The sequence below is a fragment of the Glycine soja genome, chromosome 6, assembly GCF_004193775.1.
Source record: "Glycine soja cultivar W05 chromosome 6, ASM419377v2, whole genome shotgun sequence".
Taxonomy (NCBI): Eukaryota; Viridiplantae; Streptophyta; class Magnoliopsida; order Fabales; family Fabaceae; genus Glycine; species Glycine soja.
The window spans coordinates 19,300,282-19,372,370 of NC_041007.1; the positions used below are offsets into that span (position 1 = coordinate 19,300,282).

The 72,089-nt window shown below is 34.5% G+C and overlaps 4 protein-coding genes across 10 annotated transcripts; 2 read left to right on the top strand and 2 right to left on the bottom strand.

The window, feature by feature from the left end:
* Window positions 1-1,341: 1,341 nt before the first annotated feature.
* On the bottom strand, window positions 1,342-6,350 carry LOC114416634 (cleavage stimulation factor subunit 50). 2 transcript variants are annotated; one of them, XM_028381582.1, is made up of 14 exons: window positions 6,075-6,350; window positions 5,856-5,939; window positions 5,204-5,292; window positions 4,949-5,021; window positions 4,765-4,848; window positions 4,597-4,683; window positions 4,229-4,259; window positions 4,029-4,080; window positions 3,878-3,935; window positions 3,438-3,491; window positions 3,180-3,334; window positions 2,571-2,679; window positions 1,892-1,948; window positions 1,342-1,793 (listed from the first exon to the last, which is right to left on the bottom strand). In XM_028381582.1, exons 1-14 carry the CDS (start codon window positions 6,174-6,176, stop codon window positions 1,638-1,640), a joined length of 1,191 nt encoding a protein of 396 aa, XP_028237383.1. In that variant the 5' UTR covers window positions 6,177-6,350; the 3' UTR covers window positions 1,342-1,637. The 2 variants fall into 2 exon arrangements, with proteins under 2 accessions (XP_028237383.1, XP_028237382.1); XM_028381581.1 differs by having other exon boundaries at window positions 3,438-3,538; window positions 4,189-4,259; window positions 6,075-6,348.
* A 16,038-nt stretch (window positions 6,351-22,388) lies between these two features.
* Window positions 22,389-26,528, top strand: LOC114416635 (toll/interleukin-1 receptor-like protein). 2 transcript variants are annotated; one of them, XM_028381584.1, is made up of 6 exons: window positions 22,389-23,293; window positions 23,502-23,763; window positions 24,488-24,621; window positions 24,720-24,997; window positions 25,163-25,498; window positions 26,396-26,528. In XM_028381584.1, exons 1-3 carry the CDS (start codon window positions 22,785-22,787, stop codon window positions 24,491-24,493), a joined length of 777 nt encoding a protein of 258 aa, XP_028237385.1. In that variant the 5' UTR covers window positions 22,389-22,784; the 3' UTR covers window positions 24,494-24,621; window positions 24,720-24,997; window positions 25,163-25,498; window positions 26,396-26,528. The 2 variants fall into 2 exon arrangements, with proteins under 2 accessions (XP_028237385.1, XP_028237384.1); XM_028381583.1 differs by having other exon boundaries at window positions 24,528-24,621.
* On the bottom strand, window positions 22,968-29,102 carry LOC114416636. Of its 5 annotated transcripts, none has more exons than XR_003667512.1 (6): window positions 28,557-29,102; window positions 27,156-27,260; window positions 26,463-27,032; window positions 26,232-26,269; window positions 23,233-23,275; window positions 22,968-23,077 (listed from the first exon to the last, which is right to left on the bottom strand). XR_003667512.1 is itself a non-coding variant. In XM_028381585.1 (3 exons), the coding sequence occupies exons 1-3, from the start codon at window positions 28,794-28,796 to the stop codon at window positions 27,829-27,831; spliced, it is 714 nt and encodes a 237-aa protein (XP_028237386.1). In that variant the 5' UTR covers window positions 28,797-29,102; the 3' UTR covers window positions 27,648-27,828. The 5 variants fall into 5 exon arrangements, 1 of the variants encoding a protein (XP_028237386.1); XR_003667514.1 differs by lacking the exon at window positions 22,968-23,077 and having other exon boundaries at window positions 28,557-28,627; window positions 28,760-29,102; XR_003667515.1 differs by lacking the exon at window positions 22,968-23,077 and having other exon boundaries at window positions 26,463-26,681; window positions 26,773-27,032.
* Window positions 29,103-44,141: 15,039 nt separating this feature from the next.
* LOC114416638 (protein COBRA-like) lies at window positions 44,142-47,817 on the top strand. Its single transcript, XM_028381586.1, has 6 exons — window positions 44,142-44,460; window positions 45,212-45,291; window positions 45,658-46,114; window positions 46,525-46,681; window positions 46,813-47,090; window positions 47,184-47,817. Exons 1-6 carry the CDS (start codon window positions 44,355-44,357, stop codon window positions 47,474-47,476), a joined length of 1,371 nt encoding a protein of 456 aa, XP_028237387.1. The 5' UTR covers window positions 44,142-44,354; the 3' UTR covers window positions 47,477-47,817.
* Window positions 47,818-72,089: the final 24,272 nt, after the last annotated feature.

Genomic DNA, 72,089 nt, shown 5'->3' on the forward strand with positions numbered 1-72,089 from the left:
GTTTGGAAACACATCCAATAAGCTCACAAGAAATAAAAACCACATCAAATATATTGATTTACACAAGCAAGGATGTATAGCTTCTGGTTGATGTGCGTCAAGTGGGCTTCAACGCTAAAACAAACACGCTGAAAGTGCATGTTTGCAAACGTGGTGGATTACGCTGAAAAGATCATGATAACCTTAAAGCTTCGCTTTGGTGGGACACTGTAATTTTTGGGTTCTCACCGGCATTCCAAACACTCTGAAATATGACAGGATGCTTCATGAAAATAAAAATAACATGTTAACTCAAGTGTACTGAGTTTTCGCTTTTCATATTCATTCCATCTCAGGTGTATTTGGAACCCTGGTGGGCTTTTACAGCAGCAGGCATCCCAGTTGTCAGTCACAAGAGTATTGCTATTGACACTACCAAATTGCTAATAACAGTACTCACGTGAGGGTAATCAAATAATTTCCAAAACATTTGGTAGTGTCAATAGCATTTTTTGGTAGTGACAATAGTAGTACCCCGGTCACAAAGAATGTCAATTTCAAATGTTTTGCTTTGTTGGCAATTTAATTTACATTCAATTTTTGTGCCAATAAAATTAAATTATATTCTGCAAACAAGGGAACACTGCAGTGCAAGGAATTGCTGATCATGATCATAATACAAGCATATATTAAAAATTCTCCAGATGCTGACCACCGCATAATACCTGGTTCTTTTTTCTTTTTCTTATTTTCAGAGATTTCTCCTTTAATTCTTTATGGATAGGTGAGAAAGGCAGAGTCTCTTGATAGCATTTCTACATAGATAAGTGGCTCAAGATCAAGAAAAACAAAGATAAAAGCTCAACAAGTACGGAGTTCATTGACTTCTTTCCTTCCCTATGATCTTAATAATCTGAATTTATCTAGTTGAATATGACATCCTAATCATTTTCATAAAAATTCCATTTGAACTTGCCATGTTATTTCTCCATGTTGAGTATAACATATACACTTTGAATTTATAATCAACTACAAACTACCCTGATTTATCAAAAATAAAAATAAAAAATTACAAACTAATCTTTGCCGATGACAAATGTTCATCTTTAATAGGATTTTCCTCTTTCAATCACATTTTTTTCATACATAGATTTGAACTCAAGACCTTGTTTAAGAGAACATGAGTCCAATACAACGACTTGTTAGTTTAAAAACTAGCCTCTTATATCAATAATTCAATTTTAGTGGCTTAACCGAGTCAACTTTTGTTCGTTTATTGGTTTTATGATAGTTTAAGAAGCTTCGTATTCATGCATATGACAATAAACATGGAGAACATGAAAGTGGAATGGGAAAAGGGAATACAGAAAAGACCCGCCAAGGTTCATCCAATCCAACTTTAAGCTACTTTCGTGAAAATATGGAATATGAAACAGTAGTAGCTGTTAAGAATTGTTTGAAAGATGGAGCAAAACAAATCATCAGAAATAGATAATCTTCCAATTCCGAGAGCTGAATGCATTAACTACTTCTGCAGGCAAAAAGCCTTAGGCTACTACTAGAAATTAAAGAAAAATAAATGGAAATTCCCAGAGTTAACTTTCAATCAGTGATAACTTTAATTAGTCTGTAAATGCATTCAGCCTCCTTCCCATTAATTATACAGTTTCCTTCCAGAACCGAACTGACCTATCAGTTCCACAGGAAATAAAAGCAGACTCTATTGGTGAGTGTTCAAGCCAGCGGGGTGCACCAACATGATTAGAAGGCCACTTTGCTACTTTTTCTGTTGTCATCGCATCCCAGATAACGATCTGCAATGTACACCAGATTCCTCAAATAAAATCAATCTATTTGATAAAGCAAACATCGCTACAGTAAACATGGAGAACAAGAAAGTGGATGAACAAACCTCATTGCTCAGTTCATCTATGGATAGAATAAATTCTTCTGTCTCATTAAAAATAGCCTGCAAAAGAGAGTTCACACATAGAGGTGATTAGAGATTTGGATAAAGGTGCTTCTGTGATAAACTGCTTTCCAATGTACCCAACAAAATATGTATGAGTATCAATTAATATCTTTTTTTTATTTTTATTTCTGATGATATTTACAAACAACAAATCAATAATTACTTTTGTACTGTGATTGTGAACAATAAATTAAGGAGTAAATTACACTAACTACCCCTGCTGAGGTTTTATGAAATTATACAAACACCCCTTGTTTTTTTCTACTCCTACATTGACCACCCCTTTATTTTTGAAAAATATACAGGCACCCTTTTATACATTACACATTGTTGGAAAAGTATTGCATCAGACTCCCTAAAGGGAGGTTATTGCAGATGTTAAAAAAGCAAGGGTGTCTGTGTAATTTTACAAAAATTCAGGGGAGGTTAGTGCAATTTAATCTAAATTAAGAGAAGCAATGTTAATTAACTAATAAAAAGATGAGCACAAACATCTGAGTGCAAGTTAAAAATACAAGCATCTGCATCACTAATACCAGAAGGTTTGCTTATCAGCATATGAATTGACCAAGATTAATTTACTCAATAGACTGTATTACATATCAATCATCTTATGTACCTGGCACCTTAGCTGGGTATGTATAGCACCCAGATATTGTTTGACTAATCTTCCAGAGCCAACTTCCCAAAGCTTTAAGGTAGAATCCTTCCCGCAAGAGAGAACAAACCTAGAAAATTGACAGTTAAATTACTAAATGTCTACACTGATCTAAGCCTATTGAGAACTTCAGGAAAATGTAACAAGTAGTAGGTCAATGGGCATCGGCAGCTATATCCATTGCACCAAAAGCAATGAACAAGTATAGAATGCAATAACTTTTGTCTTATGGTTTATTTTTCTTGGTTGGTAATTTTGCTTACAGCTAAAGCAAAGATTGCATTGATTAAATAAACAAAAGCTCTTAATGTGTACAGTAGTAAGCAGGAGTTTAATTGCAGATTGTTAATTCTGAAGTTGAAACCATTAGGAACAAAGGAAACAACCACTTCAAAGTCAACATTGACAATATTATTGCTAAGGTTTCAAAGTCAACACTAGACCACATTTCTAGACATAACTCATGGTGTAGCCGGTAGTGACTAGTGACACAATCATTCTCTCATGGTCAGTTAGTGTATCAACACATGTTTTATTTTGTCCAATAATTGCACAAAAATGTATTTATACCTTTGATCTTTTGTAAAAATTGCACTGGTAGCCTCAGCTGTTCCATGTGCTGCAGTTATTGAGCGCACACAATTGGCAGTGATGCCATCCCACAACCGAATAGCACCATCTTTAGATGCTGTAACATACATGGAACCTGTACAAGAATATCTGATCTATGAATCAGACAAAGAAACAATTAGCATCACTGTAGTGTCAATTAAAGTAAAACAAAGGTAATTCACAGTTGAGATACTGATTCAGAGATAATTGACATGCCTGGTTTATGGCTCCACTGGGGCTAGTCTCTGGGATATTTGCCGACAGATAACACTGAAAGGTATTTATATCATACAAATGTGGAATTGCATGATCAGTTCCTGTCAGAAATTGATATTTATTATCTTTAATTTTTTGTGTAAAAAAAAGAACCAAGAATCCTGATTTGTAAGTAATCTGTAAACAAAGATAGGATTTCCCTCTTTAACAGCCACACTATAGACATTAGACAAGTTGTCCAGTGGAGCACATGAGACTTTCTGAGCTTGGTAGCATACAGATAACAATTTGAAACCAAACAGTGAATGTGATGTGTATTCAAGGGATAACAGAACATTTAAGAAATACAAGAGCACAGAAATGGAGATCAACTGTAAAGAAAATGATGCAATTTGCAGATCATAAATCTTCAGCAGGAAAGATGTGATAAAAATAAATACCTGCCAGCAGAAAGTCTCCAGATGGATGAAAAGATACAGATCGAACATTGTGTGTGTCCTGCACAACAGAAGTTAAAGAGAAATGGAGGTTTATATTTAAATCTTATATTTGCTCACTTGTTGCTAATGCTTAAAGGTAAGACAACACAACCTGGATAACCCTGTATGCTCTCTTTGCATTTGTTTTTGAAATATCAAAAAACCTAAACATTAAACCCAGCATGTCAGATTGTAAGAGCATTTCCAAATAAAAGGGACAGAAATATCAGAAAGAAATACAGGTGAAATGCATATTATGGAACAAATCATACTTTATTGTTTGATCTTTAGCTCCAGAAATCAGGATAGTACCTTGTGGATGAAAATCCAGATCATTTATTGGCTGCAGTTTTGTTATACAAGGAAAAGAAAAAAAATCAAATTTACAAGTGCAGTTTCCAAGGATCATTCCATAAGCTCAACAATTTGGAAAGTAAAAGCCTGATGAGATATGTGAAAAAAAGCATTTGCCAAAACTGATTAGTATTAGAGTAAAAAAGATCAATTATAGCAAAGACAGAAATTAGTATGTTGATATATAATGCTTTGTACTAAGTAAATTTGTAAAGCCAACAATAATTACAACTATGAACTTCATTTTATCTAAACAGGACCTAAAACTCCCATAAAAATAACCACACAACTTCAGTTACTGGTATGCCAGGAAAACGCAAATATACTTGTATATGATCATAATATGTTCGTATGACAGGCCGCACAGGACCATCCTTTGCCTCTGGCAGCAACATCTGCTTGATCTTCGAAACCTGCCAGATAAACAGAGCATAAATTCAGAAGCTGGTCAAATATAGAGCAATTTTTCTAAATTCTAAATAACAAATTGGCACCTCAAATAACTTTATTGATGTATCTGCACTTCCAGTGGCAACAAATCTTCCATCAGCACTAAACCTAGCACATCTGGCAATATTCTAGAAACTAAGCCAATCAGTCCAAAACAACAGTGTTTTCATAGTATGTTGAATTGTTAGTGCAGGATATGTATATACACTATCAAAGCATATTGCACACCTTGTGTTCTGAAAGGTGTCGCGTTTCATGCTTTGGGAAGCTCTTTGATGAACCTTTCACATCAGGCACAGAGCTGCCACAACAAAACGCAATTTTCAAGAGAGCATATGACATTGCCACCTATGTCTGACTTAATATTACATGTAACTAACTAAATTGCCACATTAAAAATTGAAGGAAGTCAAAGTCTTGCTCAATATTAAATACAACAAATTATGTTTGATAATAAATAGAAATGTCGTTTCTGAAGTTTGCCTGAAATCAATAGCTGTTGTGTGAGGCAGAGGCAGTGTAGCAGTGAAACCAGTGCCTCTTGTGATGTCGCCCTTTTCCACTGCAAGACCCTGTTATTATTTTCTTAGAATAAAAGAAAGGATTATACTTCACATAAGAAAAGCATATAAGGTCCTCTCTGGATAAGCTTCTCTATAAGTACTTACATGAGAAGATGATATTCTCACGTAAACTAAAATCAACTTACGCACTTTTATAAAAGCTCTTTTCATTCAACTTCTTCAAAAGCTAAGGTATATAAGAGCATGTTTGGATAAACTTTTCCTTTTCCATAAACACTTATATGAGAAGAAAATAAGAAGGAAAAATAGAATAAGCTTATCCAAAAGCTAAAATTAGCTTATGCATAAGCTAATTTATAGAAACTCTCTGATATTAGTTTCTCCAAAAGCTGATTTTTAACTTATGCGTTGTAAGCTAATTTTAGCTTGTGGAGAAATTTGTTTCATTTTTCCTTTTTATTTTCTTCTCTTATGGGAAGGGTTTATCCGAACAGGCCCTGAGTTGATTTTAGCTTATGGGGATGCTCAATGTATTTCACCTTCTTATTTTCTTGTCCTATAAGTGCTTAAGGAGAAATTTATCCCAACAAGGCCAAAGCGAAAGTGAGAACCTTAGCGACCAGGTCGAGAAGCCTGTTAGGAGGGGCTTCTACATTCAGTGGAGTCATGGTTGCTGAAGCAACAGCACTTGCAGCCTGGTGAAAATGGTAACAATATGATTTTTATTTTCATTTTAAAATTAAAATAAAAGATTTGATTTTTTAAGATAAATAAATATATTCATTCAATTTCAATATGTTATGTTATGATTAATGGAAGATTGGGCTTGCCTGAGTGAGACTGTTGTCGCGAAGATGAGCGACGATGAGAGAATTGAGGTTTCTGTAGAGTTTGCCATCTTGCACGGTCTGTTCTGAGCTACTGTTATCCATTTCTGAAGAGAGAGAGAGAAACCGCTAATTGGACGGAACCTAAAACCCTAGAAGCTGTGATCTGTTTGGTTAGTTCCCAAATCGGAAGAAGAAGTGCTTCCCCGTCGCTTGTTTTGCTGCCGTGCCACCACTTTCACTGTTTTTTCAAAATTACAAGAAAATCAAAATGATTTGCAACGACTTTTTTTTTCCTTAAAGAATGAAAAACATGTGAACTGAAATAATGAAGAAAGGAATGATTAGAAAATAGTAGGAAAGATAAAAAAAAACCCTAAAAAAAATTAAGAAAGATGTATTATTTAGATAAATAAATAAAAAAAGTGGAGAAATTTTTATACTTGTTTAACTGAAAAGGAAAAAAGTGAAAAATAAATAAATTGTAAAAAAAAACATTTTAATACTAATTTTGATGTAGAGTTTTTTCCACTTATGGAGGGTGTTGTTAGGTGCACCTAGCGTTATTGCTAGTGCACCCAACATCACTTAAAAAGTCAGAAATGCTCCTCCAATGTTTTTGTTGTGTGGATCAAGTTGATCCGTAAAAGACCTCTGGATCAACTTAATTCGCAAAAATCTCCAGCGGATCAAGTTAATCCATGTAAGACACGCGGACCAAACACAGATCAACTTGATCCGCAAGTATTACACGGATCAACTTGATCCGCAAGTTTTCCACGAATCAACTTGATCTGCAGGAGACTGAATTTTTAAAAAAAGTTTAACTCTATTGAAACTTAATTTTAAATGACATTTGTAATATTAGTTTAACATTTCTAATTTACTTACTTCCATTCATAATATGTCGATGAATTTCGAATGAATTTGGTATAAATTTCGGATCAAGTAATTTAAACATAATTGACAAAATAACACTAATATTATAAACTAATATTATTAATCAAAATAACTTAAAATATATAAAATGTTAAGTCAAATACATCATCAAAAACTAATGATATCTAAAGTTTGAATAAACTATTGCTGATCCGTACGTCGCCTATATCGAGACCTCACATACACATCGTGGTCTTCTGTGACACCCTTGGCAATCCTGAGGCATTTTTGGATGACCTCTTCATGTGTGGATGTGCCTAACGTATTTAGATGCTGCTCCAACGCCTCCGCGATCGCATGACAAGCCTCCTGTTAAATAGAAAACAAACGAATTATACAAATTAGTATTAAAATAATTGAAGTAAATGATATACATCTAACCAAATAGTAACACTTACCACTGCATGTTTGGGCTCGTCCGCATCAGGATCCGCATGTGTCAATGTCGGTGCTACCTCATGAGGGATATGACTAGGTTGCGTCGCATATGCATCTCGAGGAGGATCCGTCTGTGGCGCAGTCATGAATGGATGCGATATGACGAAGAACCAGTCTATGTAGTCAGGCGCACACTGACCTGACATAACACAGATCACCTGCTGCCGCCAGATGGTCTAAGTAGTGCGTCCATGTCATCATATGACACCCATGAATGGACAGGGTGTGCAGGAATGCACTCGACATAGCCAGACTGGCGCATAACCCTCTCATGTCTGTATCTGACAACAACAGGCCCCCAGCAGAGCTGTCCCGAGAAGCACGAAATCGGATGAAAGTCCTGCACAAGTCGATGCTCCGCATATGGCATCCAGTAGACATCTGGGATCCTCAGATGATCCAGGCGCTGCCTGTACGTCGCTGTAGATACCTTCTTCACACCTTGTTGTAGTCCGGATCAGCATTGCACTCCGCAACTGACAGAAATTGTTCATATATCCAACACTATAGGGTTTACACGAAAATCATACATGTTAATTAAATATACACTCATTAAAACATTATGGTAATTAAATTATGAAATACATGTTAATTACCTGTAACAAGGTGATGTAACCAGCAAACTGTCGGCTGGTGCTGAGACTGACATCATTAAGCTGATCGTACATATGGACAAGGTCATTGTTGGAACAAGTGGCCTCGGAATAATTAAGAAGGGGGGTTGAATTAATTATGAACGTGTCTTGACTAATTAAAAATTTATCCTTCTTAATGTTACTAGATTTAATTAGGCTTTACTACTAAGTTATGAGAAAGTAAAGAATAGAAACAATAACTTAGACAAAAGTAAAGCATAAATAAAAAGTGCACAGCGAAAAAGTAAAGAGCGTAGGGAAGAAGAAAACAAACACAAGTCTTATACTGGTTCGGCAACGAGCCGTGCCTACATCCAGTCCTCAAACAACCTCTTGAGATTTCCTTTCCTTGTAAAAATCCTTTACAAGCAAAGAGCCACAAAGGATGTACCCTCCCTTGTTCTCTTTGAACAACCAAGTAGATGTACCCTCTACTTGAAGCGAACCACAAAGGATGTACCCTCCCTTGTGTTCACTATTACAACCAAGAAGCTACCCGCTTCTTACACAGAATTCTCAGACGGTTAGTTCTTTGAATTCAGTGTTTGGACAAAGAATTCTCAAACGGTTAGTTCTTTGAATTCTTTGTTTGGGGAATCAAAAGAATTCTCATACGGTTAGTTCTTTGAATTCTTTTGGCAAGAGGGAGAAGAAAAGAAGAATAAGAGAAAAACATAAGGATAGCACAATTTTTGTTTTTGCGGAATATTCCTTTCTTCAAGGAAAGATTGAACAAAAACTTATAATGAATTTGGCAAAGGTTTTGCAAGAGAAAAGCAGTGGAAAGTTATGTGTAATCAGATGTATTTTTCTGTGTTATTGTATATAAAATGCGTGTCAAGGTCTTATATTCATAGAACCTTGATACCTTTTGAGAAAATCATGCTAAGAGTTATAACTCTTAACATTTTCTTCAAAAACATTCACTGGTAGTCGATTACCATAATGGTGTAATCGATTACATAATGTATTTTATGAAAAGTTGTGACTCTTCACAATTAGATTTGAATTCTAACGTTCAGATTCACTTGTAATTGATTACTAATATAGTGTAATCGATTATACTATTTGAAAATCATTTTGGAAGGTTGCAAAGCACTGAAACCAGTTTGAAAACCATCTTGGTCACTAGTAATCGATTACTACCAAATGGTAATCGATTACCAGAGAGTAAAAACTCTGGTAACTTAGAAGATTTCAGAAAATCCTTTTTAAAACAAAAAGTGTGCTATTTGATGTTTTTTTGAAAAATACTTTTTACTACCTACTTTGACTTGGCTTGATGCTTCTTGATTTCTTCATTTGATTCTTGAATCTTTGAGTGGAATCTTGAATGCTTAATTCTTTAATCTTGAAACAACTCTTTGAGCTTTGGCATCATCAAAACATCTTGGTGAATCATCATGGTAGCTTTGCTTCCACAGACAGTAGCTCCCCATGCATACCACCCAGCAAGAGTGAGGTCACACAGGGCCTATAAGTGTGCAACATGAACATGGGTTGCACTCTTATTAGCAAAAAGAGTGCAACCCAAAAGATGTAGAAGATAAGCGCGAGCGACAGCTATCCAATGTTGTGTTTGACATTTGCGTTGGTATACGTCTCGTAGCCACTGCAGGCATACATATGCTACACCACATTGGTCTGTCTCGGCCATGGTCACCTTTGCTGAGACCATCAGTAACTCAACCAACAACAGCACCGCCTCGTTGGTGCGTAGAGGCTGGAAGTCATGGAATGCGCCAATGATAGGAAGATGGAGAAGAGATGCGACGTTGTCCAGCATGATCGAAACCTCCCCCACAGGAAGATGGAAACTAGAAGTCTCCCGATGCCACCTCTCGATAAAGGAGGATATAAGTCCCCGATCGTCGGTGTCTATCGAACATGCGATCAAAGGACTTAATCCTGTCCCAACAACCATGTCCTCAATTGCAGGAACAGGCCTGCCCAAGTTATGCACCTTCCTCCCATGGGAGGATAACTTCAACTCAGGACGTTCCTGAATTGAAGTACAAAGAAACACACAATTTGTTCAAATAACGTCAATCAGTAACCAAAAACTCAATAAAAAAGAATACTTAACAAACTTGAATATTATAAATACCTGTCCAGACCATATGCTGGCCGCAACATGGTCAGCATATTCTGTAAGCACTGATGGGTCCCTGGGTTCACCAGGAAATCCCTCAGGCTCATCTACAGCATCCTGTGCACCAATATCCTGTGCGTCAGTCTCTGGACCGGTGTCATGTGCGTCAACATCTACCATGAGCTCATCCCCAGCTACAGCAGCCTCTGCCTCTGGTACTGCAGGCGAGTCCACAGATACCGCAGCACAACATCGTCAACAATGACAGGTACCCGTTGCCTGCATGCCGATGCAGTCGGCCTTCGGCGCTGGGGAGCACCGTCAAAATCATCACCATCCCCTCTCCCCAAACCTCTGGCAATAACCTTACCTAACACATGGCCTAATCCTCTAGTCTTAACCATGATATGCAAATGTCTACCACAAATTCCATCACTAAACCACACAAATTCCAATCAATCCTTTTATGTGTGTATGGTTTTCAAAATTTCATTTGGTTTGGTTTCGAGAAATTTGGTGTTTTGTGTTTGGGTTTGGACTATTGTTGTTATGTTGGAACTTCTTCAGATGCTTAATGTTTGTTCAATAAATAGCACTAGTAGTGTTATAAGCTTGAGAATTAGCAAAATGGTTGTGATTAATCAGGAAAAACTTTTGCTTAGGAGAAAGAAGGACAACCTTGTAAGATGCCTCAGGCTATAGTGAACTTCGTAGTGCAAAGTCTTGGTGATTTGCTCATTCAAGAAGGAATGTTCCTATATAGGATGGAAGACAAAGTGTTGCAACTGCAAACTGATTTGAGGATGATGAGGTCTTACTTGCAAGTTGCAGATAGAAAGCAAGATGGTAATGAAAGCCTAAGGAATTGGATTTCAGAAATCAAAGAAACTACTTATGATTCTAATGATGTCATTGAGTCATATGCCCTCAGAGGAGCTTCAAGAAGAAATTTGACTGGTGTTTTAAGCCTCATCAAAAGGTATGCTTTAAACATCAACAAATTCATAGAAACCCACAAAGTGGGATCTCATGTTGATAATGTCATAGCTAGGATTTCTAGCCTTACAAGGAGTTTGGAAACTTATGGCATAAGGCCTGAGGAAGGAGAAGCCTCAAATTCTATGCATGGGAAGCAAAGATCTTTGAGCTCCTACTCACATGTTATTGAAGAGGACATAATTGGTCTTCAAGATGATGTTAGGATTTTGGAGTTATGTTTGGTTGACCCCAACAAAGGCTATAGAGTAGTAGCCATTTGTGGAATGAGGGGTTTGGAGAAAACAACATTGCAAAAAAGGATACAAGAAACAAAATACGAGCTCTCCACTACTCTAAGCCAACTAAATTAAATTTAACCTATGATATTTTCCTAAGCTTCTCACATGTACCTATATATATGTTTATGTTATCTCTATCTTGATTGCCCTCATATTAATAAGTATGGAGTATCAAAACCAAAGGGCCAAGGAGGGTAGATTCTGTGAGAAATTCTAATTTGTTTTCTGCATCCTTTTGGGATTCTAATCAGTGACTAAATTTGAGGGCTTCAAACACATAAGTAGGATATAAATAGGATATAAATAGTTTTTGTTCAAAGTAAAGCTACAAACCAAAAAGCCATAAAACCAAATTTCAAAACAGGATATAAATAGTTACAATTGCATATTCAGTACCATACAAGATATAAATAAAGTAAAAAACCACTGAAACCTTCAAAATATGAATGCACACCAACCACAATATCTTAAACAACCATTGTAAAACATCATACTCCAGGCTAAAAGATTCAAAATTAACCCTAAACTTTTATTAAAAACCATTTTTCATTAATTAAAACATAATTCAAAATTTTTTAAAATTTAAAACAAGCCTACAGATCAAGTTGATTCGCAGGAAACTACGCGGCCAAAAACGCATGCGGATCTACTTTCCCTTACTGCGGATCATCTACCTCCTAAGTTGTCTCTACTGCGGATGACCTTAAGCAATCAACAATGGAAGCAATGGAAGAAGGAACCTTACCTCGATGAAGAACGGAAGAATGGAGCTCGCGGAAGAAGAAGAGACACTTGCAGGAAGACATAGGAAGAAGAAATGGCTCGCGGGAGAGCACCAACAACAGCCTCGTGAGGGAGAAGAAGAACCAGCAGCAGCTCGTGCGGAAGAAGGGAGAAGAACAGTGCTCACGGAAGAAGGAAATGAAGAAGGAAGCGGAATGGCTGGGTGCACAAGTTTTTTTAAAATATAAGAAGGGCATTTTCGACTTTTCGCTTTAAGTGCTGGGTGCACCTAGCAGCACCCCTTATGGATATAAAGAAACAAAAAATTATTTTAATTAGTATGAACATTGAAATAGCTTTAAAATCAACCACCTTATCATATAAGTGATTTTTTAAAAAACTGAATAGTAATGTAAATTATTTTTATACTATTAATATCAATGTGTAACATCCCCAAAACACTCTATTTTAGGGGTAGATATCTTTATTTTTATTTGTGTTTTATCTTTTTTAATTCTTCAGTTACAAGTTACATCTTATATCTATAAATGGGTTACTCTTCTTGCAATACATATATACAATTATCATTTTCTCTAAATTCTTTATGCATTTACGTATTTCAACCAACAAGAGGACATATCCGTGTTATATTCTTCTGAGCTCACATTCTAAGGTAAGATTCTTCTTCTCCCCAATCATTTTATACATAAAATATAATGATATGTATGATTATATTGTTTATGTAAATTGTGAAATCTATTTAAATGTAATGCATCAAACAAAGAAATTATGAAATTATTTTTGTAAAAGGTGTGGATGACCTTATGAAAGAAGAAATCTAGAGATTTTTTTTTTCTCACCAAAAGTGAGAAGAAGAGATTATTCCTTTCTAATTTTATTATCCTTACTCTATGTTTTGTAGAATATTTATGTAATTATGAAATTGATCATTTAGGAGTCTTGGAGACTTTATCAAAAGAAAGAAAATTGAAGAACATTTTTCTTACTAGAAGAGGGAAATAGTTATATTTTTATTCTCAATGTAAGTGAGAAAATAGTTATATTTTTATTCTCACTGGAAGTGGGAAAGTAGTGCAGAAAGTGAATAAAACTATTTCTTTTAAATTTTTCATAATATATTTCTTTATATGATCTTTCGGTCTTATAGTAAGATTTTTTTTTTGGAATTAGCGATATTTTTCTCACCAGAAATGAGAAAATAATGCAAAAGTAAAAATTAAAGAATATTTTTTCTCATGGGAAGTGTACAAATAATGCAAAAATGAGAGGGAGAAATTCTCGTTTTTCAATAAGGTGAATAAAAAAAAATAGTTCTTTCTAAACAGAAAAGCGAGAAAAAAAAATACAAAAAGTGAAAAGAAGGGAATATTTTTCTTACAAGAAGTGAGAAAATAATCTCGCAGGATTCCAATTTATCTCCTTAACCTGATTTATATGGTTTAAAATTGAATTGGTGTTTTATTGAGTTTCGTGTATGTATGTGTTGCGTTTGAAAGACTTTTGACTTCATATACAAAAATAGTTTTATTTTTTATTTTTGTTGATCCACATATATTCACTATTTTTCTCACTATTAAAACAAATAGGTTGGGCTTAAAAGGTTTCATGATTCAGTAATTAATAATGCAAGTATATGGATCTGAATCTTCTCCTATCCATAATAATTGGAGAGTCTCTAATTAGAGAAAGACACACCGTGAGATTAAATGTGCCATTGAGATTAAATTGAATAGTTACCTATAAACTCAACCCTTCACTTACACACTCTCAAGCTCACGGTAGGATTAAAATGAATGCCAGAGATCAATTCATCAAAACTCATTGTATCATTTACCTCATTTTTATTTATTTCTTTTTTCCTGTTCACAAACCAACGACAAAGTTGACCACTCTTTGAACCTTCACTTACGGTGACTCTAGTATAAAATATATGACAACAAAATCTCAATTCTATTATGGGGCTTTCGATTGTTCTCTTTTTCTCAACAAATGAAAACGAATCTTGGAGAACATCTATTTTTTGTTGCTATCCCTCGACGAAAAAAATGTCGACACGATTCAGAATGAAATGCAAAAAATACAATAGAAGAACATGAAACAAATGATAATCTAACAAGTTAAAAAAATGTGTTGTGGAGGTCCCTTCCAACAGTTGGAATCTAGATTTTCAATAGCAAAAGGAAAATGTGATGGACAAAACATGTGTTGAGTTTCGTAGGCAAAGGTGGCCAGCAACAACAGTGATTTTGGTTAGTGATAGTAAAAAATTAGGTTTACGCCATTGTTTGGTGACATCTTGTTATTTTTCTGGCAACTTACAACGGAGATGAGAGAAAGCGAAAAAATAGTGTTATGGAGAAAGAAGGCAAAATAACATGAGATACGTGGCAAAATTAGATTCACTTATATAATCAAACAGTTTTAAAAAATTTAATTGAACCTCTAGTTGGTATCTCTATGGTAGAGGATTTGGGTCCCAAGTCTATATTTATGAATTTTATATCATTTGATTAGTTTGATTGAATTGACTTATTAGTATAGTAGGAACGCATAATCCAATGCTTTTGTATATGATGTGTGACAATGTTCATAAGTATATTTTGACGATTTATAATTGATTTTCAAGTTTGTTGTCTTTTATTTTATTATTATCTATTATTATAATATGGTCATATCAATACCGTGTTATGTATTTTTCACATTAACTTGAGGAAAATATTGATATTGATCATATGTTTATTTTGGAAAGTTGTACGCTCATTATTTTGAAAAATTGTATGCTCGCTATTTCGATTATAGTTTTGAGCAATTATAATTCTAAATTTAATTACTTGAAAATTATGTATTTTTTAGATATATCATTCAAAAAATTTGATTATGTTATTTTCATACCTTTAATGTGCTCTTGTAGTAGCAATATCAAGAAAACATAACTTAAGAAACATTTGAAATTTATTTCTTATATACTTGTGAAAAAAAGGTTATGAAATTTACATGAAAATCATATGACTCATTTGACTGACATTGCTCTATTATCTGAGGTGAATGATACATGTATTTTTCATAAAATAATTGTTTGAATATTTTTTTATTATATAACTTCTATTCATTATTATTAATGTAGATGTAATTAACATTGATTACTTATAATTTAAATGTTTTATATGGATTAATTTTGGATGATTTTATGTTCACACTTATTTTCACATTATGATTTAATCATGCTTTTGTCAGAAGACATATTATTTGACTTAAAATATTTATAAATTTAGGGAACCAATAACATATGTATGCATATATGAATTTTTATATACATGTTTCTAAAATGCTTTATTGAATTGGTTTATAAACTAATGTATAAAAAAATGCGGTGGTTTTGAGTGCGATTGAGATTCAACTTATTTTTGAGTTTCATGTATGTTGTCATCTTTATCTTCACAAGTGCATTTAGTGAGTCATCATTGTTTGTTTTGTTAATCAAGAACATGATTAATCATATATTAAAAGAAATATGAATTTGCTTTAAAGTTGTGTATTGCACACAATTGATTTCATATAGGCTGATAGCTTTTACACGTATTAAGGTTGCAATGTCTTTCTTTGAATGATTTTATTGGTTTATTAATATGTATACATGGTATGCAGTGTGCCTTTTCTAATGAGCAATATAAAATAATAATAATAATAATAATAATAATAAGAAGAAGAAGAAGAAGAAATAATTTGAAATATATTTTGTATATCTTGCTAATAGTATAATAATTTACACAAAGCAAGACGTCAATGTTAAAGTTGTATTACATGTTTATTGGTACAATTGAAAAAATATGATTATAAACCAAAAGTTTACGAAACAAAAATAACTTCGTTATTTGACATGGCCGATTGGGTCATCCCAGGTTAGTTATAATGCAAAAAGTAGTTAAAAATTCATATGAACACCCATTGAAGAATTAAAAGAATCTTCAATTCAATTACTTATTCACAAGAGAAGTTAATAATAAGACCATTACTAGAAAAAGTGAGGATGAATTTATTACATTTTAAAAACAAATACAAGGTGTTATTTGTGTACCAATACACCAATCATGTGAATCATTTAGATATTTCATGGTTTAAATTGATGCATTAACTAGATAACCACATGTTTGTTTGTTGACAATTTGCAACCAAAAGTTTGCGAGATTTTAAACTCAAGAAAATATGTCATGATAATGTTGTTGTGCTTACATTTCATGATTTTTTATGAATATTGTATGAATATTGTATGACTATTGAAATTTATATTAAACATCCTCTAGAACATGTTCATATACAAAATGAACTTGCAAAATCACTTATTAAAGATTTTAAATTGATTGCAAGACCATTACTCATGAGATCAAAACTATCAATGTCTTCTTGGGAAAATGCAATCTTACATGTTGCAATATTGATTAACATTCGACCGACAAGTTATAGTTAGTTCTTTCCTCTTGAAATTAATTTTTGGTTAGCAACCTTATAATTCTGATTTAATATTATGTTAGATGTTTGTATATGGGCCTAATTTTTCTAAAAAAAGTCCAATTGTTTCATCACAACACACTAAGCCGAGTTCTCAAAAGAAGGTTGAAAATATTTGTTGGTTGTGAATTTTTATATTTAATAAAACATATTAAATCATCAATAGATTTATTTATGACTCAATATGTTGATTGATATTTTGAATTAGTTTTCCCATTATGAGGGGGAGATAGTAAGCAGTTGGAAAAAAAGATCAATTTAAATGAAATATCATTATCTTGATCTTCGTACAAAAAAATGTGAACCAGAAGTTCAAAAGATAATTCATTTACAAAGTTTAGTAAAAAAGAATGGTCAAATCATATGTACCAATTGCTAATCCTCCAAAAAATTTTAATGTCCCTATTAGACAATATAATATTGCAAAATGAGTCTTAAATACACATGAAACATGATAGATCCATTGGTTTCAAAGATAAAAATCTTCAATTAAGAAAAGGAGCTAAACGTTATAAGGTCAAATTGAGGTTATGAGGATGCTGGAAGATTCCTCTAATATATTTGTATGTTTTAGTTCTAGAAGAACTAAGGTACCTGAAAATAATGAATATAAAAAGATCTCATATTATGTCATGAATGAAATATCATGGAACTAAAATAAAGTTAACATTGACAATGTATTTGCATATTATGTAACACTCAATGAAATACATGATAATGATAACGAGGATCAAGAGTAAATCTATAAAAAAAATTGTAAACAAAGAAATGGTTGACCAAAATAAAAAGATTCAATTGAGGCAAAATTAGACTTATTTTCCAAAGCAAATGATTTTTGGACCTATAGTCTATACACTTGAAGATGTAAAACATGGTTAGGTTTTTGAACATGTAGTTCATACATCTGAAAATGAGAAACTAGTTAGATTTTTGGACATGTAGTTAATATACTTGAAGATGTAAAACTAGTTAGGTTTTTGGACCTGTAGTCCATATACTTGAAGATGTAAAATCAATTAGGTTTTTAGACTTATAGATTATACACTTGAAGATGTAAAAGCAACTAAGTTTTTGGACTCATAGGTTATATACACTTGAAGATGTAAAGCCAGTTGGATGGAAATAGATTTTTGTGCAAAACGAGAATGATGAAATAGTGAGATATTAAACATGATTTGTTGCTCAAGAATTTTCACAAAGACATAACATTAATTTTGAATGCACATATTCACATGCAATATATGTGAGACTTAATTAGTCTAGTTACATATGAAAGGGTCAATTTACATATGATAAATGTTGTTACAACCTATTTATATCAGTTCATTGATAATGACATTTGTATGAAACTTACTAAAGGATATAATTTGCCCAGTAGTGCAGATGATTGAGAAGATTATCCTATCAAATTGATAAAGTCTCTGGACTAAAACAATCTAGACTATGAGGAACTTCTTTAGGATTTAATCTTCTCAATAATATTTGATAAAAGAAGGACATGTAATCATCTCATTTGTCCATGCATTTTTACTAAAAACATGGAAACAATTTGATGTAATATTTATTTATGAAGATGACATAAATACTTTTGGAACTCCTGAAGAACCTCCAAAAGCTATAGATTGATTAAACAAAGAGTTTGAGATGAAGGACCCAGGAAACACAAAGTTTTGTTTGGGAAATTGGATACTTGAAGAATAAAATTTTTTTGCATCAAGAATTTATTATAGCGAAGGTGCTTAAAATGTTTTATATAGGAAAATCACATTCATTGTACACTCTAATAATGGTAAGGTATCTAGATATTAACTATGATCCTTTTTGATATTGAGAAAAGAATGAAGAAAAGTACTTGGTCCTAAAGTACCATGTCTTATTGTTATTGAAACACTAATATATCTTACTACGCGCACAATTTGGTATATTATTTTCCACTAACCTACTAATTCATATTAAATTATTATTATTATTATTATTATTAACGTTAAGCATGTAAAAAATGTTTGTATATATTTATGTTCATGTAAAGGTTTAAGTAATATTTGACAATTATGATGCATTCGTGAGATATGTAAGTGAAATGTTGCATGTTTAACACTCACTAAAACCTTATCTCATTAGTTTAATCTCATGTTTTCAGATTGAACACGTGAAGAAGAGAATGTGATGGGTGTGAAGACATTGATATTTTGATAATTCTTTATCTTTCGGTTAACTTTCTAAAAGACTTATTATGTATTTTTTTTGTTTGATATAGAGTCCCTATATGGGAAAAATCCTTTTACATGTATATGATGAGGTTACTTGAGAGTGGTGTACGACTTTCAATATTGAAATTCCTAAGTAATAATATCAATATGTTTTATTATCCATATTTGATTATTAAAATATAAAACTAAGGATAATACCCCTTAGGGTGTTACACAATGCATATATTATTTATTAAAAAAAAACACTTTTCTCCTATTTTTTCTCTCTAAACAAATAGTGAAAATGGATATTTCTATTTTATTATCATCTTGTCTATTTTATTCTTCTTTATTTCTGAAAAAAAATGTCTCATGAAAACTAATGTTTTTCAACACACTCATCCAAACATTGAATTGAAACAAAATCGGATTAACTCATCAAATGTGTTTTAAATTTGATTCTAAGATAAATTTTCAATCATCCAATCTTTATATTATATATTTCATTAAACAGTTTCTGTAATAACATTTTTTTATTAATTTCTAATAAACATTACAATTTAAAATATGTTATATTTATAATTTAATTTTTTTGGAAGACAGAATAATAATAATAATAATGTGAGAAAAAAATGCTAATGATCTTAATTAGTTTGAGAAAAAATAATATATGCACAAAAATTGTCATCCGATCAACAACCGGTAAGTTTATTCCGTCTAACAATAATCACTTAAAAAGTCCTAAAGAGTGTGATTTCTTATTGGTTAAGATTTAAGAACACGAAATTATACAGGTATAGAAATTAAAGTTAAAATTTATAAAATTAAATTGATATTTTTTATAATCAATGTAATTAGGACTTGTAGCTCTCTCCTAAGACCCCAAGATATCTGACAATGAGATTAATCCTCGATCCGAATTTGTCACTCTTATAGCTTCTCGCTCCTCATCATGGTGTGTTCTGTGGAATCGAAACAAGGTCATTTTGTACAAACTTAGTGTGTATTGTCAATTAAACAACACACATTAATCCTTCGGTGTTAAGTTTCTTTGGCCAACTTTAATTGCCCATGCAAGTTGCTAATAAACATTCTAGTTAAGTTGTTAACTTCCATATGCCCAGTTACACAATCAATAAATGCCAAGGCTTCTCCCTTCATAACTAAGTTGCTGAGAAAATAAGAAAGAACACAGCAAGACTGCAAGAGAAGGTCTAGGAAGAATCTTAGCAAAATGGAGAAGGGACAAAGAATAACCTTTTACCTTGAAAAAGAATTCCAGTTTTAGCAGAATCAACGGGCACATCATGGCTTCCAGAATGACCCCAAAATCTGCTATTCTTATTAAGCTATGAACTGTCTATTTGTCATAAAAAAACTACAATTACAACAAGTGGTGTAGAAATTTGTTAGCTTTAGGTTTTTTTTTTTTTAATATTGTATTTGTTGTAATTTTTACCAGAGCAAGATACAGATTTCGGTCTTTTTATGTAACTGATAAAAACCCAGTGGATTTTATAATTAAAGTCCCTTTGTTCTTTCTGAATCCATATTTTGACATATAACATTATGGATTTTGCTTTGCAAATGCTAATCATTGTCTTTATGCAATTGGTTAAGGAATTAAAAGGAAATTTTTTTTTTGAGATGCGTAAAATTGCATTATCTATAAATCTTTTTACAATCTTCTATAATTTTCATGATAAATATTTTTCTCCTTTAAGTTCCTTAACCAATATTCTAAGGGGTTCTGGTTAACGAGACTCATTTTGTTTTTGTTTGTTTACTTATTATTTCTGACTAAGTAGGAACATAGTTAGTTAAAAAAATTGATTAAAAAAGAGTCATTGTATCTTTATTTTCTCCTTTCAAGTCTTACATAGTTCAAACAAAAGAATCTAATTGCATTTTTGATTTGTATAGCCATTGCCCTGTCTTCTGATATTTGTGGGCTTTCTAGTCTCAAGGATATCTATTCACAAGAAAAGACTAGAAAGAGAAAAAAAATAAATAAAGAGGTGACAGTCATCACACAACACTCTATCCAGCACAATGTTATGAAACTGAATTGAAGATTGAAAAAGGAAGAGACCCTTGGATCATGGTTAGATTGGTTCAACAAGTTTTATGATTAAATCGTGATTGAACTGTGGTTGAAATAGATGCATAGATGGTTCACTGTCCAACCAGTTCATTGCAATTTTTTCCTTGATAACTTCATTGCTAGAGAGGCTTGTCTCTAGTCTAGGAAGTTATCTGTATCTTCAACAACATAAAGGAGAAGGAAAAGATAGAGGGGAAATAGTGTCATCACAGGCTTGAGCAATTATACTATCCTACCCTTTCTTGGGTCAATTGGACATGTCCTAATCATACATGGCAGAGCATTCAGAAACTTAGATGTACACTAAATATTCATTCTTTTGTATTTCCCTTACATTTCTTCAAAAGCTTTACACCATAGCTTGTTGGATAATGGATGCTAATAGGCCTAATTTTGTTGTCAATTTTAACACTATTTTGGATTTCTTTTCATTATGTTTCACCTGTCTACTAGCTAAAATAGCATACCCCAATCATACTTTTCTTTGATACCCTTTGAAATTACCAACTTCTAATTTTATGGTTTGCAGCATTTGTAGATTGTAAAATTGCAATGATTTCCTACTTCTAATTTCTGTCATCCCCCTTTGGAGATACTCAAGCAAAAAGTGATATTACCTTGTAAAACTATACAAGTTCATAATTTAATAGCCCTAATACATTTCATTCTGGACTCTTAAATCTCAAAACATAGAGATTCCCTGGTTCTGTATTAAGTCCATGTGCAAGTTTTTCTGATATGAAAGGTTGAAAGACATAAATTATTCTGATTTCATGTCTCTGCCATGGCAACTATTTAAAGATTTGTAAAATAAACATTTCAGTTTTTCAAAACCTTTGGCTAGCATGGAGATTCCATTTGAATTGAATTGTGTGCCTTTTATTTTTCAATGCAGGTAGATCCGTAAATGTAGCTCTTTGTATTGTTTTTAAATTTGTCATGCCTTACCTTGTCTGCTTGGGGTGTCACACAAACCATTTTACAAATTTATGGGGACACTTAAATGTATTGGTATGATACATCTTATATTCAACAACTCCCCAATTTAATTTCTTTTTTCTTTATCCCGATAAACTCCCCAGTTTAATTTCTTCTTTGTGATATAGTAATAATCCATTCACCTCATCTTTCCACACATTTATAACATCCTTGTCTCAGCTCTTGCATTGATGATAGGAAACTCTTTTTTAAGTTTATGTGTATACAATGAAGGCAGTGAAACTTGAACCTAGGACCTTATATAAATTATTTAGAACTCGTACCACTTGGCCAACCCTAGTGAGTTATGAAAACTCTATTTGATGCTGAGAGTACTAGCTCCCTCATATATGAATAATTTTATAATCTTCCAATGCTTTAAGCATACTTTTTTTGGGCTATTAATGAAGTTGGTGTGTGAAAAAGCTAAGAGGGGGAAGCTTCCAAGAAAAAAACGCCAACTACAAATTATATAGGGGGTTTTATATAATTATCCTCGTGGAAAGGAGAGTGCCAAAGTAAAAAATGGTTAACCGCAACTAGGGCTTTTTATATTAGCTTCGTAGAAAGGAAAGTTGAAAAATGAAGTGCAACCACATTCATATTAGTGTTAGTAACTAGCATGATATCATGATCCAAGCAACCAACTGCATCCACAGCATCAATTCCCAAACCTTGTACTTCTTCACTTTTTCTGTATCCAGAAACACTTGACCTTGTCTTATATACAACTTCACTGCTTCAAAGTAACACTAATACTAATAGTCACACATTCATTCTCAACAAGTTTGCTTCCACTTTTGTAACTACAATGGCTTCTAACAGCATCATTCAATGCATCCCTTCTTCCTCTCACGTAATGAGGACATATGATGTGTTTGTGAGCTTCCGGGGTGAAGACACTCCCAACAACTTCACTGGTTTTCTTTTTAATGCTCTTCGAAAAAAAGGCATTGATGCCTTCAGAGATGATACAGATATCAAGAAAGGCGAATCCATAGCACCTGAGCTGCTACAAGCGATCGAAGGCTCTCGCATTTTCGTTGTTGTCTTCTCAAAGAGCTATGCTTCCTCAACATGGTGCTTGTGTGAACTAGCAAAGATCTGCAAGTACATTGACACATCAGAAAGACATGTTCTGCCTGTTTTTTATGATGTTGATCCATCAGAGGTGGGAAAACAAAGTGGATATTATGAGAAGGCCTTTGCTGAACATGAAGAAACATTTGGAGAAGATAAAGAGAAGATAGAAGAAGTACCAGGATGGAGAGAAGCTCTAACAAGAGTCACAAATCTCTCTGGCTGGGATATTGGAAATAAGTAAGAAATCCCCTCTCAGTTGACTGACGATGAATCTTAAATTTATATATATATATATATATATATGCAGTTACTTATATCATGCGCATATAGGTCATCATTTATTAGTTATGTTTTTATCTTGTCCTATACATGTACATAGACTACATTCTGTTATATTCCCTTGGGTGATGATTTTGCATTCTTCATTTTCTTATTAAATTTTCAGGCCACAATATGCGAAGGTTGAAGAAATTGTTAAAAAGATAACAAATATATTGGGTCTCAAATTTTCAAGTCTTCCAAATGCTCTTCTAGTTGGGATGAAATCTCCTGTTGAAGAATTAACAAAGCTTTTACGTTTTGAGTCAGTTAATGATGTTCAACTTGTTGGAATTAGTGGGATAGGTGGAATAGGAAAGACAACACTTGCCCGAGCTTTGTACAAGAGAATCACTCATCAATATAATTTTCGTTGTTTTATTGATGATGTAAGCAAAAATTGATCGAGATTCTGGTACATTAGGTGTACAAAAAGAATTACTATTTTAGTCTCTAAATGAAAAAAATCTAGAGATTCGCAATGTGTCTGAGGGACATATTTGGTATGGACTAGGCTACATAATGCAAGGGAACTTATAATTCTTGATAATGTTGATTAGGTTGAACAACTAAAGCTATTTATAGGGAGTAGAGAGACTCTATTACATGAATGCCTAGGTGGAGGAAGCATAATCATCATAATTTCTAGGGATAAACAAATATTATGGACATGTGATGTTTACCATGTCAATCCATTGAATGACAATGAAGCTGTTCAATTGTTTTACAAAAATGCTTTCAGAGCTAATTATATTATGAGTGATTATAAGGAGTTGACACATGATGTACTATTCAATGCTCAAGGCCATCCCTTAGCAATTGAAGTATTAGGCTCATCTTTGTTTGGTCAAAATGTCTCATAGTGGAGAAGTGCATTGGCCAGGTTAAGAGAAAATAAAAGTAAAAAAATTATGGATATATTGCGAATAAGTTTTGATGAGCTTGATGACAGAGACAAATAAATATTTATTGATATTGCTTGCTTTTTCTCTACTTGCTTTTTCTCTACCTATTCGAAGCAACATGCAAAGGAAATTCTAGATTTTGGTGGATTTTGTTTTGAGTATGGCCTTGGAATTCTCATTGATAAATCACTCATAACTATTCATGAAGGGGTGATTCGTATGCATGACTTGTTGAAAGATTTGGACAGATGTATTGTTCGAGAAAAATCACCCAAGGAGCCAATAAAGTAGAGTAGGTTGTGGGATTTCCTCGATCTCCACAAAGTTATGTCGGACAATATGGTAAAATAGTTTGAGTATAAAATCTCATGCTGCCAGTTTTCTTGAACCTGTAAACACTTCAAAAGATCTAACATTTTCTTTTCTTTGCAATGTTGTAGGCAGCAGAAAATCTTGAAGCCATCCATCTTGGACACAAAGACCATGACTTTCCTCAAACAAAAATGAGGGCCAATGCTCTATCAAACATGAATCTAAGTTGCTTGTACTTTGGGGTGGAGATTTTTCAAGAAGTCTCAATTATCTTTCCAACGAATTAGGATATCTTCATTGAAAAAAATATCCTTTTGAATTTTTACCACCAAGTTTTCAGTTGGACAAACTTGTTGAGTTGTATATACCTCTGAGCAACATCAAACAACTATGGAAAGATATAAAGGTATTGCAAATTTTTATCTTGTCTGTTTTTTTTTTCTTTCTTTTAATGAACCAATAAAAACAGTCTCTCATTATGTTATTTCATTTTTCTGATTAATGAAAGAAACAAAAGGAAGCCCAAGTGTCATTATTAATTTTGTCTCATACTATTATCCCTTAACTGCAGCCTCTACACAATTTGAGACGTTTGGATCTCTCTTTCTCCAAAAATCTAATTAAGGTGCCAAATTTTGGAGAGACCCTAAATCTTGAAGGATGTATACAACTCAAGCAGATCGATCCATCCATTGGTCTTCTAAAAAAGCTTACTGTTTTGAATTGTAAAGATGCAAAAATCTAGTAAGCTTACCCAACAGCATATTGAATTTCTGAGGCCTTTCGGCTGTTCAAGACTGTATAATATCCAATTATTAGATGAACCAAGGGATGAAGAGCATTTGAAGAAGCTTTGTATGGGTGAAGCTCCTATTCATTCCCTATCAATATCTTCCATGGGCAAAAGGTTGTTTACATGGCCTTTACATTGGTTATATTCTAGAGCACATAAAAATTCAGTTAGTTATTTGTTGCCTTCCTCAAATACTTTCCATTGTATGCATCTTCTTGATCTAAGTTTCTGCAAGTTACTTCAAATCCCTGATGCTATTGGAAATTTAGGCTGCCTAGAAAGGCTAAATTTAAGAGGAAACAATTTTGCTACACAACCAAAAACCTTAGCATTTAAATTCTAAGAATTTCAAATGTTTCAATTTGAAATTCTTTCATTTTCAAAATTCTGTGTTTGGATAAAGAAATTAAATTTTTTCATTTTCAAAATTTTGTGTTTGAATAAAGAAATTGAATTTTTTCATTTTCCAAATTCCTTATTTTGATAAAATAGTCAAATGCATTCTTTTTTAAAATTTTATATTTGAATAAAATATTTTTTTAATAAAATAATTATTTTTTTCATTAATAAATTTTATGTACTATTTGTGGAGTGTGGTATTCCAATAAATATGTACTATTTTAATCTCTTTCAATTAAAAATATATTAATTCCAATAAATATGTATTATTTTTTGATTAAAAGCTGATTGGGTCTCCCTGTTCTTACTCAATAGTCTAAATGACCTAAAGACTAACACGTGTAAATATTTCAAATTATATGAATTTCTAATTTTATAAAAGATTTATCACACTACATTCATGCGCAAAAGTTGGTAGTGTATGCAATCTAAAGAAATAGTATCATACCAAGAGAATCTTTTAGTATTTGAGCCAGCTAGCTATTCCTGCAAGCAAAATAGCAACAAATCACTAATTATATATACTTTGATTGTCTAGAAAGAAACAATGATAGTACAAAAAACTAGAAGCAGTAAAAGGGTCTCATCTCTGAAGTTAAATTGTTTTTTCAGGTACAGATAGCATCTTGCAGCTAGAAGGACATAAATTAAAAATGAGAAATCAACACCAGATTCATACCTGTAAGGCACATGACACCTCTTTCTCTTCAAAGCAGCAACAACATCACCTAAAGCTGAAAGGGAAAGATTAATGGCTCTGCCCTCATCAAGTGTTAGTCCTTTGGCTCCAGTTTTAAGCAACTGTTTGCAGCCTTCAAGATCAATCATCCACAATTTACTTACTTCACTTTTGGCTTCCAATGCATCCCCATGCCGAAATATGTTTATCCTCGTCAAGCTAGATATATGAAGCTAAACAGATAATGTAACTATCAAGCTGAGAAACCCATTAAAATACTCTGAAGTATCTAAGTAAACCTATAACCCACCTGTGTGACCTGCTTGATGCCTCATTCACATTAGTCCAAGAGGTAGATCTGAGATTGGAGATAAAAGGTTACCACTTTGTCATATATTGTTCATGTGGTCTACTAGACTGTCTTGGAGATAAAAGGTCCCTGAGATTGCCCATATAAACTTCCAACATGCTCATTGTAAAAGTAAAAGAAGATGAATTATCCAAAGAGGCTTGACGAAAGAACTCTTCAAGTGCACGCGGAACAATTCTTGGCTCCTCATTTGTACCATCCTAAAAACAATTATTGCATGGCATCATCATACACTAGCAATGCTACCACATTAAGAATTACTAGTAAGTAATAAGAGTGTTTAGCACATGCACAAATAGCAACACAATGTTGAATTGACTAACCATGGTGAATGTCTTGCCTGTGCCTGTTTGACCATAGGCAAAAACACACATTGTGCCCGTCCATTGCAGATCTTAGAATTGGCTCAACCTCCACAAAAACACTCTCTGCAGAGGTTCAAACAAGGGCACATGCACGCTCTTTAGTAAAACTTGGAACTATAATCAGATAATTATATGGTAAAAGAATCTTTCAAATAGATGTTAATATATACGACAACAAAATTATATTGTCCAGCGCCGCTTCTTTCCTCTCATGCCAAGATGTGGCGTTGCTAAAGTTATAAAATTCATTGGCTCCAACCCAGCAATCATCCCTTCTCTTGAAAGCTTGTTCCCTGGGAATTTTCTGTCATGCTGTTTGCTAGATCACCTGGTTGGTCCTTACTATAGGTATCAGGTGAATAAAGAACAACAATTGCATATCTAGCAAACAAGCCTCCCAGAGAATGGGCTAGAAAGGAGATTCTTTTTAGGCTCTGTCTTTTTAACAACTTTTTTTTTGATCGGCAAAGATAAATATTATATATTAAAAGGAAGTACCAGAGGTACTCAAAGTACAAAAGAACTCCATATAAATGGTTCCACAGTCAGACTTGAAATTCTGAAGGGGAACCAATCTATGGATACTAAAAGCAAATTACATGTATAAGTGAGAAAACTATGCTGTCCCCTGCTAATACATAAAACTCTGTGGTATATTACTTGACCATTGATTGAAATGCACTGTAAAGTCCTTCTCATAACCCCTAAGCCAAGACCAGAGAAGGAATATGGCCTCATCAAACAGCTTGTTAGCATCAAAAGTCGCGTTAGAGAAGATTATGCTATTTCTAACTTTCCAAATGGACGAGGTCAAAGCTAACCACCAACAATGCCATCTACTATTTCTCACACCAGCAGGTTGAAGACCCAAGTGATGAAGAAAGTGCTGCTTTGGGTTTAAAGGAAAAGCACCCTTGAGTTGCAGCCAAGACATGGTTTCCCACCATATGGGTTGAACTTTGCTGCAATGGAAGAAGAGATGGGATGCGTCCTCTTGATGGGTTCTGCAGAGAGGACAAAGAGAATCTGGTAGAGGAATCTGTCTTCTCTGCAGGTTTTTTCTTGTCGGCAGCCTATCCCTTAGGAGTCTCCACCCAAACACCAGGAACCTAGCAGGAACCTTTAACCTCCAAAGCTTCACAAAACATTCCTCCTGGCTTCTATCTCTTTCACCTTCTCCAATCAAATCATAGGCACTGCGGGTTGAGTAATGCCCCTTTTTAACAACTTGCAAGACCTATTTTGATGAAAGGCCATAATCATTCAACATGACACAATTTGAGATAAATTCACAGCTATCAGAACTAAAATTGGGCGTGCTAACTTGAGATACATAAATTTGCATGTCTCGGGACTCACTTCATCAGCTAATCGCTTTCCAGCTCCATCAATCCCAATAAATGTCTTAGTGTAAGTATTTGATGAACTTACTACAAACAACAAATAATTGTTAAGGACTTCAGCCAGACAAATAATTTTACATTCGTGGATGAGGCACTCATGCAATACCCAAGAAAATCTTCACAACATTAAAAATAATATCCTAGGCAGCTTAAGCTTACTTCTTTCCAAATGATACAAATAGACTTTTTCCAGCATTAACTTCAAAGAAAGTGAAAGAACAGTTCAGGGTGATCCTCGTTCTCCTCAAAGCTCTTCCATCGGAACGCTGCCATCGTTAGTTACGAGACAAGAGGGGTATCAAATTATTCGGTTTACCTTACCTTTTCTTTCTCCCAAACGCGGCCTAACCAAACAAGCTTAGAATTATATAGAGATAGAGGGAAAGAGAAGAGTGAATGTTTTTTCTAGAAGACGCCGGAAATGCTGCTGTAGCAGTTCGTTATTCAAACCTAGGAGAGAGAGACAGGTCCGCCTCCGTGAACGCGTGAATTTTAGACAGAATTTACAATTCTAAAATTTTAGTTAATTAAAAATTATCTATTAAAATATAGAAATTTTAAATGCAGAAATTTTAAATGCAGAAATTTTAAATTCCTTTCGATAGGATATTCGAATAGAAAATTTTAGGCTGATAAATTTTAAATCTTCTAAAAAATTATTTTTCTTATTTTAAATATTTCATCCAAACAGAACTGTTTGGGTTACTTGGACATGCCCCCATTCCTTGTTTTGAATTTTCCTTACATTCCTCAGAGTCAGTAGGGCCGGTTCTTTCTAAAAGACTTTTTTTTGTTAATCTTTTGCATGTTACTGCAGAGTTGCATAGTATCTCAATCACTCATACGAGAACATGAAAAGAAACTTGAATTTTTTTCATATCACTCATTTTGATAATTGGGAAGTGTTCAGAATCCAGAACTTTCATGTGTGACTAAGCAAGAAAAGGTGAGGAAAATATTTCTGATGCTTGAAGATTCATTACATTGTTTTTTCCTTATAAATAAAAACTCTTAATAAATACACTCTTTTCAAAATTCTGATCTAGAATTTTTCAGCTTTAATCCACTTAGCCTTCTGCAATAAGAGAATCTGACTACTACCAAGAATCGGATGTTTATTAGCATTTGTCTACACTGAAATCTCTTCATAGAAAGGAGTGTGGAAAAGCAAAGTGGGAGAAGCTATCAAGCAAAAACATGTAAACCACGAGTCCACAACATGTGATTATTTGTACCACATTTTGTAAGGCTAAAACATATAAATGGATCCTTAAGTTATTTTGTGTTTTAAATTCGCTCCTGATTTTTAAAAGTTCTAAAATAATTCCTTTATTTGAGTAAAGGAATTATTTTAGAACTAATTAAAAAATAAAATAAGAGATTATTTCTATATTTTATCTTTTTTTTAATATACAAAAAAAAATTAATATCATATCATAGTCAAGATTCCATGACTTGCAATAATTTCATGCAATTATTTTTTATAGGGGAAATTTCATGCAATTATGGACTTTTGTAAAATTATATCAACTTTGTAGAAAGGAGAGTGAAAAAACTACGTGGGAGAAGCTGCCAAGAAAACCCGTGTAAACTGCAATTAGTGGCTTTTATATATGTTCTGCAACCAAGGGAGTTAACATCGGAGAGATTTATACAAATAAGTCATAAATAACTACATAAGTGAATTTGACACCACATTTTAATCCAAAACCTTAAGGCTTAGGTTTGTGAGTATTTCTTTCACTTATATAATGTTCAACCTTCTCATTCCTACACATGTGAGACTTCACTTCTCACTTGTACTCCAACAATCTCCCCCTCAAGTATGAGTCTCATACATATGGTAGTCTCCCCCTTGAGCGGAAGCTATTTTTATCCTTGAGTATTTTCATGGTGGCCATTAGAGCTCACATGCTCTAGATACTTGCACAATTGCTCCACCCACAAGACATGTCATTTAGACCTATCGTCGGGAAGACTTTTGATACAAGAGATCCACAGACCTAGAATCTATCACCGCCATCTTACTCGTTCGAGTCGGTCACCAAGTCAAATCATAGGCTCTGATACCAATTGTTGTGTAGCCGATGGGGGTAAACACCAAACACCAATGGGCCATGAGCAACCACACAACTGAACTTGACACCACACTTTAACTCAAAACTTTAAGGCTCAGGTTTATGGATTTTTCCTTCACTTATATGATGTTCAACCTTTTATTTTTCTCCTCAACAATTGGTATTAGAGTTGAATGATCTTGCAGCCTAGTGACCAAAGAGAGAAGAGTATCAAAGAAGCTTAAGAAAGCTGATGGTGGATCTATGTGGGGTCCTTGTATTGAAAGTTTACTTAACAATGTGATAGTCAAATGGTGTGTTCCAATAGAGGTAGTTGACGGTACAAGTCTAGAAGTGTCACCATTTAGTACTCGTGGAGCATATAGGAAAACATACTAGATTTTGTGCAAAGTGGAAGTGTGATGAACATCCAAGAAGATTGAAGATGAAATTAAATTTTAATTTAGGGAAGGATTGTTGGGAAACAATTCAAATTTGTAATTTCAAATCTCTAGGATATTGTCTTATTTTTAGGATGCTCTTTAAAATTAAAGATATATTTTATAAATCAGATATTTGTTTCCTATTTTAAAATTATAATGCTAGGTCTATATGTAAAGGTTCTTAAGATGAAAATAATTACTTAGCTTGAAAACGGGGTCACCACCCTAGTGAGAGAGGGGGGGTCATGTTAAGGGAAGACTTATAAATTTGTCTAACTTGTCCTAAAAGATTGTTGTGAGAAGATCGTGGATGTAGGAATGAGGGTTCGAACTACGTTTAAAAAACTGAGATTAAGGTTGTGGATGTAGGAGCGAGGGACCAAACCACATTAAACAAGCTTGTGATCTTTTTTTTATTTCGATTATGGTGTTGTCTCTTGTTGTTGGTTGTGTGATTTTTGAGTAATAAATATATGAATGTGTTTTTTTTCACTCCAAACAATATAATTATACTTAGCTTTGTGGAAATGCAAGTTGAAAATAAAGGGCGGCCATATTAGCATGATATAAACAGAAGCATTTCCCTTCCTCGCAAGAGATTTTGATTCAATCAACCAACTTCGTCCAAAGCATCAATTCCCAAACCTTATCTTGACCTTGTCTTGCACCTTCACAGTAATACTTATACTATTAGTTCTAAACAAGTTTGCTTCCATTTTGCAATTACAATGGCTTCTAACATCATCATCTAATGCACCTCTTCTTCATCTCACGTGACGAGGACACATGATGCTCTTCAAAGACACTAACAACAACTTCACTGGTTTTCTTTTTGATGCTCTTCGAAAAAAAAGGTACTGATGCCTTCAAAGATGACGATGATATCAAAAAGGCGAATCCATAGAACCTGAGTTGCTGCAAGCGATTGAAGGGTCTCGCGTTTTCGTTGTTGTTTACTCAAAGAACTATACTTCTTCAACTTGGTGCTCGCGTGAACTACTAAATATCTGCAATTACATTGGAACATTGGGAAAACGTGTTTTGCCTATTTTTTATAATGTTGATCCATCAGAGGTGCAGAAACAGGATGGATATTGTGATAAAGCCTTTGCCAAATATGAAGAAAGATACAAAGAAGATAAAGAGAAGACGGAGGAAGTGCAAGGATGGAGGGAATCTTTGACAGAAGTGGCCAATCTCTCTGGTTGGGATATTGGAAATAAGTAAGCAATCTTCTCTCAATTGATTGACTATGGTTCTTAATTTATTACACACATATGCACTTAGTTATATCATGCGCATATAGTTCGTCATTTATTAGTTATGCGGTTTTCTAGAATAAACTATTCCCCTCTGTTTAAACTAGAATTGAGAGAGGTTGAAGAGGTAACATGCAAATTGGGTACTCCAAATTTGTACATTTTTAATGCAAATAGTTTATAAAAAGTAAAAAGGTATTATGTTATTATCTTCTCCTATACATGCACATTCTGTTTCGTACTTTTGGGTGATGATTTTGCATTCTTCATTTTATTTTAAACTTTCAAGCCACAATATGCAATGGATGAAGAAATTGCTCAAAAGATAATAAATATGTTGGGTCACAAATATTCAAGTCTTCCAACTGATCATTTAGTTGGGATGGAATCTTGTGTCCAACAATTTGCAAACCTTTTATGTTTGGAATTGTTTAATGACGTTCGATTGGTCGAAATTAGTGGAATGGGTGGAATAGGAAAGATAACTCTTGCCCGAGCTTTGTATGAAAGAATCTTCCATCAATATGATTTTTGATGTTTTATTGGTAATGTAAGTAGAATTTATCGAGATTCTAGTACATTAGGTTGACAAAAAGAGTTACTTTCTCAGTCTCTAAATGAATAAAATCTAGAGATTTGCATTGTTTCCGAGGGAACATGTTTGATAGGGACTAAGCTACGCAATACAAGGACACTTATAGTTCTTGACAATATTGATTAAATTGAACAACTAAGGATGTTTTCACGGAGTAGAGAGACTCTCGTACTTGAATGCCAAAGTGGAGGGAGCAAAATCATCATAATTTCTAGGGATAAACAAATAGTGAGGACACATGTAGTAAATGATGTTTACCACGTCCATCAGTTGAATGACAATGATGCTACTCAGTTGTTTTACAAAAATACTTTCATAGGTAATTATATTATGAGTGATTATAAGGAGTTGACACATGATGTACTTTTGCATGCTCAAGGTCATCCCTTAGCAATTGAGGTATTAGGTTCTTCTTAGTTTGGTCAAAATGTTTGAAAAAGGTTAGAGGAAGTGCTCATGTTCTATGTTGTTATTTTTTTTAGAAAAAAAGAAAGAAAACTAGCTATTTCATTCCTAACATTATTTCTAACCTGCTATATTTAATTTTTGATTTGTCTTCACATACTATTAGGTTTCTAATTTATGAATCTCACTCCAAGTTAATCCTTGTATTAACTCTCTTTGACCAATTTTAATGTTGACTCCAAGGTGGCATTTAACATTCCTATGTCTCACCCTGACTGCCATGTGCCAAGTCAACATTAAAAATATGGCTGCACATCTACCTTGACTCCTTTCAAGTATTTGTGTTCTTTAAGAAAAAGAACACAAAAGAAAAGAAAAGAAAAAGTGAGATCGCCCAACACTGTTCCTGCTGCCTTGTTTCGAAAACCAGTTCAAAGATTGGACTAATGAGACCTCTGAATCATTGTTTGATTGTTTCTATCAGTTAAACTTATATTGAACTATGATTATACTTGGTTGAATTGTGTGCTTTGCTTGTTCATGGTCCAACCACTATATTGCACATTTTTCGTTGATCACTATATTGCTAGAGATGCTGGTCAGGTCTCTCTCTACCCATGTTTACAGAATGAAGTTTCGCATGACCCCTCTTTCAGTCACTAGGAAGCTGTTTATATATTATATCTTTAACAACACATTGAACAGGAGCAGGCAGAGGAGAAATGGGGCTAATCACAGGCCTGAGAAATTTTACTATCATGAAATTTCTGGGGTTATTTGGACGTGTTCTCGTACTTGATACATTATATTAATTTACACTAAATACTCTTTTATATTTTCCTTACATTATCTCATTCAGTAGGCCTGATCTTTTTAAATGACTTACTTTGAATCCTTAGCTGTTACAGCAGAATTCTATAAAATCTCAATCATGCATGACAACAAGAAAAGAACTTGAGTTTTTTTTTTTTTTTTCGTGTCACTCAATTTGATAATTAGTAAGTCTCTAAAACTTCAGAAAAAGATTTTTGAGCTCTGACTAAGCAAGAAAAAATGAGTGAAATTGTAAAAAATGGGCTGTTTATTAGCATTGTCTATGCTAGAATGTCTAATAATTAAAATTGTTTATTAACATTTCTTGGAACCTTCCCGTGTCTCCTTGGATCAAACAAGTGCCAATAGGAACTCCCTTATTAGAATGATGGAAGATGGAATAAACAAGTGCATCAGCCCAACCGGTATCACTTGATGCACCTCATTATTTGTTTTTGGTGCACCTCAAGTACATTACCGATTACAGATTGGATAATTCATAATATAACTTATATTATGGATTGTCCATCCCTAATGTTCTTGGGTACTCCAAAGCAAATAATGAGGTGAGGTGCGTTAAATAATTATCTAGTCCAACCAACCCTTGAAACACTAGGAACTACGAATGCAGGCAGGCATAGGATCAATAGCGGCAAAATTTACCAAAGCCACGCATACAAATGAGAGCTAATAGCCTAAGCTGGTCTTGTACCAATCTGTAACAGAAAACAAGAGATGAAGGTGCAAAATGGTATAGATTTTTTATGTAACATTAATAAAAGGAGAAATCCTCCAAGAGGACCGACACAACGGTTGAATTAGCTAGTACGCTGCGTTTTTTTCCCCTCTCTATTTGTTATGGATCTGTATGAGCTATTAAAAGATCCCACCATGCTATATGAGTTTAAAAATTAGAGTTCACAATAAAGTTTTAAGTTTAAGATTAACTCCAGACAATTAGTAGCACATGTAGCTACCAATTGAAAAATAATAGGAGTACTGTTCAAAGAGTCTTCAACTTCAATAGAGTTGGAATGATGTAGCCCAAATTTCACCATACTCACAAATATATTCAAATACTCACAAATATATTCAAGTGACAATAAATAGAGTCTTCAACTTCAAGACTTATCATTAATATCTCTTGTAATTCTCCTATTGACTTGGATCTTTCTTACTTTTTCTTTCTTGGTTTAAAATATGATTTTGTCTGTCTAAATTTTTTAAAATTATCCAAGAAAAATATTTGTTCTATTTTTGTGACTTTAATATGAAAATATGATTTAAAGGATATATTTTGGCATTGACCCATGCTAGGTGCATCCCGTGGCATTACTTTTTCTTCCTCATCGTTGAATACTTATTGTTTTAATTTTTTAAAAATTATATATATTAATATATTTTATTTTTATAAAAATATTATTTTTATTTTTGTTTTTAAACAGTTACTACTTTAAGTCTTTTTAAAATTATAAATATATTAATATATTTGTTTTTCGTTTTATATATATTAATATATTTATAATTTTGATTTATAAATATATTATTTAGATTTTTGTTTTTAAATAGTTATTTTTTTAAAATTATATATATGTTAATATATTTGATTTTTGCTTTTAAATACTCACCCTCTGGGGACGAACCTTGCGGAGGAACCCTTGGGTTTTCGAGGTATTGGATTCTCACCAACATTTGCGTTATTCAAGCCGACATTTTCGCTTCCGCTTCGTCCAGCACTGCTCGTGCGGGTCCTTCCCTCTAAGGCGGAATGCTCCCCTACCGATTCTTCTTTTTTACATCCCACAGCTTCGGCAGATCCCTTAGCCCCGTTCATCTTCGGCGCAAGAGCTTAATATATTTATAATTTTGATTTATAAATATATCAATTAGATTTTTGTTTTTAAATAGTTATTGTTTTATTTTTTAAAATTATATATATATATATATATGTTAATATATTTTATTTTTGTTTTTAAATGTTCTAATATATTTATAATTTTGATTTATAAATATATTATTTTGATTTTTTGTTTTCAAATAGTTATTGTTTTAATTTTTTTAAAATTATAAATGTATTAATATATTTGTTATATATTATTTTTTTTCGAAGTTGATTTTATTTAATTAAGTAATTATATTTTTGCTTTTGAAGTTGATTTTTAACAAAGAACTTAGTTTGATTATATAGAGCTAGTAAAAAAATATATTTAAATTTTTTTATTTATGAATTCTTGAATAATAATTGATTGAAGTATTGTTTGAATTTTGACATAAATTTTTATGTATGTTCAAATTTTCAAATTATGATTAGAACGAGAGGTTTGGATCGTGCTTTAGGCAGAGTTATAGGAAAAGTCCTGGGGAGAGAAGATAATTATGATTCAGATGAAGCTTCCCAGCGACGAAGGCTCACAACATCTGCATGTAGGCAATGAGAAGCTACCCCTGTTGCTAAAGATGTTCATCACATGGATGATGCAACTGACGAGGTCCACGAATAGCCTCAAGAAGTAGCTATTGATGATGAAGTTGTTCATGCCCAGGGTTTTCCAGGCGGACCGCATGACACATCAGTTCTGACTGGCTATGTTGATCATGTTGCAGTCATTGTTTGGAATGAAGAGGTATTTATATTTTTAAATAAATTATATTTCAATAAGTATTTGTTATTATTGTTAAAATGATTTAATTTTTTTAGGAACATCCTGAATTGAAGTTATCCTCCCATGGAAGGAAGGTTCAGAAATTTGGCAGCCCTACTGCAGAGATTGAAGGATTAGTTGTTACCACAGGATTAAGTCCTTTGATCGCATGTTCCTTGGACATTGGCAATCAAGGACTTGTATTGGCTTTTGCAGAGAGGTGACACAAGGAAACATGTATTTTCCATCTTCCTGTATGAGAGGTGACTATCACCCTCGATGATGTGGCCTCTTTGCTTCATCTGCCCATCACAGGCACCTTCCATAGCTTTGAGACTCATCATGTTGACGAAGTGGTGTTGTTGTTAGTGGAATTACTTGAAGTGAGTATAGATGAAGCAAGAGCTGAGACAGTACAATGTAATGGGGCATATGTTCGACTATCATGGCTACGAGACATTTATCGTAGCAAATGTGATGTCGTACACTGGACTGTAGCAGCTTGAGCTTATCTGTTGCATTTGCTAGGTTGCACTCTTTTTGTTAACAAGAGTGCAACACACGTACATGTGGTGTTTTTGGACGCCTTTCGAGACCTCATCTAAAGTGGAAGCCACGAATAGGAAGTTGTTGCCCTAGTGCATATGTACAACAATTTGAATGATGCGTCTAAGAGTAGTGCCAAACAACTTGTCAGATATATCACACTATTATAGGTAATTATAATTGAATTGATTTTTTTTTTGTTCTTTGATGTCAACTATTATGTTGATTTAACTTTTTTTGTTTTGAAAATATATGTAGTGTTGGATTTATGAGCATTTTCCATCTGTTGCTGAGGCTATTACTATTAAAGATTATCATGCAAAGAAACCACGTGCCTGCTGCTGGACCTCTGGGAAGGCATTACTAGTGTCGACGTATCGGAAGTGTCAAGATTGATTACGTCTGATGGCGTTTGTTGGATGCCTTACGGTGACCATCGTGTAGTTAGAGAGTTCGAGCTGATTTCTTTATTTTTCAGACATATCTGATGGGGTCCAGTTGTTGTCATACACTCACCAGAGAGGGTTGTGCGGAAGTTTGGGTATGTTTAGACTATTCCTCCACACTCTCCGGGTTTAAGATTATGCTTAGAAGATATTGACGACAAATGAATGCATTTCAATGAGTACCTTGCACCGATGGAGATTTGTGTTGTGCCTGAACAGTGTGCATTAGACTGCATCGACTGGTTCTACATGATTTCTCATCCCTTTATGAGGCCGGCACAGCCCGGGGATCCAGCTAGACATCACCTGTTGTGTAAGATGACACATATGTTGAACCAGATATTCCTCAGTATCCGGTGGTGGCATCAACTATGGAGGAAACACCTGCAAATACACCTTCTCATGTAGAGTAGCCTCGACATGCAGTAGTAACATATATATTCATCTTACTCTGATATTCATTTTATTTAAACATGCAATGCGTATAATCCTTTTCGGTTGTTGTCAATTTCATAAGAGGTTTGCCAAGAAATAACTGAAATGTTAGAACGATTGTTAAACTTGAGGATAGTGACAGAAGATATAGAAGCATACAGTGTGATGGAAGACTACCTAATTGTTGGCGTACCACTAAACTCCCATTTTCAAGTAACACTTAACCCTAATAACGTGCGTAACACTAAACCCTAGGTATTATAGTAACCCTAAACCACTTGAAAGTAAAGTATAATAGATAATTATACGAATTTCCAGTGAAACAACTATATACTATATATTATTGTAGTACATGACAATTACATAAGTAGCTAAATCTTCACTCTTCACTTAAATAAACATAGTCTGTTTTCAACTCAACAAATTTTTGTACTGTTGCATTCTAGTAATATATGGAGTTGGCCACTATTTTGCCTAAGGATGACAATGTCTAGACCATAACAAAACTAGATGTGGTAAGGGACAACAGTCTCTTAAAAAAACCTATTACATATGCACAAACAATTTCAAATTATTACAACACAATTTATTTCATAAATTAAAAAACTGGATTATGATGCATTTACCTGAACAAAATGATTGTCATACACATGACCGATACATATTACGCAGTGCATAGAAGAATCTATTGGTGGTTGACTTCTAAGAGGAAAAAACCATGCTTTGTTAGAGAGACAGAGAAACAAAGATGATATTATACCTTGATGCAATGACATATCTCATGTCGGTTATATTCATCCACTTATCCATGGTAACCTACATATTACAGTTATGATTACATTTATTTAAACTAAATTTGAACTAAAAAAATAACAAAAATTACATGCCATGGATAATCCATCAACAAGTAGGGATCGCTTTAATTCCTCAAATAAGTCTATGCCACATGGGAGGTTGATATACTCATCAGACCATTTGGCAAGTTCTTTAAGCAAATGGTTGTGCACCAAAGACCATGAATCTTCACCCATACCTAATAAGGTACCAATTGCACGATATCCATAGTTACCGTCAGCTTTGACATCGACAATGTTTTTAATGGAATCATGAATGCATAAATGAAATTGATCCAACATCGGCATAGACCTTTTTGGAATTGCTTGGTTAGATGATGATGCACTATGTTTAACTGAAGAATTACTATTTTGCACAGAATGTAAAACACCAACATACTCTCAGTAAGACAGATCACGCTTTGTTGATCTTTGATGTTTGGTCATTGGTTTCTTCTGAGCACCTTCGGTGTTGACCTTTTCTGGAGGACGACACATAGAGTTTAGATCAGGGTAGGAAATTTCCCGGAGTTTAATCTTTAGAGTAACTTTGCTATAAACATCAAGTTCTTGAAACCACTAGGAAATGTTTTCCATCTCTTCTGTTATGTTAACCTTGGGCTCAGATAACCCTTGGTCTGAAAAACTTAACCTCTGCCAAAACATATGGATTACACCTAAAGGTATGCTACTAACAACATATCTAACTAGCTCGCATGCACAAGGAAGACCATGAGTAGTTCTCATTACACAACCACAATGAGAACTATCAATACCAGCATAACTCACACGCTTATACTCAACAACAATTTGGTTTAAAGCATACCTTGATACCATGCCAAGTAGTTTTTTTGTATAAGGTAAATTTAAAAACATGTCCAACCATATGTGCATTTGTCTCAAAAGATGCCTTAATTTAATTGTGTTGTAGCGTGATCATGTTTTTCATGACTTCCCAAACACTACATAGGTCTCCAATGCTATTTTGTAATAGTCTTTTTAAAGTCCAATGGGCAGATTCAACCCTGCATATGAAGTACACAAAAAATAATAAGCAAATACAACTATTTTTATCCATTAAGTCCTAAACCCTAATAAAAAAATGACAATTTTCATACCTATTTGTTGTTATGTTTCTAAAGTGCATCACCTTATTCGTCTAGACTTTAACAAAATTTTCTATGTGGGGAATTATCCATGTTTAGTTGACATAGTCAACAAACATTGGTCATTGTGAACAAACAATTTCAAACTTCTTAAGGCAATCATCGAATTGATCCTTAGAAGGACAATCAACCAAATTCCCCTAGGCATCCATCACATAATACCATGCATTTTTTTTACCAACCAAGGATTTACATTTTGCCTTGACATTCTTGTCAACGTGAAACCTACACAACAAGTTAGTACACTCAGAGAATACAGTTTTCACTGCATTCATCAATGCTAGATCTTGGTCGGTAACAATAACTCCAAGGAGGGCATCACGTATGAGAAAAAGACCTCGAAACTGTTCTAGAGCCCAAACCACATTATTTAGACATTCTACTTCTAAATAAGCAAAACCAGCAGAGAATGTAATCCCGATTGGTGTCACACCAACAAAGTCAAGTAACAGGAGCATGCACCTATTTGTTTTGTAGGTACTATCTATCAAAAATACCAAATTACAGACATTGCATAACTTAACTCCATCAGGATGACACTAGAAGATATCACATACAACATCTTCATCCTTTAATCTATACCAATGAATATACTGATCTTATTCAAGAAGTTTCATTAATTATTGCATTTCAGTATCACTGCCTCTTATAGAAGAATAGTATGCACTTCTTGCATTGTATATTTGTTTGATTGTTGTATATCTATTGGCATTGTGTTCCTTCAACGTTAGCAAAATATTTCTTGGTTTCACCATTGACTTTGTCATATCAACAATAATTATCTTTTCATCCTTTGCCAATCGACCAGCGTATGAATATCCAACCAATGACTTTGTCATTTCATGATTGTGACTCCCAAACATTAACTTCACCATCCATCCTTGGCCTCCAACCACTGGTTTCTCACACAGCTTAAAGGGACACCCACATTTCGTACTACTAGTATGTCTTCTTACAAAATCTTTCTTCTTGGACCTAAACTGACCATTCCTTTCACAATCAATTAAGACAAATGAAGTCCTTCCTCTCATATCAGTGTTTGTGTCTGATCTCATAATGACTGTCACAAAACCAATTTCATAAGCAACAACTTGAGCCCAATTCAAAACATCATCACAGGTAACAAACACCTACAATGCAATCCAAACATCTTTAATCTTCAACAAACATTCAATAACCTACTTTAACAGCATAAAATCATATTAATACCTAAGAAGTATTGAACGCATCAGAACAATCAACATGTTCTGATTTTACACCAGTTTCGTCTTCATTTTGTTCATTCATATCAACTTCTTCAGACATTATACTATCATACATTCATTGATCTTCATCCATCTTAACAAGACATTCAAAAATTTCAATCACAAACAAATGATCCCTAACCGCACCATACATATACTATCACACAAAATCCTAGGTAATTTTTTATTGCATATAATAATATAAACATTAAAATTGATAATCCTATATATTAAAAACCAATAACATCAACTTTTTCTACTTAAAATTGATAACCATATAATACATAAAAAATTATAACCTAACCATATGTACTAAAATAAATTATATTATTGAACTTAATTCTAATTCATGAAATTATAACCACAAAAAACAATCAATTTTAGATCACAACAACTCAAATAAATTATACATAAATTATAAGTGTAAATTATTTTACAATTAATACCATTTCCAAAATATAAAAACAAATACTTACAAATTAATTATCAAACTACACTTATTTAAAAATATTTAAAATAATACTAATTAAATTTCAAATAAACAAATAATGTTTTTTACACATTAATTTTTATAAAAATCATATTAATATATTTATAATTTAAAAAAATAAAAAACAATAAATATTTCTTTTAATTAAAAATAATATTATAAATCTGTATAACTAATACAGATTAACCAATCTGTATGAATTATACGGCTTATTCCGTAAGAGTTATATGGATTACTTATAGAATGCCAATTCGTATTACTCTTACTTATAGAATGTCAATCCTTATAACTCTTACGAATTGAATAATCCGTATAACTTATACGAATTGAAATTCCATAAGTTATATAAAACTTACAGATTCATTCATTAATCCGTAAGTATTATATAACTTACGGATTATTTAATCTGTAAAATATGCATAAAATAAAAAAAATAGCGTGACATACCTTCATTAACAATCACACTAACCAGTGTCATAACCACTACTTGCTGACGTAACTTCGTAATACTTTCACCTCGACCAAAGTAGTCAAAATACACCTCTTCTCTCACAAAAATGAAAAAACCAGAAGAAACCAACACAATGAATGAATGCATTATAAACACTAAATAGAAAACTTAAAAGGAAAAAGAAACCATATAGGAATATTTTTAGAATATCCATTTATTACTGGGTATGATTGGTGCACCTAGAAAAACTTTTATTCTTTCACAAATAAAATGTCTCAAACATAAATAAAATAAATACGAAAAGATTATCAAATTTCAAAACCAACACATTTCTGACTTTCACGTGACATTTACCGTTACCTTTACGATGATGAACATAAATCTGAGCTGTCCTACGAGCTATTTGTATATTGAAAAGAAACATGTATTTGTCACAATTTAGACAAAAGTATTAAAAATAATAACTAATCAATAAAAAATCATCATTTAAATGTGCTCCGTACTTGAGTGATATTGAATCATTGCTTAACGGGATGGGGTCATCAAATAATGTTCACAAAAAACAAAAACATAGCTAGCTAGTATCTCATTAATAATTTGGTTATCACATTTATTTTTCTGCCCTTATGAGGGATAGATCTACCTCTACCGGTGAGAATTTTATTTTATTATCTTTAATGATATAAAGTAATCTTTGTAAAAAGTATTAATTAATTTTTATTGGAGATCATAAATACACACAACGTGAATATTTTTTTTGATAAGATTTAATTTATACCTAAATTATAATTTTATAATAAAAAATAAGTTATGATTCAAATCCGCATCATTTAATTAAAGAACACCAAAACCCCTTATTTCCATTGTTACTAATACGTTGCAGAATAAGTTGTAGAAATATGTAATACGTTGTAGCAAACAAGATCTTACATAGCTGTAATCACCGACAAGTTTAAGGAGAGTTTTTGAACTTTTCCTGTTTAATTTAATCCCACGAACTTTGTGTCTTTCCTTCACATGTTCCTCTCTCTGTCGGTATCTTTTGTCATTCCCATACTATCCCTAAAGACTAAAGAGCGTGGAGTGACTTGAGTAGTCAATTCAGACCAACACGTTTCAAAATTTAAGTGCCACCAACATTGATCTTCAATTATAAGTATGTTATTAGCTGGCATTTGAAAACCTCAAATCGCTTGACGATCAATATTCTGATTTAATTGGGCATGTTGGTGGTGGGAGTAGTGAATAATCTTTTTAATTATGATTTTAGTTTGACGTTTGTAAGGATGGATTAAGGATGAAAAGTAGTTATAATCATTGATTATGCTATTTAGTACAAAATCTAAAAAAAATGAGAAAAAAGTGAAAATGGAAAAAATGAAAAAAAAACACCTAACTAAAATATTTTTTAATCATGTTTTTAGTTGAAATAATTTTAATGATATTTTCGCTTAAAAATCAGGTTGACTTATTTTATGAAAAATTCAAATACAATTCTATTCTGACCAATGACAATTAAACTCTTTTCATATAACATTTAGTTTGAAAAATTAATAATTAAAATTTTATATAACATTTGGTGTATGTAACATTTAGTTATAATTGTGTACTTAATCACTAAATGATAGACACCAAACTCTAAAAATAAATTAACCTTATTGGACACAAAAAAACCAACTCTCAATAAAGGGCATTATTGATATTTGGTGTTGAACATCTCTAGCAGATCTTCCCACTGGTTTTGCTTACACAATAAAGTCACTGACTACATGGAAGTTTCATAACACTCAGTTCATTTCGAAACCAAAGCTTCTGCTTTTGTGATGGAACTAGAGAGCTGAGAGGCCTAAACCTCTGTTTGCTCTCTCACCCTTTTTGGTGCAGATCTTGAACTTGAGCTGCATTTTCATAGAAAACCAGCACCAAGAAATGGAACATACCATGTTACCTGCCATTGGATCTGTTTTCCCTCGTGGTGTCTTTGCCGCACTCTTGCTCATGTTACTGTTTTCTTTCTCCACATTCACTTCTATAGGTATTGGCTGTCTCTAATTGTTTCCATGGAGCTCAATTTTAGTTTTACTTTTACTTCTCTGAGTTATCGAGTTCCCATTTTACATTTTGTAACAAGTTTGGCTCTTTTGATAGAACTGTGATTGAGGAGGTTGAAGGGAACTTGCATTGATCTCTAGATTTGAATAGGGTCATGGGTGGATGCATGGTTTGTTAATGTTCTAACAATAATATCCCTGAAGTCAATTTGGATCCTCACTTTTTTTCTGTCGGTTCATATTTTTTTGTTTGGCATTTTAACTGATCAAATCAGAAAGTGGAAGAAGAAATCAATATATTCCTTTTAAATGTATTTTCTTTTAATAGAGCTACAGATTCATACAGTTACACCCATTATGGATATGATAACTAATTTAGATAAGTTGATATTTTTTTTTTTTGGGGGGGGGGGGGGGGGGGGGGGTTGGGGGATTCTTTGGATGTGAAGATTAATCTCTCTTTAAAATCTGTAAAACGAAGAGGGAAAATGAAAACAAGAAAATGTTTAGGCTCTTAAGTCCCAACTGTTTCTTTATTGAACTTGGAGAAAGTGTGATGCTGCTCGTGGATACATATTACACTCTTTTTATTTTTTATTTTACTATATCTGTTTGATTCTCTAATCCAGATGGGAAAGAATTGAGGGAGATATATAAAGCTCTGATTTGTTGAAAAATTTACTCTATAGAGATTAATTTAAAATTGATCAATATTTCTTGCTTGTTCATTTGCAGAAGCCTATGATCCACTTGATCCTACCGGAAATATAACAATCAAGTGGGATGTCATTAGCTGGACTCCAGATGGCTATGTTGTAAGTGACCACAAATTTCTTAATATGCATTAAGTACTCAATATGACATGTGCCTTGGAAAATTTTATGGAATCAATAAGAATTATGTAAGAGTAGACTTCTTTTTAGCTCGATGGATCTTCTGAATTGCACATACTTTGTTTGAACAGGACTTAAAAGGTTGTCTGATTGGGCAAATTTTAACATGGTTATTTGGTGATTATTCTTTTAACATGTTTTATTGATAATGAATAACTTCACATGTCAAAGGATCATCAACCCAATTGTTTTCTTTTAGATTCAAATGCCAATGAAATATATTGTGGCTTCTATGGTCTTTTTCTGTTTCTTAAAAACATATTGAACCGTCTTGCATGGCTTGAGCAGGCTGTTGTCACAATGTACAACTTTCAACAATATCGCCACATTCAGGCCCCCGGATGGTCATTAGGGTGGACATGGGCTAAAAAGGAAGTGATTTGGAACATGATGGGAGCCCAAACCACAGAGCAAGGGGACTGTTCAAAGTTCAAAGCAGGCATTCCACATTGTTGTAAGAAGGACCCTACAGTTGTGGATTTACTGCCAGGGACTCCTTACAACCAGCAGATTGCAAATTGTTGCAAAGGGGGTGTCCTAAATTCATGGGGTCAGGACCCCAGCAATGCAGTAAGTTCTTTCCAGATTAGTGTTGGTTCTGCCGGAACAACAAACAAAACCGTCAAAATGCCTAAAAATTTTACCCTCAAAGCACCGGGACCTGGCTATACTTGTGGTCCTGCCAAAGTTGTGAAACCAACTGTATTTATTACCAATGACAAGAGGAGAACCACCCAAGCCATGAGTAAGTTAGTTGAAAGTTACATTGAATTAATCAAAACTGTTTACATATTCATTTGTCTTTTCTAAACTTTCTTGATAATACCAACATCTAATTATAAGATGTGTACATATTAGCCTTTGTTATATTAATTGAAATAACTTAGACAATTGAAGTTCCTTTTGAATTTCGATTTTTCAGTCATGGCAGTCCATTCTTTCTCATGTTTTTCACTTTCAACGTGCCATTTTCAATTCTTTTTATGATCGCAACATTGTCTATGTTAATGAAATGGATTTAAATTTTCATTGAACATAATTAGTTGTGATGTTCTATGAATAGTTATTTATGTTTTGTGCATTGCTCAGGAGGGTACAGTGTATGAAATCCAAATTCTAGCTTCTCTTGTACTTAACTTGCATATTTTGTCACAGTGACCTGGAATATTACCTGCACTTATTCTCAATTCCTGGCTCAAAAGGCACCAAGTTGCTGTGTTTCCCTCTCATCCTTCTATAATGACACAGTAGTAAACTGCCCAACCTGCACCTGTGGTTGCCGAAACAAAACAGAACCTGGCAGCTGTGTAGAGTAAGTCTCCAATTTATCTTTCCATAGATATTTGAAACTGTCTATTTTTTAGTGTCTCCAAAGAATGTTCCAAAGTAACTTTTGTCATCATTTCCCCATTCTGATGATTTGTTTTTCTGAATGTCCTGCAGTCCAAATTCGCCACATTTAGCTTCAGTTGTATCAGCATCAGGCAAAACGGCAAACACGCCACTAGTCCAGTGTACCAGCCATATGTGTCCTATTCGAGTGCATTGGCATGTGAAGCTCAATTACAAAGAGTACTGGAGGGTCAAGATCACAATCACAAATTTCAATTACAGAATGAACTACTCTCAATGGAACCTTGTTGTGCAGCATCCTAATTTAGATAATATTACCCAGCTCTTCAGTTTTAATTACAAGTCACTAAATCCCTATGAGGGCTTGAGTAAGTTCTATCTTTCATAGCCACAATCCTAGATGATCTTGTGAAGAAAATACCACAATTCTTATGTTATTGATTTGCAATATGGTTTTACAGATGATACAAGTATGCTGTGGGGAGTCAAGTTCTACAATGATTTTCTTTCTTCAGCTGGATCTCTTGGTAATGTTCAGTCAGAAATCTTACTTAGAAAAGACAAATCAACCTTCACATTTGATAAGGGATGGGCCTTCCCTAGAAGAATTTATTTCAATGGGGATAACTGTGTTATGCCTCCTCCAGATGCCTACCCCTGGCTTCCAAATGCAAGTTCTAAACTAGTTTTCTCTTTACTCAGTACAGTCATAGCCACTTTAGCTTCTTTGTTAATCTTATTGAATCAATCATAGAAAATATAAAGATGCCATCTACTCTTTCGGAGTATTGTACCTTTCTCTTCTGCACCAGCTTGTTAAAGCTGAAGTCAACCCCATTGTCAAGAATGCATAGAAGCTGCTACTGAAGCAATAAAAAGTGCCACAGATGCATGAATGCATGCCACAAGAATTCTGTCCTTATTCACCTTGGGGATAGAATTTTACCCCCCATATATGTAACACATCTTTTTAGCCTGAGTTGTATAATTATTTTAAATTACTCAATTGGATGATTATACTTTTAAGATTATAGAATATCCAATTTATTTTTTTACCGTTAAGATCATGAATCCAAGAAGAAATTCTAGGTAGCACTTCTGCTGCTTCTGAAGTCATTTGTTAATCAAATATATACCCATTTCCCATTTTGGCAATCCCAAAACCCAAGCAGATCGTTTTATCATACAATTTTTTTTATCAGCAAAGATAAATTATATTAATATAAAAGATAAGTACAAGAAGTACTAATATAATTACAATGCTTCAAAAGTGATTTACAACCTATGGAATCCCAATACAAGCTGAAATGCAAGAATTTAAGTTTCCATAGGTGTGGCTTGGTATAGACATCCCTCCACAAAATTGACCTAAATAGAAATCCCCCCATGATTACAAAATCCAATCCTAATATTGCTAGCCCAGTATTGAAAAGAAATATTGAATCTTTTTTCCAGATTTTTGAGCCAAACCCAATAGAAAAAGATTGCATCGTCCATCATCTTTTGACCATTGAAAGTTTTATTTGAGAAAACTATTCTGTTTCTATGAAACCAAATGCACCAAGTTAAGGATATCCACCACATTTGCCATCTCTGAGATCTAATATCCTTGAGGTAACCATGGAAATATTGAAGGAAATATTCTCTAGGTGATTCTGAGGAAGCACCAGCCACATTCAACTAAGACAATGATTCTCACCATAGAGGCAAGATTTTATCACAATTGAAGAATGAGTGAGATGCATCCTCATCACTAGATCTAAAGAAAAGGCAAGAAAAATCATTTGAATCCACATTCCTTCTTTTCAAATTCATCTTTGTTGGGAGCCTATCCCTAATCAATCTCCAACTGAAATGTGACACTTGGAATTTTGATCTTCCAAATTTCCTTGAACACTTCATCAATATTTCCCCCTGCAAAGTGAGTGGATAACATATTGTAAGCACTTCTCTCTGTGTATACTCGCTAGGATCCAGCTTCCAACCCCATCTGTCTTACTGATTAGGTTGCACTGTCACAGCCTCAATGCCCTCCATGAATTCTGCAACTATGTCAATCTTTGATTCACTAAAATGCCTTCTCCACTCTAGCTGCCATTCCCAACCTGTTCCTGTTGCACTCCCCAGCTATTGAATAAGATAATGATGTTGTCGAGATATGTTATATAAGCATGGATATTTTTCCACCGACAAATTCCCACCATCCAACCAGTCATCTTCCCAAAAATTGATCTTTGATCCATAACCAATTTTCCAATCTATACCACTCTTGAACCAGCTCCCCTCCTCATAAACATTGGAAACCTAACTTAAGTCCCTCCACCAAATTGAATCCGTGACATGTCTTCTTGATTCATCTAAAATTCTTCAACTCCCATATTTTGAATTCAAAACTCTTGCCCATAGTTCTCCCTAATGATGGAAGAGATTCCATCGCCATTTCCCAAGTAAGGCATGATTAAAATTCACTAAATCCTGCACACCTAATCCACCATTCTCCTTTGAGAGACATATCGTCTCCCAATTTACCCAAACAATCTTCCTTTGGTCTATGAGTATATTTTGGGGGTTAAATTATAGAGGAATTTGTAATTTTTCTCTCCTAATTTTTTTTTAGCAAATAATTGTTAAATTAACATCAGTGATGAATTTATGAAGCTTAGTGAGTAAAATAAAGCCTAGAAAAGCAAGAATAATTAAGGAAGTCAGAGCTAATTAAGGAAAGTAGGGATAATTAAGGAAATAAGACTAATTAAGGAAAACAAACTAATTGAGGAAAGCATGATTAATTTAGGAAAGTAAAGGCAGACTTAGTGCAAGAAGCTCACTAATCTGCACCTATAAAAGAAGAAGAAAGAAGGAAAAGACACACAGAAATTCCAACAGAATGCAATTTCTCATAGAAGGCAAAGGCTAGAAGAATGAGAAGCAAGCAATGAGAGTCATTCCTTCCTTCCATTCCCTTTCTTATCTTTTCCCCCTTTACTAAATATTTCCCTCTTGCAATTGTAAAGCCTTCATGACAATGAGAGGCTAAACACTCTTTTGTTGGGAACGACTGTCAACTACTCTTGATGTAATTTCTCTTCCTATCTATTTATGAATATTACATTTGCATTATCTTTTCATGTGCTTAATATTATTTCCTATGGCTTGATCACCCATTTGCATGATAAGTTTTAGGGATAGTGTTGGAAAACGTTATTTTCTAATAGAACTGAGAAAGGATATCTAAATAAAGTCATCACTAGGGATAGTTTAATATTTGTTTAGCCTGTTATACATTGTTATTCTTAATGCAATTTACTATTTTAGCTCTGCAAAGGGATTTAAGAGAGAAAATAGATAAATTAGGCTCTTTCATGCGGGGGACCAAAGTTAGAGTATACTAGTAGATGCAGGTGTAAATTGAAATAATTGTAAATAGAGAAAAATTATTACCATTACATCAAAGAGTAGCTCTGGTAGGCTAAGTTCCCAACATTCTCATCTTCTGAATTTCCTTCTACAATAATATTGAATTTTCTCATCTTTTTTGTCTTTTAATTTAAATTCTTGTTTAATTCCTCTTCTTTTTTTATTTAATTTTCTATCAATTTTAATTACTGCTTTTCTACAACATTTCCAAATCTTTTTCTTAATCAAATATTCATCTACATGAGTACAAACAAAATCCCTGTGAATACGATACTCGGACTTTCACTTTAACTTCACTACTTGGGACGCATTGGTGCAATTGTCAATCCATTAACAAGTTTTTGGCGCCGTTGTTAGGGACTTTGTTCTTTGTATTTGGTATTTTGGATATTCTATTTTTAAATTTTATTTTTCCTTAATTTTTCAAAAAAAATAATAAAAATTCAATTTTTAAATTTCTTTTTTGACTCTTAATATTAATCTTTAGTTTTTAATTTTTATTTTTCTATGATAACGTGCATGGTAGTTTTTTCCTTTCTTGTATGCAAGGAAACAATCTTGTTCCATTGGATTTAGAGATTGAAGCAACGTGTAAAAGAAACAACACTGCAAGAAGAAAAAGAGAACAACAAGGGAATCAAGAACCATCATCCTCTATATCATCTTCTTTTCCACATCTCAACTTTGAAAAACACATCATGGCAGAAGATCGGCCACAGGGGATCACCTTGGAGGACTACTCTAATACCTCTACACCTCAATATTTCACAAGCATAGCCGACTTGAAGTTCAAGCTGCCAACATCACTTATCCACATTCTCTCATCCAGTTGATTCAAGGCAATCTCTTTCATGGGCTACCCAATGAAGATTCATATGCCCACCTTGCTACATACATAGAGATTTGCAACACAGTAAAAATAGTTGGAGTTCCTAAAAATGCCATCCGCCTCAACCTATTCCTTGTAATTTGTCATTCTTGCTAACCATTTCATTTGAAGTACATCTTGTTCTTCTCCGTTCATGAACTTATGACAACTATGAACTTGAGAATTGGCCAATGAAGCTTTTTGGAATGTATGCAGTTATCTCATGAATTGTGATTGGTAAACTCTAAACTTTTTCCTTTTGCTTGAGGACAAGCAAAGATTTAAATTTGGGGGAGTTTGATAACTGTTAATTATAAGTATATTTTGGGGGTTAAATTATAGAGGAATTTGTAATTTTTCTCTTCTAATTTTTCCTTTTTGAGCAAATAATTGTTAAATTAATATCATTTAAGTTTTTGTGTAGAGAATATTAAAAGTGATGGATTTATGAAGCTTAATGAGTAAAATAAAGCCCAGAAAAGCAGGAATAATTAAGGAAATCAAAGTTAATTAAGGAAAGTAAGTTAATTAAGAAAAACAAGACTAATTAAGGAAAGCATGATTAATTAAGGAAAGTAAAGGCGGGCTCGGTGCTAGAAGTTCACTAATCTGCACCTATAAAAGAAGAAGAAAGAAGAAGGAAAAGACATGCAAATTCCAATAGAATACAATTCCTTATAGAAGGCAAAGGCTAGAAGAAGGAGAAGCAAGTAATGAGAGTCATTCCTTCCCTTCATTCCCTTTCTTATCTTTTCTCCCTTTACTAAATATTTCCCTCTTGCAATTGTAAAGCCTCCTTGACAATGAGAGGCTAAACCCCCCTTTGTTAGGAACTTGGCAGTCAACTACTCTTAATGTAATTTCTCTCCCTATCTATTTATGAATATTACATTTGCATTATATTTTCCTGTGCTTAATATTATTGCCTATGGTTTGATCACCCATTTGCATGGTAAGTTTTAGGGGTAGTGTTGGGAAACGTTATTTTCTAATAGAACTGAGAAATGGTATCTAAATAAAGTCATAACTAGGGATAGGTTGATATTTGTTTAGCCTGTTATACATCTTTGTTCTTAATGCAATTTACTATTTTAGCTCTACAAAGGGATTTGAGAGAGAAAATAGATAAATTAGGCTCTTTCATGTGAGGGACCAAAGTTAGAGTATACTAGTAGATGCATGTGTAAATTGGAATAATTATAAATAGAGAAAAATAATTAACATTACATCAAAGAGTAGCTCTGGTAGGCTAAGTTCCCAACATTCTCATCTTCTGAATTTCCTTTTACAATAATATTGGATTTTCTCATCTTTTCTGGCTTTTAATTTAAATTTTTGTTTGATTTAATTTTCTGTCAATTTTAATTACTGCTTTTCTACAACCTTTCCAAATCTTTTTCTTAATCAAATATTCATCTACATAAGTGCAAACAGAGTCCTTGTGGATACGATACTCGGACTTCCATTTTAACTTTACTACTTGGGATGCATTGGTGCACTTGCCAATCCATCAACAGGTTTGATTCCCCCCATAAGAACCAATACTGCAATCTCACCAGTTTGTCCATCACCTTCTTCGGAACCCTGAAAAAAAAAGTAGGGATTGAATTTAAGACTGACTTTATGAGAGTAACCTTTTCCCCAAATGATAGGTGTCTTTGATTCCATCAAGATAATTTTCTCTCACATCTCTCAACTATATGATCCCACATCTCACTACGTCTTGAGTTTGTCCCAATAAGGGTACCCAAATGCGAGAAGGGAATGGACAACAATCTGTAACTAAGATAATTTGCTGCATTTTGAATCCACTGATGGGGCATGCCAATTGCCCCGAATTTTCTTTTGGCAAAATTGATCCTCAAACCTGACACTAATTCAAAACTCCTCTAAATGTCCTTAATTGTTTTTACGTTCTCCACCTATGTTTTTCCAAAGAAAATTGTGTCATCAACGTACTGTAGAAGGCTAATATCCACCTCATCCTTCCCTATTTTAATCCCTTCAAAAAGCTTCTTTTGTTGGGCTTCTCTCATCAAGCCAATTAACCCTCAACCACAATATTGAACAAAAATGGAGCCAGGGGGTCTTCTTGTCTAAGATCTCTCTAAGGAAAAACTCATCTATGGGGCTTTCATTTACCAATATTGAAATTGATGTTGATTTCAAATAGGCCTCAATCCAATCAATCCATTTAGTGCAGAATCCCATCCAATTCATCATATATGAAAGAAATTCCCAGCACACAGAGTCATAAGCCTTTTCATAGTCTACTTTAAACACCAAGCATCTTTTATTTCGTCTCTTCGCTTCATCTACAACTTCATCAACTATTACTGCACTGTGCAATAGCTGCCTACCCTCCATAAAAGCATATTAGCACTTGTCTATGATATAAGGCGGAAGCTTCTTAAGCCTAGAAGATAGCACTTTTGCCACAATTTTATAAGTACAACCTATTAGGGAGATAGGTCTATAGTCGTTGAGACCTTGCGGATCATGAACTTTGGAAATTAATGCTAGAAAAGAAGCATTGCTTCCTTTGGGAAAAACCGTGTTAGCATGAAACTCGTTCAAAAATCGAATCTGGTTTTGGGATATCCCAAAACCCTTTGATGAATTTAAAATTGAATCCATTCGATCCAGGGCTTCTTACACTACCACAATCCCAAATCGTTGTCCTCGCTTCATCCTCTTTTAAAGGTGCTACCAACAGATTGTTATGCTGCTGACAATGGATTTGAAAGTAACCCCGTCCAACCTTGGTCTCCCAATCAGATTCCTGAAATCTCCTTTTGAAAAACAATCTAGTTTCCTCTTTAACTTTATTTGGATCTTGAATCTAGCACCCGCCAGCAGCCACTCCTCTAAGCATATTATATCAACGCTTCCAATTTACAGACAAATGGAAATATCTAGAGTTGTAGTCCTTATCCTTAATCCATCTTGATCTTGCCTTTTTGCCTATTAATGGATTCAACTGTACTCACTGCCGACCACAAGTCCTCCTGTAATTGCTTTCTTAATTTTTCTTCTTCTTCATTCAGATGTCTATCATCTCTTTCTTTTTCTAGTTTATTGAGCTTCGACTCTACTTTCTTCAGTTTTTGATGAGCATCTCCAAACTGATTTATATTCCATTCTTTAGTCTCTGCTTTAGTTTCTTGAATTTTTCTTTAAGGACATATCCACTCAACCAGTTACAACATTTTCCATCCAACAATCTTGCACTAGCATCTTGAAAGATTTATCCTCAAGCAAGCAATCAAGAAACAAAAATGGCTTCAGTCCCCAATCAACAGTAGAGGATCACATCAAAATTAGGCAATAGTAAGAAAAAATCCAATCCAAGATTATCTGAATGTTGTCTTACTATTTAGAAAACCACCCTCAACTTCCAAGTCAACAATTCAATCATTATATTCCTTCAGACTACCTCCATTCTGAATCCTTAGACACCTTCCAACTCTTTCAGATGACCTTTGGATGAAATTGAAATCTCCTAAAATACACCATAAACTCCCATTATTTATAACTCTTAGTTGTCGGATTCCATCCCATAAAATTCTTTTAGAATTTATATCTCATAGAGAGTAAATATTGATTATATTCACTTTTCCACCATCATCAACCCATATACCTTCCAAATAAATATAAACATTTCCCTTCACCTTCTCCATTTTGAAAGTTGCATCACTCCAAATAAAGAGTAATCCCCCTGCATTATTTGTTGTTGGCTGCATTTCCCAATTAATTTCATTATCTCCCCACAGAACTTGACATAAAGTTTTGTCTATCACTTCCTTCTTAGTTTCTTGTAGACATTACATATCTACCTTTTCTTTTGCCATCAGTCTTCTAATTGAGGCCCCTCCCCAACCCTCTTACATTGTAGGTCATAATCTTCATCACACACCTGCATTGGTTCCCTTCCTTTGAATAATGCCCTTGTCCCTTTCCTCCAGTTCAATCAGTTTAGCTACAATCACTTCCTCCTATTTGCTGAAATTGACTCCTATGTTTTTTTTTTTCCATTTCCCAGTTGCTTGTTGTTTCTTTAACCAGCTCATAGCTTTTGGATGTTGAAGCTGAATTTGTTGGTGTTGTGGCCTTTATACTTTTGGGGTTCCCTTCCCACATGACAACTTCCTTCAGCCCACTACCTGCATATTATTTAGGGGATGCTGCTTAGGTGTATTTTATTGGGTTGTTCCTTCTTTCATTATTTTGTTTGTTGTCTGTTTGTGTTTTCCGCCCCTCGTGCAGATTTAATTTATCAATGGGCTTTATTTGTTTGTTGCACCCTTTGTTTCTTGGGAGTTGCTAGGTGCACCCAACAACATTGCTGGTGCACCCAACATTTTTATAAAATGCCAATTTTGCCTCTGTCTCGTTTTTCTTTAAATTTACGACGCCTGTGTAATTTTTTACGGTTTTACACTTTCTTTCTTTCACTGTCGTCTAGTTTGTGCCATTCTGGGTGGTTTTTACAAGTTTTTTCGAGGTAGTCATTCGGTGAAGGTTAAATATTGGCGGTTGCTGTTGTTATTGTTGTTTTTATTTCGCCGGAGGTACGCATTTTACCGCTTTTTTGTGTAGATCTGTTACATATGGAAGAAGTTATTCTTCAGTAAATTTTTTACGAAAGAACTTCTTCCGTAACCGTAAAACACTTGTTACGGAAGAAGTTATTCCGTAAAAAGCTTACGGAAGAACTTCTTCCGTAAATGCACACTGCTTCTTACGAAAGAATTGAAGCTTATGGAAGAACTTCTTCCATAAATGGACATTGCTTCTTACGGAAGAAGTTCTTCCGTAAGAAGCCATTAGGCTTAGGCTTCTTACAGAATAACTTCTTCCGTAAGCTTTATTGTTCAATTTTTAAATTTTTTTAAAAATTTGTGAAAAAATTAATAAATATGAATATTAAAATTTATAATTTTTGTATTTCATATTTTAAAAATTGTGGATAATTGGTTTAGTTAGGTATAATAATTTAGTTATAATATTAAATAATTTAGGTAAAATAATTGTATTTTGTTGTAGTAGTAAAATGTTTAATTAGTTGTTAGTTATAGTGTTATATATTTTTATTGTTAATTACGGTGCAAAATATTTATTTGTTTGAAGTAATTTTTTGTGAAATTAGATGTTTCATAAAATTTAATATTATTGTGTTTTAGAAATACAAAATATTTAGTTTAAGTAAATAATTTAGTTTTAAATTTTGAATGTAGTTGTATTAGTTGTTAATATGTATGTAGTTATTATTTAATCAATTTTTAGTTTTGCTAATATGGTAATTTGTATGTACTTGTGTATGATGCATAATTTATTAATATGTCCTTAAGATGGACGAAGATCAATGAACGTATGACAATACGATGTCACAAGAAGTTCATATGGATTATGAAAATGAAGAAGAATGCGGTGTGAATCAACCACATGTTAATTGTTCGGATGCTTTTAATACTTCTCAGGTAATCATGTTCATTAGTTTGAGTCATTTGGTTGAATGTATGTTTTGTATAAAAATTAATATGTCGGGGTTACATTGTAGGTCTTTGGTACCCGAGATGATGTTTTGCAGTGGGCTCGAACAATTGCCCATGAAAATGGATTTGTTGCAGTGATTATGAGGTTTGACAAGATACTGGTAGTGGAGGAAGAAGTTCATTTGTGTTAATTGGGTGTGAAAGGAGCGGTCTATACAAGTGTAAGAATAAAGAATTTGTTAGAAGAGACACTGGGAGTAGGAAATGTGGTTGTCCCTTCAAGCTTCGTGGGAAACCAGTGCATGGAGGGGAAGGTTGGATGGTGAAGTTGATCTGTGAGATTCACAATCATGAATTGGCCAAGTCCTTAGTTGGACATCCATACGTTGGGCGATTGACCAAGGATGAAAAGAAAATTATTGCTGATATGACAAAGTTTATGGTGAAACCAAAAAACATCCTGCTAACGTTGAAGGAGCACAATACCAACAGTTGCACCACAATCAAACAAATTTACAATGCAAGAAGTGCATATCGTTCTTCCATTAGAGGAGTTGATACTGAAATGCAACATCTAATGAAGTTTCTTGAACGTGATCAATACATTCATTGGCATAGATTGAAGGATGAAGTTGTGGTGCGTGATCTGTTTTGGTGTCACCCAGATGCAGTAAAGTTATGCAATGCATGTCATCTGGTATTTTTTATAGACAGTACCTACAAAACAAATAGGTACAGACTCCCACTACATGACTTTGTTGGGGTGACACCAATGGGGATGACATTCTCTGCTGGGTTTGCATATCTGGAGGGTGAACGTGTTAATAATATTGTATGGGCTTTGGAACAGTTTCGAGGTCTATTTTTAAGAAACGATCGCCTCCCTGTTGTTATTGTCACTGACAGAGACCGAACACTGATGAATGCAGTGAAAACTGTGTTCCCGGAGCATACAAACTTGTTGTGCAGGTTTCACATCGACAAGAATGTCAAGGCCAAGTGCAAATCTTTAATCGGTCAAAAAAATGTCTGGGACTATGTAATGGATAACTGGGGTACTTTGGTTGATTGTTCGTCCGAACAACAGTTCGCTGGATGCCTTCACAAGTTTCAAATTGCTTGTTCACGTTGGCCAATGTTCGTTGACTATGTTAACGAAACATGGATTATCCCACACAAGGAAAAGTTTATTACAGCCTGGATGAATAAGGTCATGCATCTAGGCAACACACAACAAACAGGTATTAAAACGTTATTTTTTTCTAGTAAGGGTTATTAATAAATGGTATTTAATTATTGTATATTTGTAATGTTTGTTGTGTATTTTAAATGTAAGGTTGAATATGCTCATTGGGCTCTAAAAAGAGTATTACCAAATAGCCTTGAAGACCTTTGTAGTGTTTGGGATGCCATGAACAACATGATCATGCTGCAACACATTGAAATTAAAGCATCCTTCGAAACCAGTACGCATGTGGTTGGACATGTATTTAAAAAAACCTTATACAAGAGGCTTCTTGGAATGGTTTCAAGGAACACTTTAAATGAGATTGTTGCTGAGGTTGAGCATCTATGTTATCTTGGCAACGATCCCTCTTCTTGTGGTTGTGTGATGAGAAGCACACACGGTCTTCCTTGTGCTTGTGAGCTATCTAGGTATACTACTGGTAGCATCCTAGTGGATTCAGTCCATATGTTCTAGAGGAGATTTTGCTTTTCAAATAAAGGGTTATGTGAGGCCAAAGTCAGCATTAAGGAAGAGATTGAGACCATATCTAAAATATTTGAGGAACATGATGTGTGTGGCAAAGTAACTCTCAAGAGTAAACTTCGAGATATTACATACCCTGATCAAAACTGTAGAAGCAAGCTTCATGATGATGAACCAAGCAATTTTGATGATGCCAAAAGCCCAAGTGATTGATTCAAGACTTCAAGATCAAGCATCAAGAATCCAATCCAAGATTCAAGGTTCAAGAGAAGAAATCAAGAAGCAACAAGTCAAGACTTCTTATAGGATAAGTATTAAAAGATTTTTTCAAAAACCAAATAGCACAGTTTTGTTTTACAAAAGAATTTTCTCAAATTTTCTAAGATACCAGAGTGATTACTCTTTGGTAATCGATTACCAGTTATCAGTAATCGATTACCAGTGACCAGTTTAGTTTTCAAAATATTTTCAAATGATTTGTAACGTTCCAAAATGTTTTTCAAATAGTGTAATCGATTACACTATATTAGTAATTGATTACAAGTGAATCTGAACGTTGGAATTCAAATCCAATTGTGAAAAGTCACAACTTTTCATAAAATGCATTGTGTAATCGATTACACCTTTGTGGTAATCGATTACCAGTGAACAATTTTGAAGAAAAAGTTAAGAGTTATAACTCTTAACATGGTTTTCTAAAAAATTCATAACTTTTCCAATGGTTTCTTTGACCAGACATGAAGAGTCTATAAAAACATGACTTTGACAAACATTCAAGATACATGTGTGATATTCTTCCAAAACAATCTTTTTTCACAATCTTTCTCTAGCCATTGCCCATTGCTTTTTATTTGCCAAAATGCTTTCTAAACTTTGTTTCAAAACTTTTTCTGAAAGTGGAAATTCTGCAGAAAACAAAAGTGTGCTATTTTTTCTTCCTTCTCCTTCTTGCCAAAAGATTCAAAGGACTAATCGGCTGAGAATTCTTTTGATTCCCCCTTCTCCCTTTTGTCAAAAGATTCAAAGGACTAACCGCCTGAGAATTCTTTTGATTCTTCCTCTTCTCTTTAAACAAAAGATTTCAAAGGACTAACCGCCTGATATATCTTTTGTTTCCCCTTACAAAGATTCAAGGGACTAACCGCCTAAGAATTCTTTGTCTTAACACATTGGAGGGTACATCCTTTGTGGTACAAGTAGAGGGTACATCTACTTAGGTTGTAATACTGAGAACAAGAGAGGGTACATCTCTTGTGGATCAGTTCAAGTGAAGGGTACATTGACTTGGTTGTTTAAAGAGAACAAGGGAGGGTACTTCCCTTGTAGATCTTTGCTTGTAAAGGATTTTACAAGGTTATTGGAAATCTCAAGAATCAGTGGTTGCTTGGGGAATGAATGTAGGCATGGGTTGTTGCCGAACCAGTATAAATTATGTGTTTGTCTTCTTCTTCGCTACACTCTTTAATTTTCGCCGTGTACATTTTATTTCCGCTTTACTTTTGTTTAAGTTATTGTTTCTGTTCTTTACTTTCTCATAACTTAGTAGTAAAACCTAATTGAATCTAGTAATATTAAGAAGGATAAATTTTTAATTAGTCGAGACACGTTCATAATTAATTCAACCCCCCCTTCTTAATTATTCCAAGGCCACTCGATCCAACAAGTGGTATCAGAGCAGGTTTCTTGAGAAAAGTTTCACAACTTCAAGATTTATGGTCTCTTCAAATTATTTGTTTCCCGAAGGCAACTCCATCCATAGGCCACCTATCTTTAATGGTGAGGGTTATCACTATTGGAAAACCCGAATGCAAATCTTTATTGAAGCCATAGATTTAAACATTTGGGAAGCAATAAAAATAGGACCTTATGTACCCACCATAGTAGATGCAAGCACAAGTACAACAACAAAAAAAAACCTAGAGATAAATGGACTGAAGAAGATAGAAGAAGAATCCAATATAATCTTAAAGCCAAAAACATTATTACTTTTGCCCTAGGAATAGATGAATATTTTAGAGTTTCAAACTGTCTAAATGCAAAGGAGATGTGGGATACACTACAACTCACACATGAAGGCACCACTGATGTGAAAAGATCTAGAGTCAACATCCTTACACATAAATATGAATTATTTATGATGAACACTAATGAGAACATCCAAAGCAAGCAGAAAAGATTCACACACATAGTTAATCACCTTGCCTCCTTAGGAAAAACCTTTCCTAATGAAGATTTAATTAATAAAGTTTTGAGATGCTTAAGTAGGGAATGATAACCCAAGGTAACTGTCATTTCTGAAAGTAAAGATCTTTCTTCTACGTCTCTTGCCACTCTATTTGGCAAATTACAGGAACATGAGATGGAACTCCAACGACTAAATCAAAATGAAGAAACCGAATAGAGGAAAAAAAGCATTGCACTAAAAGTCTCCTCATCAATGCAAGAGGAAGATGAAGATGAAGAATCAAAAGATGAAGAAGACTTCTCACTCTTTGTGAAGAAGTTTCACAAATTTGTCAAGAAGAGAAGAATCGAGAGGCGTCAAAATTTCAACCATGAAAAAGATTCCAAGAAGACTCTCCAACTCTTTGATGCTACAAATGCAACCAACTTGGTCACATCAAAGCAAATTGCCCCTCAAACGAGCAATGGCCAGAGAAGAATGAGAAGAAAAGTCATGAAGAAAGAAGATCCAAGAAGGCGTATATTGCATAGGATGACAATGACTCATCCGATGGTTCGGAGAAGGAGATCAACCTTCTATCCAAGGACTATGAGAGCGATGAGAACATCTCTCAAGAAGATTAAGCAAAAAGTAAAAGTCTTACTTCCGGCTTTGAAGATTTGGGCACTTAAATCATGAAAAAGGTAACATCAAAACCATTCTCTTTTAAATTAAGTTGGTTGAAACTTTCCTTTCAATTAACTTGTTATATGATGACTAACAAAATTTTATTTGTTTGTCTTGATTGATTGTTATTATGAGTATGTGCTTATATGTTTGATTGAGTTATTTTCCTTTCTCAAAGCATGAAGTTTATTATTAAAACAAATATTTGATAATGCCTATGATTCTTGCATGAGTTTTAGTATGATATGTGAATTACTTGCTTAAAAGTCATTCATAAAGTTTTTTTTAGATCTATTATGTTATATATATTTATTTTCATATAAGAATTTTTTTTATATAAAGTATTTTGACTCCCCTTTCAAATTCTTTCACCCTAAGAGTTCATTCAGCATTTAGTTATGCTAAAATGCTCTCTGGTAATCGATTACCACAATGTGTAATTGATTACAGCGAGTCATACTAAGTGCAATCGATTACCAAAAGATTGAATCGATTACAACGCGTCCCTATTACTTATAAATTCAAATTTCAGAATTCACAAAACTGCAACTTCGTCTCTCTCACGAAACCCTCATTCCCAATTTTTCTTTCTGCCATAACTTACTCATTTCTTATTCAACCTCTTCGATGACACAGAGAGATTTGAACAATTAAGGTTGTCCCTACTTGTTGATGTGTTTTCCAAGGTATGTTGTTTAGGTTTTCTTTTTAAGAACAAACTTTAAATAACTTAGATGTGTATGTTTGTTTGATTTAGGTTAGTGTGGACAAGTGGATGAATATAACGGAGATGAGATATGTCATTGCATCAAGGTATAACGTAATCCTTGTATCATTGTCCCGACAACAAAGCATGACATTTTTTTCTCTTAGAAGTAAACCACCACCCGATTCTTTTGTGCACCGCATGATATGTGTCGATCACGTGTTTGGAAATCATTTCGTTCAGGTACATTGAAGATAGTTAGTCTAACTTTTAGAATTATGCAATCACTTCCCTGGTTCATTTGAGTTAATAATGTTTGTTCACGTACAACAGGTTTATTTGAAAGACCGTTGTCCTTTACCGCCTCTAGCATTGTTATGGTCAAGCAATTCTTATCCTCAGGCAAAGCGATGGCCAATTCCATATATTAGTAGAATGCAGCGGTACACAAGCTTCATCATGACCTTCAAAAGAGACTATGTCAACCTAAATGAAGACTAAACATGCATTGTTTATCTAATTGTATTCATTATGCGATATAATTTGTTGTAAGTCGTTAGTCAATAAATAGTAAGTAATTGTTGCGTTAAGAAATAAATTGGTTGGTGCAACCAAAATCAATTACACATATATGATACATTGTTGTCATAATTGACAACACATAATGAAATGCGTGCGTATTAAAGTTTGATCGTGACACGACATTGACTGACTTGACAAGACATTCTGATGCATGATACAGCTTGACACCACATTGGTTTAGTAGGAAACATAAACACGAAACATGTTAATACGTGTCTATTTTTTTTAAAAAAAGTGAACCAATCTGTCGGTGAAAAGCATCTATATATATGAGACACGACAAACGCTAAAAAATGACACATGAGCTTGCTTTCACATACTCTCCCAATTGTTACACAAAGTATGACATTTTTAGGAGAGACTAGCAGTTAGACGATTGTCAACTCAATGTTGGGTTTCATTTTTCCAAATGGATCGATTATTCACAATGATAGTGGGGTTTACTTCCAAACTTCCACTCCGGTGCCCATTCAAGTACCAAACAACTGTGATTTTGCAAGGCTAAAAACCATAATACACACTACCCTTCAGCTAATCGACAAACAATTTTTGGATGAAATTCACTACTGACAGCCATTCACAGATACAGGTAACCAAATTCACTTTCAATGTATGCAATTGATAAATGATGACGATGCCAACACAATGTTAATGTGTAATGATCAATTTTTGTGTGTTGGTCCGATTGAGTTATTATGCACCGTTGGAAGAACACCAGATGGAATAATAAACTTACTTGATGCGCTTATGTATTACAACGGGAGGTGGAACATGCCACGCCAAAACAACTTTGTAGGTTACGCGTTCACAGGAAAAAAATCCTAAAAAATTTGAAATTTCTTCAGGATGTACCATCGATGAATTGAAGGATTTGATAAAGCAAGTTGCACTTGAAGGGATTCCCCCTCATGGAATTCATGCATCACAAACGGTAAGACGATTGCTTTTTTGACAACCAGGTCATTTTGAGTATTCAGACAAAGTTATCAAATTTGAAATTATTGAGCTGAAAACTAGCGATGACGTGCTAAAGGTCTTAGTACAATCTAACTATTGGAAACAATTTGGGCCAATAGAAATTTTAGCTGTTTTTTCTAAACAGGTTACGGAAATGGAAGACAAACATGGCTACATCGCTACATGATTGAATGCAAGTTTTATTTCCTAGTTTTTCATGCAAATTTTATTTCTTTCCAGCATGTTGAAGTGAATGTAATGTTTGAATTTGAAAAAAAAATTGTGTTTGGCTTTTTTTGTGATTATTGTAGTTTCTAACGCAGTTGTAGCACACATGTATTTTTATGATACCAAGGTTAGACAAGTGTCAGTGACCACAAAAGCATTTAAATGTTCAAAAGCCACCGCAAGAGGTTTACCACAATTAAGTTCAACAAAAATAAAAATATATTAAAAAAATGACATGCTAGTCACCATTAAGAAGAAAACAACAACAAGGAATGTGACATTAGAGTAAAATAACTAGAGACCTCATGCCATTATCTTGGCATACCTAACGTAAAGACAGTTCATAACTTTCCCAACATTGGAAGTCGATGTTAGGATCATCAAATATGACAAGTCTTGCCATCAATATGCCTTACTTTCCATCAATACACCTTACTTTCCATCAGAAGCGTTGCGAGCCTTGCCTCAAGTCGTTCTTGTAACTTTTATACACAATATCACTTTTTTTCTTATTCTATGTTGTTTATTTATTTGATATTTTTTAATTAATATAAACTTAAAAACATTATTGGTAATAGATCATAAATCTACATGTAGTTATGTTTTAAATCTACACGTAGTTATCTTTTAAACTGGTTGATATTTTTCATCTTTTATTTGTAGTAATTTGTTGTAGAAATTTAAAATCATTATGATTTTTTTTTTGTAAAAAAGTGTTTTATCATATACATACTTTTAGCGTTGAACTTCTAGACATGTTTAAAAGACAAGTGCACAACAAAAATCAATGCAAAAAATAAATTCAATAAAAATTGTAACCAAAATAATATAACAAATACAAAAATGTTATCAAATACAATAAAAGACATGTATCAATTATCTATGTGACATCTACATCGCACCCTAAGACTTCCATCTGAGGCGTCACCCCTAGCGATCCTGAGGCAATCTTGCATGATCTCGTGTAACTCTGTGCCTTTAGTAACCATCCTAAGGTTGAGCACACGCTCCAACCTTTCTGTGATTGCTTCACAACCTTTACAAGCATCTTGAGACAGTCATAAAAACACAGTTATTACAAAATTTTAAATAAAAATCAATTTATAAAACATTAAACCAACTAATCTTACCACTGAATCTCTAGGGAGATTAGATGCCACTGGAACCTCTGGGATATGTGGCTCGACGTATTCCTCATCATGTGGGGCAGGTGGATGTCTGGGCTGATCACCTGCCTGGGTTGGTGTGACGAATGGATGAGATATCTGGAAAAACCAATCCATGTAGTCTGCTGATACCTGTCCAAGGACAACACGAATCTCACCCGCAGGTGCTACATGGTCCGAGAAATTCATCCACCTATCATCTATCTCCTCATATGACAGTGAAGCACTAACAGGCGGTGGAGGGATCGTTTGAATATACCTGAATTGTCGTACCACCCTCTCTGGTCGAACAAAGACCACAATAGGACCCCATCTTAGCTGACCCTGGAAGTAGGAAATCAGGTCAAAGCCCCTAACTCCTTGGTGGTCAGCGTAAGGCATCCAACACACGTCCGTGATTGTCAGAGCATCTAAACGTGCCCGGTACGACGCTCCTGTGATCCCCCTTATGTGAGCCTTCGTAGTCAGCCACCGAGAGGCACATGGGGTCGTCTCAGCATACGCATCATCAGTGACGCACTGATTCTCACTAGGAAAGTGCTTATATATCTAGTACTACAAACATGACGTGAACATAAGATAAAAAACATGTTTACATCATAATCCAATTTAACTTATTACAAACACAACATTTACATGTAATAAAGTCAAGTACGCAACCATCTGTCATGTAGGGGTCTGGTAAGCTTCATTTAGCTGGTCATACATGTGCACCAGCGCCGTAGCTCCCCAAGCATAGACCCCTGTCTGACCCAGGTCTCGAAAACCCTCCAGATGAACCACATGAACATGTGTTGCACTCTTGTTAGAAAAAAAAGTGCAATCCACCAAGTGGAGGAGGTAAGCATGGGCTGCTTCAATCCACCGTCGGGCATGGAATCTACTCTGATAGATCTCCCAAAGCCACGAAAGTCATACGTATGCCACATGCGCCCGTACGGTCTCAGCTCTAGCCTTCTCACCGGAGACCTCAAGCAGCTCCATCAACAAGAAGATCGCCTCGTCCACAAGCAGAGGCTCAAAGCTGTGTAACGCACCTGTGATGGGAAGATGGAGGAGTGCCGCCATATCGTCCAGGGTGATCGTCAACTCTCCTACTACAAGGTGGAAGGTGCTGGTCTCCTTATGCCACTTCTCGACAAATGCGGATATAAGTCCAGGATCGCCGGTGACTACAGAACACCCGATCAATGGACTTAATTCGGTGGCCGCCACTAGGCCTTCTATCTCAGGCGCTGGCCTCCCAAATTTATCAACCTTCCTACCATGGGAGACCAACTTCAACTCAGGTCGTTCCTGATTTGAAGAACACATCATAACAGTTTATTAAAAATTCATTATCATAAATGACTCAACAAAAACAAATAATTAACAAATAACTTTACGTAAAAATTAAAATACCTATCCACTCCAGATGCTATGTGCCACATGGTCCGCAAACGAAGTAAGGATCGATGGGTCACGTGGCCCACCAGGGAATCCCTCAGCATGATCAGCAGGTGACCCCTCAGCACCATCAACAGTTATGCCCTCTACATCCGCAACATCTACGTCCGCAGTCCTCTCAGGAATATCCTCGTCCATATGAGGAACATCCTCAACAATTGCAACATCTACTCTTCGCCTACGGGCAGATACGGTAGGCCTACGACGCAGGGAAACATCATCTGCATGATGCTCATCCTCTCTAACCAAGCCTTTGCCTATAACCCTAGATAAGGTACGCCCTAAACCTCTGGTTCTAACCATGATCTGCAAATCATGATGAATACGTATTTTTTGGGGTCAAATTAACTATTCATATAATTATAAACCTACATATATCCTCAGCCTTACATTATAAACCCTAATCACACTTTCCTAAGCATTATCGACTACGCACTACATAAACTAAACCTTACACACTCAACCTTAATCACTACACATCTATAATACACGTAAGAAACATATTTTTATGAAAATATAGAAAACGTAAAAAACAAAATTTTTACCTAATATATAATATTTAATTAATTTTTTTACTTACCACCAAACTTAATTTATAAAAAAAATATTATATATTAGGTAAAAACATATTTTTATGCAAGCATAAAATATTATAACAAAAAAAACCACCAAACTTAATTTATAAAATAAAATAACCAAACTAATTAAAAATAAATAAAACATTCTTATGGAAGAACTTCTTTCGTTAGAAGAATTGCCTTCATACGAAAGAACTTCTTCCGTAAAAGAAAAACGCTACAACTTCACCATTTTTGCAGAGAAACGAAGTCATCTACCTTATAGCCAGAAACTCCTAAGCTAAATCACCATTGGACATTAAAGGGGAGTGGAGATAGGAGCTACTAACCTCGACGACGAAAACGCAGAAACGAAGCTCCCAAAATGAACGAAAATGGCAGCCCAGGCACGGAGAAGAAGGACAACAAAAGAGGAGCAGGCACGGAAGACGGGAGAAGAAAAGAAGCACTCACAGAAGAAGCGATGAATAATGGGTGCACCTTTATTTTTAAAACTTTTAAACAAAAACAATTTTACTCATTCACATAATTACTAGATGAACCAACAATGTTTCTTGTTGCCACCTAACAACTCCCTTGTTTCTTATATACATCTTCCATTTATGGCCGGGCTTATTTGTTTTGGGGCCCAAATCATTAATCTCCTTGTTTTTTCCCTTTTGAATATTTCATATTGGTACATGAGCACTATTTGTCTTTTTCTTTGTGCTGATTTGACTCCCGCTTTTCCTAGATAGCTCCTTTAATTCAAATTCAATCTGTTGTTGTGGGGCCTTTTCTTCCCCATTGATTCCCTTTTTGTTGATCTATTTGCCATCCTTATCAGAGAGCATTGTATCTACCTCCCCTGTCTGATGATATTCTGCTGCCAGGCTTTGCGTCCCAAACAACTCCCTGTCCCCACAATGCTATTTTTCAGCCTCCTGCAGCTTTTGATTAGCTATGTCTTCACCTAACCCACATTGAGTGGGGCCATGATTCTGTTAAAAAACTTTGCTATCAACATTGTTGACCATTGTCGCAAAGGCTAGGTAATACCCAACGGCCAAAAACTACTTCCCAACGTTTCTGGCTTGTTCATCACCGTCAGCATCCCTGTCAGAGTTGTTTCTGGACTTTCATCGTCCACCTGAGCTTCCTCCGACTGAATGTCGAAGCCAATTTCACTCCCTTCAGAAGATACATCAGTTTCTCCATAACCCCCTCTATAACAATTGCAACTATGGAAGCCGTTGTGAAAGCATTTAATGCCCATGAGGGGAGAGAGAAAGTAATATTGTTTATTCAGGAGAATGATCAAATGTCTGCATACTTTATTATTGTTTATGTAAAGGATATTTATACAAGGAAGAAAAGGAAGAAAGCTGGTATAACAGAAAAAACTAAAAGACTAACAGCTTGTAACTAACAAATAACAGATTCACTAACAGACTTATGCTAAGAGCCCCCCTCAAGCTGGGAATGGATATTCAACATTCCCAGCTTGGAACAAAGGCCTTGAAACAAAGAAGTTGGGAGAGGCTTCGTAAAGACATCTGCTATCTGTAGTTGTGAGGAGATAGGAAGCAGTTTGATGCATCCTTGATTGACCTTTTCACGCACAATGTTGCAATCGATTTCTATGTGTTTGGTTCGCTCGTGGAAAACGGGGTTACAGGTGATTTGGATGGCTGACTTGTTATCGCAGTACAAAGTTGCTGGCTCAATGAAAGGAACCTTGAAGTCTCGTAGGAGATACGTGAGCCATTGAAGCTCACACGTTGTAGACGCCAAAGCCCGATATTCGGCTTCCGAAGAGCTCTTCGAAACAGTAGGTTGTTTCTTCGAACGCCAAGAAATGAGGGAAGATCCGAGATATATCGAGAACCCTGTGATGGAACGCCTCGTATCCCGGCAGCCGGCCCAGTCGGAGTCGCTGAAAGCTTTGAGTTGTAGAGGTCCGTTGGCAGCAAGAAATATTCCGAAACCTGGAGAGCTTTTGAGGTATCGTAAGACACGAAAGGCGGCTTGGGAGTGAGCTGAGGTAGGATGAGCCATATATTGGCTGAGTTGTTGAACAACATAGGTTATATCAGGACGAGTGTTTGTCAGGTAAATAAGTCTACCGATTAACCGGCGGTATGATGAGGAAGAAGCTTCTGATAGAGGAGTACCCAGTGAAGCTGTTAAGCGAGTGGAGTAGTCCATGGGAGTGGAGGCGGGGCGAGAAGCGAGCATGCCGGAGTCAGACAATATATCCAAGACATATTTCCGTTGAGATAAATGAATGCCTTTGTCATTGCGGGCAACTTCTAGACCGAGAAAAAATTTTAAGGTGCCAAGGTCCTTAATGCTGAAAGCTGTATCGAGGAGGTTTGTGATATGCTTGATGGTGTCGAGATTGTTCCCTGCTAGAATTATATCATCAACGTACACAAGAATAACAGTGATATCATTTTTATTGAAATGAAGGAAGAGGGAATGATCTGCTGCTGATTGAAGGAAGTCGTGGGAAATGAGAAATGAAGAAAGTCGTGTGAACCACTGACGGCTGGCTTGTTTCAGACCATATAGTGAACGTTGAAGGCGGCACACTAGATTACGATCCTGCACATGAAGACCTGGAGGAAGAGTCATGTATACCTCTTCGTCAAGGTCACCGTGAAGAAATGCATTGTTCACGTCGAGCTGTCGGAGATGCCAATTGTGAAGGGAAGCAAGAGCAAGAAGCAGCCTTACAGTTGTGAGTTTAGCTACCGGAGAAAATGTGTCAAGAAAATCTAATCCTTCGAGTTGGGTGTATCCTTTGGCCACGAGACGCGCTTTGTACCTTTCAACAGTACCATCCGCTTTATACTTGATCTTATAGACCCAGCGGCATCCGATAGTTGTTTTGTGTGGTGGTAATGGTGTAAGAGTCCATGTTTGATTCTGCTGTAGAGCCTGTAATTCTGCCTGCATAGCCTTAATCCAACAGTCAAATTTGGAAGCTTCATTATAAGTTTTGTGTTCAGTGTTAACTGAGATAGACATTACAAAGTGTTTATGGGAAGGGGAAAGTCTAGAGTAAGACAATACGGAGTGTAGAGGATATCGAACCCCATGCGTATTGGTATCATCTTGTGAAGTAAGTGCATGGTGATAGTCTTGAAGATAGGTAGGTGCCTTTTTAAGTCTCGTGGAACGCCGTTTGGGAGTGAAGGATGTATGTGGGGAAGAAAGATGGGCACTGGGTGGAGTGGGGTGTTCAAAGTTGTCGGTATTGTTAGAGAAAGGTAGAGGTGATATGGAAGTAGAAGAGGATGATGATTCTGAGGTATCAGGGAGGATAGGGAAATGATCTTCATAAAAAACAACGTTACGGGATGTGTTTATGCTATGGGAATGAAGGTCATATACTAGATACCCTTTAGTGTTTGGTTTGAATCCTATAAAAATGCATGGGTGAGCACGATGGTCGAGCTTTTGTCTGTGAGATTGGAGAATGCTTATGTAGCACAAGCAACCAAAGACCCGAAGGTTTAAGATGTCACAAGGGTGTGTATAGAGCTGTTCGTATGGAGATTTGTTATGAAGTAAGGGAGTAGGAATGCAGTTGATCAGATATGTGGCATGAAGCAATGCAAAACACCAAAAATTAAGAGGGAGATTGGCTTGAAATAATAAAGATCGAGTAACATGCAAAAGGTGTTGATGCTTTCGTTCAACGATGCCGTTTTGCTCAGGGGTCTCTATACAAGTGGTTTGATGTATGATTCCCCTTTGAGCATAAAAATCATTCATAAGAAACTCAGCACCATTGTCACTGCGTATGGTTTTAATGGTTTTATTAAACTGCGTTTGAACATATGTAACAAAATTGATAATGAGTTCTCGAGTCTCAACTTTGGTTTTCATTAGATAAACCCATGTAAAACGAGAATGATCATCCACAATAGTTAAGAAATAACGGTGCCCATGCATAGAAATTTTGGAACAAGGTCCCCAAATATCTATATGTATGAGATCAAAAATGCTGAATGCATGAGAAATGCTTGATGGAAAGGGTGATCGTTTATGCTTTGCGTAATGACACGTATTACATACAAAATTCTTGTTGTTATTATGCAATGAAGGGTAATAAGCTTTCATGACTTGCAATCTTTCTATAGAGGGGTGACCCATATGAAAATGCCACAAATCTATAGGGATGACATTACATTTTGGATGTGTAATGGTGGAGCATATGGTTCTTGAGTGTGATGGTTTCAAGGTAAGCTGATAAAGCCCATGACTCACTTCAACTGTACCAATCTTCGCTTTGGTGTTGATATCCTGCAAAACACAAGTATTAGAGGAGAAGATTAACTCGTAGTTGTTTGTGGAAATAAGTTTGGATATGGATATGAGATTAAAGCTAAAGGAAGGTATGTATAGAACATCTTTCAACGTAATTGAAGAGGTGAGATGGACGGTTCCCGAGTGGGTGGCATGTACTTCGTGTCCGTTTGGCAACTTAACTAGAATGGGGTTAATTTGGTTATATGAATCAAAATTGGTCAAAGAAAAAGAAACATGGTCAGTAGCTCCTGAGTTTAATATCCAGGAGCTAGATTTTGTGGTTTTGAGGGAAAGAATTATACCTGGTGAAGTGTTAGTGGGACATGAGGATATAGATGCAACCTGGGGTTGGGTAGGAACGGAGCTTCCTGAAGATGGCTATTGTATTAAGGCGAGCAAGGCTTGATACTGCTCAGGTGAGAAATGAACCAAATCATGAGACTCTTGTCTTTGCATTTGATCATTCACAGCTTTTCCTTCCATGATATTATTGACTACTTTGCTGTTACCAAACTTGTATCTTGGGGGGTAGCCATGTTTCTTGTAACACACATCAATGGTGTGTCCTATTTTTCCACAATGAGTGCATGTTTTCACACTCCTGCTGTAGGTTTTGCTTCTTCCTTCATAACTGGTGGGTACTCCGTGTTTTTTGTAGCAAACACTTTCGGTGTGACCAACTCGTCCGCAGAATTCACAAGTAACCGTCACGGCATTAATGGAAACATTTTCTTTTGATTCAAGGCTGAGATTCGAAAGAGAATTGATACCAGATAGTTGTCATTCTTGCTGGGCTACGTATGAGAAGATTTTTGGTATGGTGGGCATGGGTTCCATGAGTAATACGTGTGATCTTATGTTGTTGTACTGCTCGTTTAAACCTCGCAGGAATTGCATTGCTCGGTCTTCTAATTTGCGTTGCACGATGGTGGTAAGAACTGAACATGTGCACTTGATGGTGCAAGAACAAGTAGGGTCGGGCCTGAAGTTCTCTATTTCGTCCTAGATGATACGAAGCTTGGTGAAGTACTCCGTGACTGTAAGAGTTCCTTGTTTCATAGAT

What these genes read in the sequence shown, in the direction of transcription:
- LOC114416634 (XM_028381581.1), bottom strand. Translation starts at nt 6,176, where the DNA reads ATGGATAACAGTAGCTCAGAACAGACCGTGCAAGATGGCAAACTCTAC. An exon ending in CCAGTGGAGCCATAAACCAG is followed by an intron (nt 3,335 to 3,437) that starts GCATGTCAATTA and finishes TCTGATTCATAG; the next exon opens with ATCAGATATTCTTGTACAGG. An exon ending in TAGATGAACTGAGCAATGAG is followed by an intron (nt 1,794 to 1,891) that starts GTTTGTTCATCC and finishes TGTACATTGCAG; the next exon opens with ATCGTTATCTGGGATGCGAT.
- LOC114416635 (XM_028381583.1), top strand. Translation starts at nt 22,785, where the DNA reads ATGGCTTCTAACAGCATCATTCAATGCATCCCTTCTTCCTCTCACGTA. An exon ending in GGCTGGGATATTGGAAATAA is followed by an intron (nt 23,294 to 23,501) that starts GTAAGAAATCCC and finishes TTAAATTTTCAG; the next exon opens with GCCACAATATGCGAAGGTTG. An exon ending in TTCGTTGTTTTATTGATGAT is followed by an intron (nt 23,764 to 24,527) that starts GTAAGCAAAAAT and finishes AGATTTGGACAG; the next exon opens with ATGTATTGTTCGAGAAAAAT.
- LOC114416636 (XM_028381585.1), bottom strand. Translation starts at nt 28,796, where the DNA reads ATGCTGGAAAAAGTCTATTTGTATCATTTGGAAAGAA. An exon ending in TTTGTATCATTTGGAAAGAA is followed by an intron (nt 28,628 to 28,759) that starts GTAAGCTTAAGC and finishes TGTTGTTTGTAG; the next exon opens with TAAGTTCATCAAATACTTAC. An exon ending in GAAAGCGATTAGCTGATGAA is followed by an intron (nt 28,435 to 28,556) that starts GTGAGTCCCGAG and finishes TCATCAAAATAG; the next exon opens with GTCTTGCAAGTTGTTAAAAA.
- LOC114416638 (XM_028381586.1), top strand. Translation starts at nt 44,355, where the DNA reads ATGGAACATACCATGTTACCTGCCATTGGATCTGTTTTCCCTCGTGGT. An exon ending in GAGAACCACCCAAGCCATGA is followed by an intron (nt 46,115 to 46,524) that starts GTAAGTTAGTTG and finishes ATTTTGTCACAG; the next exon opens with TGACCTGGAATATTACCTGC. An exon ending in GAACCTGGCAGCTGTGTAGA is followed by an intron (nt 46,682 to 46,812) that starts GTAAGTCTCCAA and finishes AATGTCCTGCAG; the next exon opens with TCCAAATTCGCCACATTTAG.